Source organism: Phoca vitulina, unplaced genomic scaffold (assembly GCF_004348235.1).
Source record: "Phoca vitulina isolate PV1807 unplaced genomic scaffold, GSC_HSeal_1.0 scaffold2, whole genome shotgun sequence".
NCBI classification, from domain to species: domain Eukaryota; kingdom Metazoa; phylum Chordata; class Mammalia; order Carnivora; family Phocidae; genus Phoca; species Phoca vitulina.
The window spans coordinates 31,370,931-31,443,019 of NW_022589705.1; the positions used below are offsets into that span (position 1 = coordinate 31,370,931).

General features: G+C 37.4%; 1 protein-coding gene across 1 annotated transcript; it reads left to right on the forward strand.

The window, feature by feature from the left end:
• The first annotated feature begins 9,964 nt into the window (after positions 1-9,964).
• SYDE2 (synapse defective Rho GTPase homolog 2) lies at positions 9,965-56,177 on the forward strand. The gene is made up of 7 exons (XM_032424772.1): positions 9,965-10,775; positions 19,839-20,510; positions 27,729-28,831; positions 32,904-33,030; positions 46,051-46,232; positions 48,992-49,223; positions 55,274-56,177. The coding sequence occupies exons 1-7, from the start codon at positions 10,028-10,030 to the stop codon at positions 55,771-55,773; spliced, it is 3,564 nt and encodes a 1,187-aa protein (XP_032280663.1). The 5' UTR covers positions 9,965-10,027; the 3' UTR covers positions 55,774-56,177.
• The last annotated feature ends 15,912 nt before the right edge of the window (positions 56,178-72,089 follow it).

The following is a 72,089-nucleotide window of genomic DNA, read 5'->3' on the forward strand; positions in this document are numbered from 1 at the left end:
GAGAGAGAGAGAGTGAATTAGGTGAGGGGCAGAGGGAGAAGGAGAGAGGGAATCCACAAGCAGACTCCCCTCTGAGCACAGAGCCCAATGCAGGGCTCCATGCCAGGACCCTGAGATCATGACTTGAGCAGAAACCAAGATTTGGCCACTCAACTGACTGAGCCACCCAGGCACCCCGAAAATATGTTACTTTAAAAATTCTTTTTTTTTTTTTATATTTATTTATTTGACAGAGAGACAGAGCACGAGTAGGGACAGAGGGAGAGGGAGAAGCAGACTCCCCACTAAGCAGGGAGCCTGAAATGGGACTTGATTCCAGGACCCTGGGATCACAACCTGAGCTGAAGGCAGACACTTAACCAACTGAGCCACCCAGGCACCCCAAAAACTCTTTTATTCTAAAAGAACCTACTTGTTTTAGTCTGCTCACACTGCTGTGACAAAACACAATAGGCTAGGTGATTTAACCAACAGAAATTAATTTTCCTACAATTCTTGAGGCTACAAGTCCGAGGTCAGGGTGCCAGAATGGTCAGTTTCTGGAAGGGTTCTCTCCTTGGCTTGTGGAGGACTGCCTTCTCACTGTGTGCTCATCCTATAGACTGAATGTTTGCGTGCCCACTATTCATATGTTAAATCTTAATGCCCAAGGTATTTGGATGGTATTTGGAGGTGGGGCCTTTGGAAGGTGATTAGATCCTGAAGGTGGAATGGAATTAGTGTTCTTACATAAGAGACTCCAGAGAGCTTCCTTACCCCTTCCACCATGTGAGGATATGGAGAAAAGCCAGCCCCATATGAACCAGGAAGTGGGCTCTAACCAGACACCAAATCTGTTGGCGCCTTGATCTTAGACTCCCCAGCCTCTAGAACTGTGAGAAATAAATGTTCGTTGTTTATAAGCTGCTCAGTCTATGGTATTTCTGTGACAGCAGCCCTGATGGACTAAGACAGCTCACATGGACTTTCTTTGGTCTGTCTGCCAGACAGGAATCAAGCTGTCTGGTGTCTCTTCTTAGAAGGATGCAAATTGCATCAAACGAGGGCCTGTCCCTCGCAACCTAATTACCTCCCAAAGGCTCTACCTCCAGATACCATCACATAGAGGGGCCAACATATACAATTTGGGAAGACACAACTATTCAGTCCATGACACCACCTGAAATGTATTTCTTGGGATCCATCATTTCTACACTGAATGGACATTTTCTGTCCTTGTATATACTCTGCTCCCCTTTCTTGTATGTGTCATAATTCGTACATTGCCACAATTTAAATTAGAAACTGAAATAAAATTGGTATTTTTCTAAAGTAAAACCATGTAGGTATTAATAGTGACATGTGTTTTATGAAAATGGGCTTGGGAGGAAAATAACTGGTTTTATATAATAAAAAGAGTCTAGCATACTTTCTGGATTACCTGAAATAGTTAATAAATAAGCACTTATCTGAAGTTTCCTCTTTACATATAACTGAATAATCAGAAGATGATTTTTAATCAGGAGAGACATTAGTAGGCAGTTTTTTATTTGTTTTTCCCCCAAATTGGTTCCCTGCTAGTCCAAAATGTTAGGTAATATGTAGCTCCTTACCTTGTGCCTTAGAGAAAATCTCTAGTAAAAGAATACAAAAGGCTAAATATGTGTTTACTTAGTTATCTCTTGTGGTGTAATTATGGTTTTTCTTAGTGGCTTCTTACCTATAAGTAATGCTCTTTCGTTTTGTTTACATGAAAGAACTATGAGTTTCCAGTAGGAGATGAAAGGAAGTTATTTCTAACTGCTGAAAATGTTTTTGTTTTCTGACTGGTAGCGGCAGGTTGAGGTTGTTTATTTAATTTTGTTAAGTCTAGATTTGAACCCATTTGGTAGTTGATAGAGAAAAGTAAACTTTAAGTAAGAAAGTTTTTATTTGTATTTATTTGTTAAATATGTAGAATTAAAATCTCTATTGAAAAACTGGGATATGGTACGTGAAAACATTTCTGACAGCGAATACCTAATGAAACACATTTCAAGCTATTCTTATTTGCATCTACAATCTTCTTTTAATGTTTCCCTTAAAACATTTTCTTTTGAACTGACATTTTCCATGAATATTAGCTGGGAGTATAGTTAAAAGGGCAGGGAAATAATGCTCCTTTGTTTAAAAAATGGAGACATAATTTGCTTACCATAAAATGCACCATTTTAAGTGTACACGTCCGTGGTTTCTAGTATACTTACAAGGTTGTGCAAACATCACTGCGATCTAATTCAAGAACATTCTCATCAGCCTAACAATAAACTCACACCCTTTAGCAATCATTCATCATTCCCCTTTCTCCCAGCCCCAGGCAACCGCTAATCTACTTTCTCTCTCTATTGATTTGCTTATTCTGGACAGTTCATAGAAATGGAATCATACAATATGTGGCCTTTTGTGGCTGCCTTCTTCTTCTTCTTCTTTTTTTGTTTTTTTTTTAAGATTTTATTTAGGGGCACCTGGGTGGCTCAGTTGGTTATATGTCTGCCTTCAGCTCAGGTCATGATCCCAGGGGCCTGGGATCAAGCCCGGCATCAGGCTCCTTGCGGGGAGCCTGTTTCTCCCTCTCCCTCTGCCTGCCGTTCCCCCTGCTTGTGCTCTCTCTCTCTGTCAAATGGATGAATAAAATCTTAAAAAAAATAAAGATTTTATTTATTTATTTGAGAGAGAGAGTGAGAGAGCATGAGCAGGGGAGAGGGTCAGAGGGAGAGGGAGAAGCAGACTCCCCACTGAGCAGGGATCCCAACACGGGACTCGATCCCAGGATCCTGAGATCAGGACCTGAGCAGAAGGCAGACGTTTAATGGACTGAGCCACCCAGGCGCCCCTGTGGCTGACTTCTTTCACTTAGCATAATGTATTCAAGGCTCATTTATGTTACCTCTTTTAATTCTCTTAAAGATACCTCATAGAACAATAGCAATCAGTTTTACCATGAAGGAAATGGAAACATACGTTAACTTGCTCTTGGACATGAAAATCACATATTCACTCAACGAATATATATGGAACATCTACACATGCCAGAAATATTCTACAAAGTGGGGTTATGGCATTTAGGGGTGGTGATGGTGGTGTCACTTAAATCAATAGACATCTAATGTAATATTAAATAGAAATAAGTACAATGAAGAAAAATAAAGCAAAATGAATGGATAGGAAACGTCAGGGGTATTATTTTAGGTAAAGTGGTTAGGGAAGGGCTCTCTGAGCCGGTAACATTTGAGGTGAGACTTGAATGGAGGGAGGAAGTCGCACAGAGGGAACAGCAAATGCAGGCTCAGAGACAGGAGTGGGTTTGGTGTGTTGGAGGAACGAGGAAGCCAGTGTGACTGGAGGGCAATGAGAGGAGGAAGGGGAAGAGATAGGTAGGAGGGCGGAGAGTTGACCTCAGGTAGGCACAGGTGCAGCAGCTCATCTGTCATAAGGGGCCCCGAGGTGGAATATCGGAGTGCAAATAATGCTAGCTGGAAGATCTGGTGGTGGGGGGATGAGGCAGTTCTCTCCTGAATGTTTCTGTTACTTCAGTGTAACAAAAAAGAAAAGTGATAACTGACAGTGAGGAGGGGAGAGTGGTGCCAAAAAGTTGAGAAAGAGGGGCGCCTGGGTGGCTTAGATGGTTAAGCGTCTGCCTTCGGCTCAGGTCGAGATCTCAGGGTCTTGGGATCGAGCCCCATGTCGGACTCCCTCCTTGGCGGGGAGTCTGCTTCTCCCTCTCCCTCTGCTTTTCCCCCTGCTCGTGCTCTCTCTGTCTCTCCTTCTCAAATGAATAAATAAAATCTTAAAAAAAAAAAAGTTGAGAAAGAGACGAGAATGAATGGACTAAGGATTTTTAGTGGAGTCATTTGGCAGCACTGAGGGACCACTGGAAGGTTGTAATGTGTTTTTCTCCAGCCACTAAAGTCATCCAAGTATCAACATGAAGTTTGTGGGAAAGTTAGTTGTAACCAGGGTTGAAGCTTCGCCAAGTGAGGAGGACAGTGGGAGAGAGGACAAGAAAGTTGAGGATGTATGCAAGGGAGTGATTGTACAGGGACCGTGCGTGCAGTCCAAACTGGGAGAAGAAAGGACAGAAGAGGCATGATTGACTGGAGGGATAGTGGGATCAAAATATTGTTGGAGCCTGAGTGCTGGAAGGAATGAGCTAGAAAATAGGAAGTGGTGTCTGGAGAGTTTGCAAGTATTGGTTATGACAAAGTCTAATGTAGGACTCAGACTGGGTGGCTGAGGTGGGTGGAGGACAAGATTATTAGAAAAGTTTAAAAAAATAATAGGCCGGGTTATTGGATCCTTCTTGTAAATAACGAAATCACCAATAATAATGACAAGAAAAATGGCAGAGAGATAGTGAGGCAGATGCTAGAATGAACGAAGGGGAAGGTGGCAGATGACAATAAAAAGCAGAGGCAGCAGGTGGTATAGTTTAATGCCATGTATTTCAAGAGAGATGTGGATTTTCAGGAAGAAGGAGGAATAATGATCTGGAATTGGCAAAGGTGAGCAAGAGCTCACTCACCACGATCAGTGGTTTTGGGGTATGTGACTGATCAGGATTCGGATGCGAACTAGTTCTATCTGATTTCAAATAATTTCTATTATACCACTTCAGATTTGGATTAGAATTGCAGTCCTTAGACCTAGATTTCAATTTTCTCTTGCTATCCCTGCAGTGTATACCATTTGGCCACCCTCAAAATTATGTTGCTTTAAATAGTTGCCAAGATCCACTTGGAAAGTTGGATTCCTGTTAAAAAAAGTCCATATCGTGCAATTGGTTAATAGGTTGAAGAAACTGAATCCTCTGGCTTGTACTTTCCCATAGTCTGGATTTTATAATTGCATCCCCCTGGTGTTAATATGCTCCTCTGTTCTTTGCAATTCCTGAAAGTTGGTAATCAGATCTTAAGGCTGATCAAACTCAGGTTCATTTCTGGTAAGAGGTGGTGGTGTGTACTTGACCAGAAGCCATGTAATGTCAGGCTGTCTCTCTCTCGGTGATGCGAGTAGCCACTTGTGATTTTTGTCGAGCTCTATTATTAGATCCAGTATTTCATCAGAACAAAAAATGTTGGTATTGCACCAATTCTTTTTATTAGATTAACAGCTTTGAAAAAAAAACAACAACACTACTTCTCTCCATCAACTGTGAGTTACCCAGAGATACAAATCACTTAGGAAGGACAGGCTATACCCTCAGTTTACTTCTAAAAGAGGCTTATCTGCCAGTGCCTGTGGTTTTAAGGATGCATATATTTTGCCTTTAAAGTATTTAATTGAGTTTGTCCTACTTTCAAAATTAGACTACCTTTACTGGATGCAGTTGCACATTGTGGCTTAATATTTACAGTTAAAGGGGAATATATTACAGGATTTAGTTCTAACACCTTTGAAGAGGACTGCACAGAAAAGCATTCAAATCTTCAACAAGCAGCTTTCCAATGATCTGCTGCATTCACAAAAGCTCATAAAATATTAAACTCTTCTGAAAGGTGACCAACTAAATAATTTATGAAAACAAAGTTTCAGGTCAGTGCAAGTGCGGTTATAGCAAATGGATATTCTATTTTTCTCTACAGGGAAATGTCCCAGGGCTGTAGGCTGTAGTGGTTTTGGAATCAGATAGATGAGGTTTGAATTTCCCTTCACTTATTATGGTGACTTTGAGGAACTTACTCTACATACCCTAAATATACAACAAGAAGGTGTGAAATAGTGAATATTCTAAAACATTATGCATTTCTAAAACATTAGAAAATACATATGTATTTGGCAAAAGCCTCCTTTTTATTCCTTTGGTTCAAGGTAGGGGATGAGGTAAGGAACATGACTAATTGCCAGATATTGTTAATTATGGAAAAAAATTAACAGTAAAAAATGCTGTAATCAGGATGTGCCATCTTTGAGTATCAGGGCGGTGGCACGCTGGTCAGTTTTGGGCTAAAACCCTTTTAACTCAATATTGATGGAATGGCATCATGGCAGACCAGGCAGGTCTATACCAGAGGATCCCTAGAAGGCAGTTTAGAGAGAGAGAGAACTGGGCAAATGCCAGAGTTAAACTTGTCTTTGGTTCCACTAAGCAGTGGAAGACTGAACAGCAGTGAGACAGAAATGCACTCTAAATTGCTTAGAAAATAACCATAACATACCTAGACATTTGCTTTGTATTACTGTTAAACTTAGCCTTCTGTCTCAACCTGTCTTGCTTCCCACCCCTTCTCCCAGACTGAGTCAGTACTACCCCACCCCTAGGTTGGCTCCCTGCCTTACTGGAGTCCCATTATCCCATGGTTGTTTCATCTTTTGTGACTGTGCCGACATAGTTGTTAATTCACAGGGCATCAAAATGATTTCCAAGTCAGTGAGAAACAAGTACAAACACTGGAAAATGTATCCCCACCCCTTAATTTTCATAGGAGTCTGTTGATTAGAAATATATGAAAATTGAGATAACTGAGGGAATGGGGTAAAACTTAACACAAAAAGGATTTTACAAAGTATAACTTATGTTCATATCTTGTCACTGTCTTAACTATATGTGTAATGTAAATTCTGTGGGTACTGTCTTTGTAGAGTTACATTTTTGTAAACTTTTTATTGAAGTGTAACACATACAGTGGGATTTGCATTTTTAAGGTCATTATTTAGTGTCATATAGCCTTGATCGCCTTATTAATTTCTGTTTTGACCCTTTAAAACACTTCTTAAAAATTGTGAATTTATGCAATAGAACATTTTCCCCTTCAAAGTGTCATTAAGTTCCGTTGTGTTCAGACTTAGTTCTGAGTAATGTGTAGAACAATGTGTAGTATTTGATATTGGCCAATGTATTTATAACTCCTGAAATCAACAAGTTGACAAGCTGAATTAAAGAAGTTCAACCTAGACCTTCAAGGTTATATTTTTTTATTCATGTTTACACATATATGCAACTTATGGTATACTTCACAACTGTTAACTTACAAAGAATAAACAGATTTTGTAACCAAGAGTTGGAATGGAAACAATTTCTGAGATAGAGATCAAATTGTGTTTATAGACACCATTATTGGCAGATTTACTGTCAGTCATTTCCTGTGGGAATATTTCACTGGGACATAATTGTCTGCCTTGATTATTCATTAAATAGCCTTTGCTCCATGGAATAAAAATACTGTAGGACTATGAATAGTAATGCATGCAAATTATAGTTTAACATTTCACAGTATTTTCCTAGATGAGGATTTAGATTATTTAACAAAGTATTTCTTACTCATAACTAAAAGAATTTTAAAACAACACCAATACAATATGGTCTAGTGGAGAGTTAGGCAATAGACTGGAAATTAAAGCTGTTTGTTTCCTCTAAATTAAAACTGTCATTAATTCAAGAATATTTATTTATCATGTACATACATAAGATGCTATACTTATGCTCTGTGGAGAATACAGAAGTCAATGATAAATAGTCTCTGCCCTTAAGGAATTTATGATTTTTCTTGTAGGAGAGATAAGGCGTGCTTTGTAGACAAAAACCAATAAATATACTATGAATGGATATGAATAAAGTACTCCTGGAGTTTGGAAGAATGAGAGATCATGTCCATCTGGAACATCAGAGATGACTTCTGAGAGGTGGTTGAGTCGAGTCTTAAAGGATGGGTTAGATTTTTGCAAATAGAAATGCAGGTAAAATTATTCCAGGAGGCAGGGACTAAGTACTAAGGAAAGTAGTATATATCAAAGCACATTTAGAGATTGGAGTCTTTAACTGGTGGGGAAAAAAAACTTCCAGCCAGAAGCCTGCTTCTTCCTCTCCCACTCCCCCTGCTTGTGTTCCTGCTCTCGCTGTGTCTCTCTCTGTCAAATAAATAAATAAAATCTTTAAAAAAAAAGAAAAAGAAACTTCCATAAATATATTTGGAAATTGGATAAGTTAGGACCAAAAAAAATTTTTTTTAAAGTAACTTCTGTCCAAGGTGGGGCGTGTGGGACTCCAACCTACCACCCCGAGGTCGAGTAGCATGCTCTACCGACTGGGCCAGCCAGATGCCCCAGGACTAAATTCTTTTATTTAGTTATGCAAGCATTCATTTATGCAACAAGTATTTCTTGAATTCTTATTATGTGCGAGTACTGTGCTGGGAGTTAGGAGTACATTCATAAGCTACTCAGACAAAGGCCCTTCCTAATATGTAAACATTAAAAAAAAATGTAACTGGGGGCATCTGGGTGGCTCAGTCAGTGAAGTGTCTGACTTGGGCTCAGGTCAGGATCTCAGGGTCCTGGGATGGAGTCCTGCAGGGCACGGGACTGCGGGCTCAGTGGGAAATCGGCTTCTCCCTCTCCCTCTGCCCCACCCACCTCGTGCTCTTCTAATAAATAAATAAATAAATAAAATCTTTAAAAAAATATAACTGAAATCAGAGGTGACAGTGACGATGATTCTTACCAATCAGGGATAGGTCCATTCACCTGTGGCAACTGTTAACACAGAATACGGGATTTCATGTTTTTGAGAGAGCTGATATTTCCAAAGAACACCGTTTCCCAATTTTAACCCAATTGTTTCTCAAACAAGTTTTCATTAAAATGACGTGTAAGCGGGGTGATGGGGGGCACTATTTCTGCGGCTCCATTTTACAAGGTTGATAATCAGAATTTTGTGGTAGCATGCATTCATTAAAAAAAAAATAGACTTAGGGGGACAAGGTGGTGATTTTTTGGGCAAAAGGATTCTTCCTAACTGAAAAGGAATCGTTGCAAATTTCCTTTACATAGCTAGCTCCCCGTGTCATTAAAATGATTAGGAACGTTTCTAGAACACATTGCACTAAGTGAGATACACCTGTACTCACATTGTGTCCGTCAAAACGATCTTTGTTTTCTCTCAAGCTAGGACTTGTTAGACACGCCTCGTGCAATGGTGGCAACGGGGAGGGGGTGAAGGTGACGGGGTGGCAGCCAGGAGGGCACTTTCCCTTTCTCCAAAACTTCGCAGCCTTCCAGCCGAGACACCTTCCCGCTCATTCTTTTCTCTGCCTCAACTCTCACGGTCCGCCTATTCCCCCGGCCCCCACTCCTCACCACGCTCTGGGCGCTCCCTCTCGCGTCCCCGTGCCTACTTCAGCTCACTCTCGCCCTCCTCCCTTCCCGACCCTCCGCCGCGCTGCGCGCCCACCCGGGGAACGCAGCTCAGCAGCCGGCACACTGCGCGCCCCGTCGCGGCCCGAGGCTCCGGGGCATGCGCTCTGCGGCGCCGCCGCCCTCCCCCACCCCTTCCCGCGGCAGAGTTATGCCAAGTATGTGAGGAGCCCGCGAGGGCCAGCGCCGGTCATGGGGAGCCGCCGCCGTCGCCGCCGCCTCCGCGAGCGCAGATTTTTCCCGAACTGGGCTCCGTCCTCTTCCCGCAGCAGGGGCGAGCCTGGCTGTTGAGGCGGAGGGGATGGCGGACCCTCTGAGGAGGACGCTGTCCAGGCTCCGGGGGAGGCGGAGTCCTCGCGCCGCCGGGGGGCTCGGGCTCCGGGCGGCGGCTGCAGCTACCGTGGCGGCCTCCGCGGTTGCCGAGGGAGACGCTGGCCGTGCCCCGGACGCCTGCCCATGCGAGCACGCCCGCGGAGCCCAGCCGAGCGGGGAGCAGCCCCCGCCGTCGCCGCAGGCGTGGGGTCCCGAGGCGCGCGTCCCGGGAGGGCGCCCGGAGCAGTGGGGAGCGCTCGGGCCTCGTCAGCGCGGCGGGAAGGAGGCCCTCTCCTCGGGTCGCGGGCTCACTCGCCCCTGTCTGCACGCCCCGCCGGGCTCCGAAGGCAGCGGAGACGAGGAGGACGACCGTGAGGACGACGACGACTACTACGAGAACCTGCCCGGCGGCTCCCAGTCGGCGCCCAAGCCTGAGGGGGCGGAGGCGGAGCGGTGGCCCCCGCCTCCCCCGGCGGCGGGCTCCTCCCCGGGGGCGGAGGGCGGCCGCCTGGAGACAGGCAGGCTGCAGACCCAGTTGCGAGAGGCCTATTATCTGCTGATCCAGGCCATGCACGACCTGCCCCCTGACTCGGGCGCGCGGCGGGGCGACAGGGGTTGGGCGGATCGCGGCTGCCTTGTGGGAGCCCGGGCTCTGGGCCAGCTGCCTTCCCCCTGCGGCGCTGCGGACCGCCGAGCCTGCCCCCAAGACTGGCAGCGGGGAGGCGGTGGCCGCCCTCGGCAGCAGGTGTCCCCGCCCCGGTCGCCTCCAAGGGAGTCGGGGGGAGGCCGCCTGCGGACTCCTCGGATGCGGCTGTCCTGCAGCAGAAGTCTCGAGAGCCTCCGGGTGGGTGCCAAGCCTCCTCCCTTCCAGCGGTGGCCGAGCGACAGCTGGATCAGGTGCGGCGCGCGCGGAGACCTGGGCGAGCCCCCGCCACGTGGAGGCGGGATGGACGGCTGGAGCGGAGGCAGCGCCCCGGCCGCCGCGCCCTCCGGCCTCCTGACTCCGGGCTCCAAGGACCCCGGCCGCTCCTCGGGAAGCCCTTTCAGGGATCCTGCGGGGTCCGCTGTGGTACGGAGCGGCAAAGGAGACGGCCAGGAGGGGCTCCCCTTCCTCAAGCCTCCCGCGGTGACAGTCAAGAAGCTGCAAAAGTGGATGTACAAAGGACGTCTGCTGTCCTTGGGAATGAAGGGTCGCTCCCGGGGGACACCCCCCAAAGTCACGGGAGCGCAGGCAACCTCTCCAAATCTGGGCCCTTTGAAAATGCGTGAGAGCCAAGTCCTCTCCGTGCCTCCAGATCAAAGAATTACTCTAACAAGTAGGTTCCTTTGCAGTCAAAATGCTAACTCTTTGCGTCTTAATGTTTACCAACTGGGCTTCGCTTAAGAGCGAAGAATAAGGTCTGTTTCTGCAGACAGGTACGTGCCGGTGCCAGTGTCACGTAAGGGGCAGCTGGATGCACCGGGTTACTTAGTATAATGCATTCACTTGTTTTGCCTTTTTCTTTTCTTTCTCTTCCTTCCTTTTCTTTCCTTTCCGACAGTGGCATGAAGAACTTGGGGTTTTTGTTTTTTCTTCTCTAAGAACCAGTGTGCCTACTCTGCAGCACAACAGTGAGTAAAGGTTAAGTTCACCACATGCTTTTAGTATAGAGTTGGGCGGTGCTGCCTTGATTTTTATTCTTTGTGGCTCTAGGCAAATCCGTAGACTTGGTGGGGTTTGTGAATTTGAATTTGATCCAAGGAAGACTTTATGGGCTTCATAAACTCATTTTACTCATTACACGTTTTTTTTTTTTTCCCTCTCTCCCAGGCGCGCGTGCACACAACACAGACACACACAACCAAAACCCCAAAACAAACCAAACAAAAAAAAACACTGTCAAGTAAAATTTCTTTTTAGTCACGTAGGATTTCACATACTTCTCTTCACCTTTCCTCCCTCCTCCCTCCCATAAAAAACTAACAAAGTGAGTAATCTTTTTATTGTGGAAAATCAAGGGCACTAGTATTTTAATCAAAAAAAGATGTCTCATGTACTTCTAAGAAAGTGCAGACTTTTAAAGTCATTTGTAAACTTAACTATATTTGCCCTTATAAATAGGATTTTCCTCCCGATTTTGTATGTACATGATTTTTAATTTTCACTGAAGGTTTAGAGTACCAATTCTAGAAATCTTTTAATTATGTTGTAAATAGTAAAAATTCTTTCCTGAAAGAAGTATAATACCTTCGAACTGAGTCCAAACAACATGATCCTTTGAGCTACAATCTTAAATACAAAGACTTTTAGTGAACATAAAGACTTACGTGTCATTAATTGTTTAAAAAATATTAGATGGTGAAATGTAAAAAGTATTCAGAGTACTTGGCATTTTCTCTGCCTTGGCTCAAGTCATGATCCCACGGTGCTGGGATCGAGCCCCGCATCTGGCTCCTTGCTCAGTGGAAAGCCTGCTTCTCTCTCTCCCACTCCCCCTGCTTGTGTTCCTGCTCTCGCTATGTCTCTCTCTGTCAAACAGAAAAAAAAAAAAATCTTAAAAAAAAAAAAAAAAAGAATTACAAATCCTCCAGGGCTGGGTTTATACACATTAACTTTGTTTAATCAATAAATGCAAAACAGTGGGGAGAAACAAAGTTCACAAAACTTCTAATCACACAGTGAAGACAAATCAAATGATTCATTTAAAGCTTATACAGACTTGGAAAGTTTTTTTGAATCTATAAATCTCTAATCCATACCTGTCAATTTTTTCCCTCAAATTTATTCCATTTCACTTGAATAAAAGGATGACAGGATGTAAATTTTTTTGTAAAGAGAGGTGTGCTTTATTAAGCTAAATTCATATTAAAATATGCATTTGCAGGGGTAAATGTAATCATATTTTATTGCCACTATAGCTTTATTTCCCATGATCTTGGTTCAGTTAACTCTTTGTAAGATTGTTAAATTTCAGCCATAGCAAAAATCTGCATAAAACTTTAGTCAAATATTTTTTACCCTTTTGTTGCAAAGGTTAAACATTTACCATCTGATGGCTTTTAAGGCCCTCAGTTATAGAGTAAATAAACATTCAAGGATTTTAAAAGTAATAATAAATGTAGTAATGCTTAAGAATGAATTCATTGATTTTTTTTTCATTGAGAAACTAAATGGAAGTAACTTTAAAAGAAATTAAAATGAAACATTAGAATTACTGTGTGGTAGTATTTTAGATATTTTACAAGAAATCTAAGCAAAAGCTTGGATAATTTCTGGTTTAAACACCTTTCTCAGATGTTATTTAATGTTTTGTAATCAGATGTTATTTCCTTTCAAATTTTTTAGGAAAGATAAAAATACTTTGTGTAATGTTTACATATCTAGTATAGATTTGGAGAGTTAATCTTGTTTTTTAACTATTTTTCATGAAGTTAGTTTAACTCATTAAAACAATTCTGGATACTTTATGTGGTTCTCATATTTACCCCCTATGACACTTGTCATTTAACAACAACAACAAAATAAATGGGTTAAGTAGTTTGCTCAAGGTCACTCAAACTAGTATATGATTTGTATATACTGGTATATGGATTCAAACAATTACACCGATTCAGACTTAGGTCTCTCTGACTCCAAAACCTATATTTATTTAAGGTTAAACAGATGCTAAGTTCTTTAGAGGTCTGATCCAACAAATTCTATTATGTTGCTTGGATTGAGGAGATGAATGGAATTTCAGCAAGGTTTAGAAGGGTAGGTAACAACCTCAAAGTTGCAAAGATGAAGGAGTTCTCATAGATTTTAAGACAATTTTTTAATCAATATGTTTTAAACCTTTACCTTTAAATAACTTTAGTTCAGATTGATGTTACTTGGATTCTACTTTTTTTTTTTTTTTAACATTTTTTCCGGATTCTACTTTACAGTCATGTTTTCTAAAAATTAATTGGGCAGTCCAAATGAAGCAGTACATTCTAGATTGTATAAAGATGTTAAATAGATTAAAAGGTTAATATCACACTTTTCTATACAGTATTATTTATGAGGATATTTTGTTTTAAAAAATGATACAGAATTTATAATATAGAATATATAATGGGATAGAGATACCTAATTTACCTAATATCTAGGTATTTTGGAAATTTTTAGACTATATAACAAATGGATTTTCTATTTTGACTTCTGGCTCCTACTAAGAACCTCTAAAACTTGAGATAGTTTAATAGTGCCAGTGATTTGGTGCATTGGGTATGTAGTGTTCACAGATTGGCCAATTTGTTCTTAATTGAGATGATTATTTAAGAAATCTAAAGTCATTACACGTGGTAAATATTGTCAAGTTTCTGCAAGCCTTAAGATTACAAAGGAATTTTAATCTATTTGCCAACTATACTTCATTAAAAGTCTTTATAAATAAGTTTAATTAGCATATAGTACTCAGAAGGAAATTCAGAAGCACTAGGTTGAGCTGTTTCAGCCTTTTATTGCTTTAAAAATAGCCTTTTTAAAAAGATTTTATTTATTCATTGAGACAAGAGATACAGAAAGAGAGCACGGGACCCGATGCGGGACTCTATCCCAGGACCCTGACATAATGACCTGAGCAGAAGACAGACGCTTAACCATCTGAGCCACCCAGGCGCCCCTAAAAATAGCCTATTTTGACTCTACTTTTGCTGCTACACTGTCTGTGAAAGGAAAACTTTAGGGCATGTAACTTGTTAATATTTTTGTCTAAAAATATTATACAAAAGAATTGTAGGCAATTCTTTTAAAATAGTATAATTAACTGGTATAATCTTGTGTAATATACCTTAAAGTGAAGTTGACATTTATCATGTGGAGTCCCATCTGTTTCTTCTCTTTTCTCAAGTATTTGTAGCTCTGATTTCTTATCTTTATGAGCTACATGATCTTTATGGATTTTTTTCAACAAAATCTTTTATGCATTAGCCCTCTTCACGATTAGTAACAATATGCATATAATTTTTTACTGTCTTCTAGTTTTATTTTTATTTATTTTATCTATTTTTTTTTTTAAAGATTTTATTCATTTGAGAGAGAGAGAGAGTGGGCATGCTCAAGCAGGGGGAGGGGCAGAGGGAGAGGAAGAAGCAGGCTCCCAGCTGAGCAGGGAGCCCAATGTGGGGCTCAATCCCAGGAACCTGGGATCATGACCTGAGCTGAAGCCAGATGCTTAACCGACTGAGCCACCCAGGCGCCCCTGTCTTCTAGTTTTAAATCCTCCTCTGAGAAATTCTGCCGTTGTGGCCCTAGAAGCAAGTCCAGTTGCTTTTTTTGGGGGGGGGGGGGGGACAATGCCGTAGAACACTAGAGTTGCTGGTGGCAGGAAAACTCTGAGAATTACAAATTCAGCAGAAAATAGTGTGTTGATTTGAAAGTCCTACATTTCTAAGTGGAGTTTATTTTTTGAGAATTTCCAAGGCTATTTTCTACACCATTGCCACTCAAAGTGTGGTTATGGAGCAGTGCTTTTTAAAGTTAATGTGCATATGAATTCCCTGAAAATCTTGTTAAAATGCAGATTTATAGGTGGGAGGTGGGACCTGAGATTCTGCATTTTAACAAACACCCAGTGTAGATGCTACTGTTTGGTACATACTTTGAGTAGTTAGGTTCTAGAGTTCCCAGTGCCCCCATCACCTATCTTGATACATTTGTTAAAGTTTTGAAAAAGCATTCTACTTTATTCTGATACCTGATTCTTAAACTAATCCCTATTAGAACAAAGCAGTTGAGCTCTTTCTGCTTCAATTTTGTTATGTATACATTTATATTTACTACTTGCCTGTGACAGGTTTAAGCAGTTCCCTCTATATGGGTCTCATCTTGCACCAATAAATGTGAGATTTTGCAATCTTCCAGAGAGGGGGCCATATAGTATACTGGTTAACAGAATAGGGCCTCTGGGTTTCTGATTAGACCCCACCACTTACGTTACCAGGCTTGTGACCTTGAACAGGTTATTCAACACTGCAGAGCCTCAGTCCTCAGGTTGCTGTGAGGATGAAAAAAGATAATCCATTTGGTACCATGCTTGATGCTTAGTTAGCTGTTATCAAGAGAAAGGCAAGCAGGCTTTGTGAGAGTACTACCTTGCCCAGATCATAAGGATTCTGGATGGAGAGTGAAATGATCAGAAGTTGAGGAGTACTGCCTTGAAGAACACTGGGAGTTGAGCTGGAACACACCCCTTTAGGGGCACTTATTTATTCTGCTCATCTTTTCTTTTGTGCATCTTTGTCGTGCTCCTCCCCCTTACTTTTGTGGAACTGAAAACAGTCTCAGGGTTTTCTTCTCTACTGTCCCAAAAGCTAGCACACAGCTTTTTTCTTAAGGGTTTTGTTGCTAGTCACAAGGGAGGAAACATAAAAGATAGAAAAATAACTTTCTTCCTTTCCATTGTACCCATTTCCTCATTTAGATTTATCTGGAAAAGAGAAAGACACTTATAAGTACACTCATGCATAAACCTAAGGTTTCAGTTTATTCTAGTCATTTCTTCTGGGCTGCCAGGTTTGACTCTAAGCAGGGCTGTTTGTATTTATTTAAACTCTAATACAGTATTTGTAAGAATACTTTTATTTAGGATTTTTAAAAGAGAAGTAAGCAAAAGCAACAGAGTTTGTTTCTGCAGTAGGACTTTTTTATTTTATTTATTTTTTTAAAGATTGTTTTTATTTATTTGACAGAGAGCACAAGCAGGGGGAGCAGCAGAGGGAGAGGGAGAAGCAGGCTCCCCCCTGAGCAGGGAGCCCGATGTGGGGCTCAATCCCAGGACCCTGGGATCATGACCTGAGCCGAAGACAGATGCTTAACTGACTGAGCCACCCAGGCACCCCTGCAGTAGGACTTTTTTAAATGATGAAAAGTTGTCTTATATAGGTACATTTTCATTGAGGGTTGAAATATGTAATTTCTCAGAAAGTTTGCTGATGATTTTGAGCTGGAATACTAAATGTTTAGTAAGTCATTTTAATTTATTATGAAACCATTGAGAACACAAAATTGGCTTGAGTAGTTCACTACTATGTAGAATATTTTTCTGAGTGAAAAACTTAATTGCCACTTCTACATTCTCTTACAGATTTTCAACGTAAAATGACTTTAATTAGTCATTTAATTAATTATATCACAATGTGTATAATTATAAGGGAATAAAGACTTTTTTGCCTTGCCACTTTGCATACTATTTTGATATCTTTTTTACTTGTTTCTTTCAGTGTGTGTGTGTGTTTATATATGAATATGGCTGTAGGTAAAGCTAACAGAAGCTAAAGGTAGTTCAAACTTATGCTAGTAGGGTTTAACATTAATTTTAGCATAAAAGGGAGTAAATAGAAGATTGCAAATAGTTTTCCATTTCTGTGTAATTAACATTCATATTCATCCCTTTAGTTAATGAAAATAAAAATGAAATGTTTTAAATTCTTTATAAATAATTGCTCAAATAAAATTTAGTGCCCTGTAGGCGTTTCTTATATTTCAGTTTTAATAAATGAATAAATTTGGCCTTTGTCAGAAATCACAATAATGTACCTATTTACCTCTAAATTTCACCTTCAGCATCATGTACTATTTTGAATTATTCAGCAATAGCAGTCAGACTGTTTGGTTTCAAGTTCTTGTAGTTTATAGTTTCATGAATAGTTGCATAGTATCTCGTGTAATTATTCCTTTTAATATTATACATTAGGGGTGCCTGGGTGGCTCAGTCGTTAAGTGTCTGCCTTTGGCTCAGGTTGTGATCCCAGGGTCCTGGGATCGAGCCCCAGGGTCCTGGGATCGAGCCCCACGTTGGGCTCTCTGCTCCGCAGGAAGCCTGCTTCTCCTTCTCCCATGCCCCCCGCTTGTGTTCCCTCTCTCGCTGTGTCTCTCTCTCTCAAATAAATAAAATCTTAAAAAATATATATACATTAAATACTCATGTCAATAGATGTGTCAATTTGCATAAGTATGGGATGCCAGTAGCTTTGTTTTTGTCATTGCAGTTCCTTGGAATGCAGTACAAGTAGAAGCATGTCTGTTTCATTTAAAATGCATGTCAAAAAACTCTATAGGACTCAAAATAATTTATCTAACTATATAAAATGTTGGATCTTTTGAGAGACATCTGAGAAAAAGATACAATAAGATGTGACTCCTAGCCATTCTGAGTTGTATAATTTTGTACTTTTGGCTTAAAATTTACAATTGTGTAAAGACTACAAATAATATCTCGTGAATGTCTGAAGTGCTATTAAATAATATGGGATTTGGGCTTAAATGTGAAATAGATTTAGTTTTTAGTACACTTGGACAAAGATGTGGCCACCAAAAACCCAGAGGCCTCAGTGATTCATGAGTATGTGTTGATTTTCAGTTTTTAATTTCTTTAATTTTAAAGGAGACAGAACCAAGAGGACTCTTGAATCTTCATGTTTTTCATTAATTAAACTAAATCAATTCAAGATACTTACTGAATATGTGTTACATGTTTGCATGTTAAATCTTGGAGGGTAGAGGTGTGTAATCTCTTAGTTGTAGCCCAGGTGTACTGCTAACAAACTTTGGAGTCAGAAGAGTTTATTTTGAGTGCTGCCTCTCCCATTTATGAACTAGGTGGTCTTGGGCAAGTTACTTTATTTTTCTGAGTAGTACTATACAGTTTTCAAAATATTTCCAACATTATCTCACTTAATTCTTACCAGCAGCCACCCTATAAGGTTAACTGGGTTGATATTATCACCATGTTCAGAAAGGGCTGCCTACTTCCCTACTTTTTGGTGGGTAGCATGGTATAGGAGAGCAGGTATAGGAGAGCATGGATTTTAGGGTTAGACTGGCTTAAATTTGAATACTATAGCTAGCACATTGACCGTATTCCTCATTTTTTCTGGCTTATGGAAATAATCATACCTGTCTTAGCATTTTTGTGGAGGCTTAAACGACGTTAAAGGCTTTCTTACTGTTTTATCTCTCATTGCTGATATACAGTAGGCACTCAATAAATAAATGCATAGTAGGCATTCATGGGAGCTTCCTTCCCTTTTGTGTCCTAGTCTATTCCTGCCTCTGGAACTAGTGGAACTTGAAGCTCAGGTGCTGTTTGAGGGTTGTTGTTTTTTTTAATTTTTAAAAATTTTTTTTTAATTTTTAAATTAATTGTTTGGTTGGGTTAAATTTAGAATTTAAAAAAGACAAGTTTACATTTTTTAAGGGATTTTTGTTCAGTAGAGGGAGGTTACTGAAAGCCTTGATTATGCATGAACCTAAATTTTTGGTTGTTATTAAATTCCTCATAGTTTAATATGTTTTTATCACTCTGTTATTAGGGTATTATATTTTATTTGCTGTAGTACTAAGATGAATCAACCATATACATACTTAAAGTAGCACAGACTATAATTCCATAATTTGTAAAGCTGGACATGATCTTAAATTTTTACAAATGTGGTTTTGTCTATTTTTCTATGTCTAGTGAATTAGTATTATGGTATATATTTAGCTTATTGACTGTTATTGAAGCCTGCCTTATGCAATTCTTTGGATGTGTTCCTCTTTATATGGGATTAATGTTATGTATACATTTTCAGAGTCTTATCTCATTATATTAACATAAACACATCCCAACTATTTGATATCCCTCATTGGACTATGAATTCTTTAAGGGTAGAAACTATTTTGTTCATTCTTATGTTCTTGCTCCTTAAGTTTGTGCCTGGCCAGTAATAAGAGCTGGTTGTATTTGCCGTGAGACAAGATAGCTGGTTCTAATCTAGAGCCTTCTAAAGGGATTTTTATTTTTATTTTTGTCCTAGATACTTAGAACTTAAACCCTGCATAAGGTGCAACTGCATAACTATGTGATTGGGAAATAGATGTTATGCTGAAATTTCAGTAATCAGGAAAGCATTTAGTAATAAGTAAGCCACACTTATTTTTAAAGATTCACTCAAAGTTAATCTTTGTGTGAGAAAGTAGAAATATTACTTATGTTTTCTAAAGATTTCTGGTCCTTGTAGTAGTAAGTTGGAAATTATTAAAAATATTAATTAAAGGCATACTGTGTACAAAGCATTCTATGTAAGCTTTTTATAAAGTATGTTTTGCTTGGGTTAAGTCTTTGTTAACCCTATCATGTCTATAAAGGCAATCTCAGAGTTTGTTTATTCTTTTTCTCAGAGTTCTTATGTCACTTATACTAGTAGTCTAATAGAAATTATTTTTAGGTGAAAAAGCCAAAATTTTTCTTATTTTAGTCTCCAAATGTAATACCATTTTTCTTTCTATCTTTTTAAAAATAATATTTCAATAACTGATTTCAAGTGACCTGTCTTTCCTGGTGTGCTAGGCGTTATATCATTGCATTCTATTTTCTTTTTTCCCTTTGAAACAGATTTATTTGAAAATGTCTATGGGTCTTCAGTGAAGAGAAGAGAACTTGAAGATCTGAAGGATAATATTGGATTCAGAGGTCATAAGCCACTTAATAGCATCACTGTGTCAAAGAAACGCAATTGGCTATATCAGAGTACTCTGCGATCTTTTAATTTGGAAGAGGAAAATAAGAAATGCCAAGACATAAGTCACTTATCCATCTCACCCAAATATCAGCTATCACGGCCTTTCTTCAAGTCATCTGAGGAATACTGTACATATATGGTGTGTGATGCTACAAATTCTTCATTATCAAGAAACTGTTCTTTAGACTTTAATGAGGAAAATGATGCAGATGATGAAGGAGAAATATGGTACAACCCCATTCCTGAGGATGACGACTTTGGTTTATCAAATGCCTTGAGTTTTGGTGAGGCAGACCCTCCTGTTCTGAAGTTTCCTGCTGTTAGTTTGAGAGTATTGTCTGGTAGTGACCTAATGAAAACAGAGCAGTACACTGAAGACTTGCTGTGCTCTTCAGAACTCAGAACCACACAGTCCAATGAAACGAATCCTGTAGAGTCCATCCATTCCCCAGAGTTCATGCAGCAGTTCAAGCAAAGGCTTGGACACAAGACACAAGAAGGTATCATGGTAGAGGAGAGTCTCATGTTGAAATCTCCTTTTGCAGGTAAAGATGATCATATGTTTGCCTTTTCTTTTTCCGTTGTTCAATTCTTTGACAGTAGCTAAAACTAAATATAGTTGTCTATTATAGCTATGTACTTTTTCTTACAGAGTGAGTGAATTTTCATAAAAATAAAACTCAAAAACCATTACAAACCTTTTTATATAAATGGTGGTTTAATCCTATCACAGACTTGGTTTTGTAAGGGGTGAAGATACTGGGGTAGTCCTACACCAACTCTTAGGATGTCTGTCCTTTGAGGTAGTAATTACTTTTCTCTTAGTTGAAAGAATGGAATCACAAGGCGTGGAAGAGAAAGATATATTCTTCATGTAAATCTGATTTTACTTCATTCATTCATTTACACCTAGCCTGGGTACAGCTGAAAAGTTGTATATTCAGTGTACCAGTAGTTATTACTTTATGGTTTCATGCCTACATTTCCTCATGAAAGGAGGAAGAGAAAAAGAAATGAGAGGGAGAAGTAAAGACCTTGGAAATAGGTGCTACAATAGTTATGGAACCTAGAAAGGAAATAATTGGAAGTTTGATGCATATTAGGTTGAACCATATGAAATTGCTGAGATTCAACAGTTTCTGATCTGCAGAACACAGCATTTCATACAATTCAGCCTGATGGTTTTATTTTTCTTTGATTGCCTTGATTTTTTGATATGCCTCTTTTCAAATTTGGTCCCAGACATACTACACAGGAAACCGCATAAAGCATATTTAGTTGCAGATATCAAATGTTGGATAGAAAGCAGTTCTGGTTCATATCAAGTCATTTTAATTTATAAAATTTCAAATGAGGGGCACCTGGGTGGCTTAGTTGGTTAAGCATCTCACTTTGGCTCAGGTCATGATCTCAGGGTCCTGGGATCGAGCCCCACATCCAGTTCTGCACAAGCAGAGAGTCTGCTTGTCCCTCTCCCTTTCCCTTTGCCCCTTCCCCCACAAAAAAATCTAAAAAAAATTTCAAATGATACAGAATATTCAAAGATGTGGGGTATAGCAGATGCTATCAGTACCTTGTGCATATCCCTTGGATTTTATTACTTATTTAGAGGGAAGCAGCCTACTTCCAAACATCAGTATCCACATCTCTGCTTGAGGACTCTGAGAAGGGTTAGGGAATTTCTCTGCAGGGCAGTCTGGGAGTGCCCCTCAACCAGTGACTGACAGGAGTTGGTGTAGGGTTACCTCAGCTCTCTCCCTCCTTGAGTGCCATAATTCTACATTGTTTCCCAGAGTTTTCTCCTGAGGTTAAGTACCAGTTGCCCATAGTAGCAGGCTTGATAATTTTTGGATTTTCCCCTGAATTTTCTCACTTCTTGCTAGTATTTCTATACTTTACAAATAAACTACTTGCATTTGAATCCGTTCCTCAGGGATATGAGGAGGTGGAGTGAATGTTATATTGATAAGAGAAAAAGTGAGTTAAAAAACAGTGTGTACTATATGATATTAGTTTTTTGAAAGAAACACTGAGAAGTTATGCTGGAAATATTAAGTAACCCCCCCCCCCCATGTTGGGATTGAACGTAATGAAAAATTTTGTGTGTGTGTGTTCCTAATTGTAGACTGACTTTTCAGCATGAATTTGTGGGGTTTTTTGTAATCTGGATGGAGAGAGAAATAAATGCTATATAATATAATAGTTAGGAACGCAGGTTGTGATTAGGGTGGAATGGTAGGGAAGGCTTAAAGGAGTATGGCAGAGTGGCGGGTTGGTATGGTGCAGAAAAGGCGAGAGGGTATAAGAATAACTGCAAAGTTAGAAAGCCAGTGTCTGTAAAGTGATACATACTTTGATTTAAGTTATTGTCTTTAAACTTTATTATTTTATGTTTGTGGCAAATTGTGAACCTGGAAAGACTAACAGACATTACAAAAACAAAAAACAACAACCCCAAAACTTGAAAGTATGGTAGGGCTGATATTTAGGTCTCCTTTCTCACTGTTATTCTTCTCTTTAACATATTATTAAACTATAAGCACTATTAAATATGACCAAAGGAAATATTTATTTATTTATAAATATTTATTTATTTTAGAGAGAGAGAGAGCTCATGCTCGGGTGGGGCGGTGGTGGTGGGAGGGAAGGGGCAGAGGGAGAGGAAGACATGCAACAAGCAGACTTCCCACTGAGCAAGGAGCCCAACACGGGGCTTGATCCCAGGACCCTGAGATCATGACCTGAGCCAAAATCAAGAGTTGGACGCTTAACCAGCTGAACCACCCAGGCACCCACCAAAGGAAATATTTAGACAGTTTATTTACATGTCATCATTTTTTGTTTTAGTTTGATCAGAAAGGTCACCTAAAGTGATGTTTTCTTTTCTTTTTTTAAATATTTTATTTATTTATTTGACAGAGAGAGCACAAGCAGAGGGAGAAGCAGGCAGAGGGAGAGAGAGAGGCAGGCTCCCTACGGAGCAGGGAGCCTGATGCGGGGCTTGATCCCAGGACCCTGGGATCATGACCTGAGCCAAAGGCAGATGCTTGACCGACTGAGCCACCCGGGTGCCCCTAAAGTGATGTTTTCTTTAGCAATATTAACAGAGAACTGTTGAGAAATAGGCAAAGAGAATGGTTGAATTTTAAAATAATTTTCTGATTAAGAAATAGGAAAGCTTGAGTATATTTAATATGAATGACAATTTTTTAATCATCCTAACACAATTATGACTTGTTTGTCTCTCAAGTCCCATGTGTATATGTATCTTTTATCTAGCTGCAATCATAGCACTCTGCTTTTTGGATATTTTCACTTGGTATTTTCATCTTGTATTGTTACATACTGTAGAATAACATTATTGTTTACCAATTTCATAGTATTTAATTGGGTTGATGTGTCCTAATCTATTTGACTCATTATGTTGGGTGTTAATAGATTGTTTCCACTACTATTGGAGTGATCTTCATCATGTTCTATTTTACTTAATTAGGATTAATAACTAGTAGCATTACTGGGTTTTTATGACTGGTAACTATTATATGTAATTCCTATATTATATTTCCTAAAAGTTTTACCAGCTTACAGGCAACCAACAATTGGTTGGTTGATTCATTTATTCAGTAAACACTCAGTTTCTGCTGTGTACCAGTTACTGTTCTAGGTGCTGAAGGAATGTGCCAGTTTCACTTGATTCTAGCCTGGCCCATGAATTTATAAAGATTTTCATTTTGTACTTTCCCTTTATAGCTAGTCTGTGATTTGATTAGTGTGATTTTGGTTTAATTTTAAGCAGTTATTGAATTTGGTAATATTTCAGCTCTTGGATTTTATAAAAACAAAGCATTTTTATTTTAATAAATTTTCTTGTCTGCAGTTAGAAATTGCTAATTTTTACAGTATCTTAATTTAATAATTAGTTAAGGACTTAAGTAAGAAATATTTAATGCATGATGTGTAGAAAAAGTCAATGTTAAATTAACTCCTTAATAATGTAAAAAAACCTAGAGCAATTTAATATACTGGGTAGCTTTTTAAGCCGTGACAAAATAGATTGTAGATACAGCAGGACTCCGATTACTATAGAATGTTTTAGGCCAGTAAACCAGTAGAATTGTACTACAATTTACAGTACAAGAGAATGCTTTGTCTAGTTTATCAAACACTCCATTTCTTATTAGTTACTTACCAGAAAAGCCCAGCAGGCATACTTAAAATAGTCCTTTCTCTAAAAAGAAACTACTTCTTTGTCATTAGGACACACAAAGAGGGGTGGAGGGAGACTATATTAATACTTTAAAGAAAGGTCATTTAATCTATTGATTTTTGAAATGAGTTAATACTTTTTTGGATCATTTTAATTGTGAAATGTATTACATAGAGTAGCCTCTGATATGAGGGTCATTAGAGATCTTTGTAAGGAATAGTTAGATGAAGTGTGAAAAATTGATTTAAATTTTAAATAGTTTAAAAAATAGATTCTTTCTTTTTTCTTTTTTTTTTTTTAAAGTAAGCTCTAGGCCCCACCCTGAGATCAAGAGTCACATGCTCTACTGATTGAGCCAGCCAGGCACCCCTAGATTGTTTCTTTAAAGGAACAGTTTAAACTTATATTAGATTTTAGAAGATATTTTCATTTTGCTTTATTAGTTTGAACCCTTAAATAGGAACAGTTTCAAGTTTGTTTTTTTTTTTCTTTTTAAAGATTTTATTTATTTATTTGACAGAGAGAGAGAGATAGTGAGAGCAGGAACACAAGCAAGGGGAGTGGGAGAAGGAGAAGCAGGCTTTCCGTGGAGCAGGGAGCCCGATGCGGGGCTCGATCCCAAGACCCTGGGATCATGACCTGAGCTGAAGGCAGACGCCTAACAACTGAGCCACCCAGGCGCCCCAACAGTTTCAAGTTTTAAAATAAAATTTATTAGTCAGTCTATACATTTTTTTAAAAATTTATTTATTTATTTATTTATTTGAGAGAGAGAGAGCACGAGCAGGGTGAGGGGCAGAGGGAGAGGGAGAAGTAGGCTTCCCACTGAGCAGGACCCTGAGATCATGACTTGAGCCAAAGGCAGATTCTTCACCAAATGAGCCACCCAGGCGCCCCTGACATTTTTTTTTTAACTGGGGGATTGAAAGTTTGAGGTTAAATAGAATATTTTAACTTCTTAATAGTTGAAAAATGGTCATTAAAAATCAATTTAATGTGTATGTATAGACAGAAAAATGTTTAGAAGGATGGAAGGGCTCTAAAGTATAGTATTTAAGAATATAGGCTTTGGGGCGCCTGAGTGGCTCAGTTGGTTAAGCGACTGCCTTCAGCTCAGGTCATGATCCTGGAGTCCCTGGATCGAGTCCCGCATTGGGCTCCCTGCTCAGCGAGGAGCCTGCTTCTCCCTCTAACCCTCCCCCCTCTCATGTACTCTCTCTCTCTCATTCTCACTCTCTCAAATAAATAAATCTTTAAAAAAAAAAAAAAGAATATAGGCTTTGAAGGCGTATGCTTAGGTTTGAATCATTCCTGTTTCTTCCACTTACCAGCTTTGTGATCTTAAACAAATCAGACAGCTCTGTGCATGAGGTCTTTATCTGGAGAATGGGATGCTAGTGGTATCTTAACTCATAGGGCTATTTCAAGAATTAAATGAGGATCCTTGCATACTTAAGTATTAATTTTTCATACTTTGTCTAAATAAATGTTGGCTGGTGTTATAAATATTAACAATTTAATATTAAACAACTTTTAATATTCTTTTCACCACAATATTTACAATCGCTAATCTCTTGATAGTGCAGTTCAGGCTATTTACTTTATTTGTATTTCTTTGTATCTTTTAAAAACTTTTTACTTTCACATTCAGAAAAAAAATAAAGCTGTTTTTGGGTGGAGAAGAATTAAGAAACATTTCAATGCTTTACTCTTCATGAAAACTGAGAATTATAAGAAAACTTATTTATGTCTCTGTACTGTCATTTAATACTTTTAAATTGCAAGGAAAGACCCTAATTTAGCTTTTGAAGTTCTAGGGAGTTACTGTATATAAATAATATAAGAAATGTCTTTATAGTTTTTAAAATCAATTAGCTTTATGATATTCAATATTCAGTTATTCTTTTTTAAATTTATTTTAATTTTTTTTAAAGATTTTATTTGAGAGAGAGAGATAGCATGCACAAATGGGGGGAGGGAGAGGGACAAGCAGACTTTTTTGTTTTTTATTTTTTTGAATACACTTTATTTTTTTAAAGCTTATTTATTTATTTGAGAGAGAGCAAAAGTGAGAGAAATAACAGGCAGAGGGAGAAGCAGACTTGCCGCCGAGTGGAGAGCCCAACATGGTGCTCAATCCCAGGACCCTGAGATCATGACCTGAGCCAAAGGCAGTCACCTAATTTACTGAGCCACCCAGGCGCCCCTGTATATACACTCTTGAATCCATTCCTGCAACTCTTCCTTCGTGTCTTAAGGGCTTTCAACTCATTACTGTTGTATCGTGGGATATAAGTCAAGTCATCCAGACTGCTAAGTCTATAGAGCACTTGTAATTCATCCCTCCGTTCATTTCTCACTTTTTGTCCCAGGTCCCCACTTCCACTCCCATCCCTTGTCCTTCTGGACACCTGCTCTAGCGTCTTTAAGCCCAATGTGGAGCTCGATCTTATGACCCTGAGATCACAACCTGAACCGAAATCAAGAGTTGGACCCTCAACCAACTGAGCCACCCAGGCCCCCCTCGATATTCAGTTATTCTTGATTGACTGGAGTCGATTTTATATAATCTTCCATGGTATGTTCTAATAGAACATTAGAATGACGAAGGGCTCTTAGTTGTCAAAATTATAAATTTTGTTTTGTTTTTAAATTTTTTAAAAAACCAGTCCTGCTACATGATAAAATTTAGTTTTTAGAGGATTATAAATAGAAGAAATGTTCCTTTGGGGCACCTGGGTGGCTCAGTCGGTTAGGCGGCTGCCTTCCGCTCAGGTTTTGATCTTGGGGTCCTGGGATCAAGCCAGCTTTGTGTCTGGCTTCCCTGCTTGGCAGGGAGCCTGCTTCTCCCTCTCCTTCTGCCCCTCCCCCTGCTTGTGCTCACTTGCTCTCTCTCTCTCTCTCAAGTAAATAAATTAAAAAATCTTAAAAATAAAGAAGAAATGTTCTTAGAGTAGGATTTCTTTTTTTAATTAGAGTAGGATTTCTGAATAAACATATTAAAATAGGAAATATGTTAAAACAAATGTGTATTAATATGCCAAAATAAACCTATTAAAATAGGAAGCTTTCCTAGTTTCCTCTGATATCCACTGCTTATGGTTATAAAATAACATACTCCCTGAATTATACTGCAGTGGGAAAGATTTAAAAGGAACCTATATTACCCTTCCTCCAAACCGTTAGAATAGAAAAGCGGATGGAGAGGGAAATGCTTTTTTCCTCTGTAAGCTCTTTAGAAATCCACCCCTTTTTTTTTAAGATTTTATTTTTAAGTAATCTCTACACCCAACGTGGGGCTCAAACCTAACAACACCGAGATCAAGAGTTACATGCTCAACCAACTGAGCCATCCAGGCACCCCTGGAAATCCTTGATACTCTATTTGAAGGGGGTAATGGAGATTTACCTAAACTTGTAACTAACTAAATCTCCCCAATGAGATGAAACGAGAAGAAAATCTGTCCACATGAGAGTTTGTTTAGTTGATGATTTATAAAGTAGGGATCAGAACATACCACCTTGTAATACCTTTTTTGTTTGTTTGTTTTTTAAGGTCCTGGGATCCTAGCTGCTACAAATAAGACTGAATTGGGAGTGCCAGAACCATCTTCTCCAAGCCCTAGCCCTGTGAAAAAAAGTAGCTCAATTAACTGGTCTTTCCCAGATAAAATAAAATCTCCACGAACTGTGAGGAAACTTTCCATGAAAATGAAAAGGTTGCCAGAACTTAGCCGAAAGCTGAGCGTCAAAGGAACTTTGAATCATATGAACAGTCCAGATAATACTCCTTCCTTGTCTAAATGTAACTGTCAAGAAATGCATCATGCTGACATTCTACCTTCTGGGAACACAACCACAGCTGCTAAGAGGAATGTTATAAGTCGGTACCATCTGGATACCAGTGTATCTTCTCAGCACAACTACCAGAAGAAGACGTTTATGAGTTCTAAGTATTCGTGCAAAGGTGGTTACCTCAGTGATGGAGATTCACCTGAACTTATAACTAAATCTAGCAAACATGGATCTGAAAACAAATTTGGAAAGGGAAAAGAAATAATTCCAAATAGTTGTAACAAGAATGAAATAGACATTGATGCTTTTAGACATTACAGTTTTTTTGATCAACCTAAGTGTTCACAGTACATATCTGGGCTCATGAGTGTGCATTTCTATGGTGCTGAGGATTTAAAACCACCCCGGATAGACTCAAAAGATGTCTTCTGTGCGATTCAGGTCGATTCAGTAAACAAAGCAAGAACAGCTTTGCTCACATGTCGGACGACATTTTTAGACATGGATCATACTTTCAACATAGAAATTGAAAATGCACAGCATTTGAAATTAGTAGTGTTCAGTTGGGAACCAACTCCAAGAAAAAATCGAGTGTGTTGTCACGGAACTGTTGTTCTTCCCACTTTATTCAGAGTGACAAAGACACATCAGTTGGCTGTCAAACTTGAGCCTAGAGGTCTTATTTATGTGAAAGTGACTCTTCTGGAACAGTGGGAGAATTCTCTTCATGGACTGGATATAAACCGAGAACCAGTAATATTTGGTGTTGATATTCGAAAAGTTGTAGAGAAAGAAAATATAGGATTGATGGTGCCACTCTTGATACAAAAATGTATTATGGAAATTGAAAAGAGAGGCTGTCAGGTATTATTTCACTGTTTCTCTACTACCTCCTTATCACATTTATCTACCTTAATTAACTAAATTTATAGTTAAGTCTTAGGGGAAGGAATTTAAGGTAAGGTTAAAAAAAATCCAATTTAGACATTTTCTCATTCCTATTTTTTATTTTTATTCCATTACTGTTTAGGGTACTTTCACCTGTGTTGTCAGTGAGCAATTGAGAGCATGCTAGATGGTTCTACAATTTATGTTGTGATGCAGAGCTGCATGGGCATTATACCTACATATCAGGATTGTTTTACAATGGCATTCCTAGGAAAAGCCGGAGCTGATAAGATAGGCAGAGACTAATTCATTTAAGGAATGTTTCTGCATGGTTTGACATTCTTATGGCACAGAATTCCAACAGTGAATCTTAAAACCCCACTTTACTCCTAAAACTAACTCCCTGCCCTTATTCCATACTCTCCCTCTTCCCACTCTTCAGGAAGCATAAGCTTATTTGTCTCTGAACTTTGGGATAGCATGGAGGATGAAGAGAGGTCCTACTAATAACATTTCTCATTCTCTTTTCCTTTCAAATAAGAAGGTTAAATAAATAAATAAGAAGGTAAAAGCAGCCCATTAAAACAAACAAAAACCGTGGTCTTGTATGTGATCAGATATGTAATATTAACCAGTTTATTAGACCTTATCTTTCTTTATTTTCTTTAATACATGTGGGCTATGACAATGAGAAACAGCGTATCACTGAGGATATTATTCTGAGGTACAAGTAATTGTTTAAATTTAAAAATTAAGCCTAACATCAGTATTTCTGAGGTATTTCTGCTTTGGTGCTATTAGAATTTATGACATTGATTAAAAACACCAGGGGTAAATATCACCAAGTCTGAACTATGATTTCTTTGTATATAGAAAATATTTTAAAATAACTCACCTTGGACCTGATGAGGAAACTATGGAAACGGTGTTAAGTAAGTTAGTGGGGTTTTGTATTAAAGATGCAGGAAACAGGTACTGGTTTCTCCTCCATTATTAATTAGCTGTGTGATGTTGGGCTAGTCACTTAATCTCTGTGGGTCTTATTTGCTGATATCTATAAAAATAGATGAAGTAGCTCTCTGAAGGTGAGAGGTAGGAGGGACATCTGAACTTTTGAAACCTCAGATGTATTATTCAGATTGACTTTATGTTGTCTATATGAGATTGAAGCCTTTAGTTTCCAATGTAACTCTTGGTCCGGTTACTTTTTCTTAAGGTTCTCTGTCCCCCCACCCCCTTTTTTTTTGGCAACATGTAGAGAGGTCAGAGATTAGGCAGACTGTAAAGCTAATTATTAAACAGAAACTTTTACAATTGAATATTAAAATAAGTAACTCAAATAGCACTGTACTTTTACAGTCTCTTTTCTGAAATATTTTATAAAGAATGTATATATAAGATGTAACTTTTTTAAATACTAAGAAAACATTTTTAGCAATGCTTTTTATTTCTATACTTAAAGTTTAGAAATAGTTATTTTAATAAAGAATTATTTCCTGTGATGGGGCGCCTGGGTGTCTCAGTTGATTAAGCATCTTCCTTCAGCTCAGGTCATGATTCCAGGGTCTTGGGATCCAGTCCTGCATCTGGCTCCCTGCTCAGTGGAGAGTCTGCTTCGCCCTCTCCCTCTACCTCCCCCTGCTTCTGCTCTCTCTCTCTCTCTCAGATAAACTCTTAAAAAAATGGTGTATTTAAAAAAAAAGAATTATTTCCTGTGAACTAAAAAGTAAAATTTACAGTAGTACATTTGGAACTGCAGTTTTTAAACACCTTTTTTGGTTTTGTTTCTTTTGCCTTTTCCCTCCCCCCCACCCCCCAGAGAAAGAAGCTTATTGTGTCTGTATTTTACAGACTTGTACACTACTTGGATTTTGTTTACCTTTTTAGTCAGTAATTATTCTTGTTTTTGTTACTGTGAACATGAGGTTTTAACAGTCATACAAAAGTAGTTTGTCGCATCTTCCAAATGCTTTGAAGGCTACTACCACCTATCCCCTGCTTCCAATGGGAAAAATTATGGTGGAAATCATACTCATGGTTAATCCAGTACAGATTTTGTCTCTGATAGAGGCATCAAGCATGTACTTCAAGTGTTTGATTCAAGAAGTCAGCCTCTGAAGATAGGGATAATATCCTAAAGTGTCCTTTCCTTGAAATATCTATATTAGATCTCTGTCTTCCTTTATTCACCTTTTGGGATAGCATGGTCCATTAATTTATTACTTACTACTGAAGTATTGCTTTCTTTAATTTATTCTAGGTTCATCTCCTTCTCAAGTTGAAGGGGATACATCTTTATGAGGGAATTTTGTGACACTTAAATGTGCCTACACCAGAAGGGTCTACTCGAGTTAGTTTCTTCTAATGTGATAGCATTTTAATATTTTAGCTTTATTTTCTGGATCATCTATGGGTCTCCTATGTCTTGTGAGATGTGACGAGCATAGGACATGCTATTCTCAATGTGAATGCACTATGAATGTGGATAAGAGTAGGAAATTTCCTTCTCAGTACATTCCTTAATTTCCCATATTATGTTGATCCTTGCATTACCTTCTCTTAAAAATAGTTGCAGGTTCCTGGGGTGCCTGGGTGGCCCAGTCAGTTAAGCGTCTGACCTTTGATTTAGGCTCAGGTCATAATCTCAAGGGTCATGAGATCAAGCTTCACGTTGGGCTCTGCACTCAGCAGGGAGTCTGCTTCTCTCCTTCTCCCTCCCTCTGCCCCTTGCCTTGCTCACATGCACGCACTCTCTCTTAAATAAGTAAATCTAAAAAAAAAAAAAAAAAGAAATTGTTGTAGGTTTCTTACTATCTTCCAATTAATATTTAGTGCTTATCATCTCTAATATTTTGCATAACATTTCTCTGTATCTATTAGTAACACTTTCCTATATCAAGACCCACCTTCTATATTCTATTCTATATTCTATCAGTTATTTAATGACTTGGAGAGGTTTGTGTCATTAAGTACACCTGGAAATTTCATTTGTGTACTCCTCCTAGTTTATAAGATTTTAAAGTGATTCCTAGTTCAAATCCTTGGGGATATTCATTGTTTGTTTTTACTTTATTTCTGTCTTGAAATAATTTCTTTACAACTTTCTTCAATTCAAGGTAATTCAACTTCCTAAATCATGTTTGATGTGGAAGTACAGTTAACAATAACTTATTTTTTTTGGTTTTCTTGAAGGTTTATTTTTTTCTAAAAAAACTGATTGCTTAATCAGACATGTTTTCCTTTTATAGATATCATGTTGATTTCCTCTCAGTGAATTTATAATGAGCTTCCTAAGACTTAAATTTTATCTCCTGTATGAACTAACAATGTTTAAAATATAAATCTTTTTAGTGTAAGTTGAGGGGAAGGAGGGTGGTATCTGTGCATCTTATATATATTTTGAACTAAAGGTTTTATTTTACCTTTAATATATTATTTTAATTGAATTTCTTTATCACTTAATAATCAATTAATTTAGTAAGTTAAAAAAATTCCAGGTTTGCTTTTATTTCTTCCCTAGAATCTTTTTTTTTTCCTAAAAAGATAACACAAATAGTATACTGGAATCTTATTTCAACTATATACTTTTTTTATGGAAAAATAAACTGAGATTTAAAGAGAGTAAATAACTTGCCCAAATTCACTAAGCAAGGAGTAATAGAGTGGGGCTTTTGGAATCTAAAACCCTTATTTAACCACTATGCTGCATTTCTTCAGTTTAGAGCAAAAGATGTGAAAGGGCACAATCTTGGGCATAGTGGTTGACCATATAAAACCAAAGTGAAGGGCTGGTATCTTAAGATAAGATAGATAGCACTACAGAAATCATAGAATATTGTTTGAATTTAAAAGAAAGAATAGAATGTTTTTATTCCTGAAGACTGATGAATATAGTCTATGGTGAGATTTCAAAAGCTGTTTGAGGTATTTTTAATTAAATGTCATCAGAACATATTTGATTACCAATTTCATGTGACTTATACATTTTGTGCTATTATATTTTCTCTTTATCAAATTTACCATAATATGGCCATAATTTTATTTCTAGGTGGTAGGCCTGTACCGATTATGTGGTTCGGCAGCAGTCAAGAAAGAACTTCGAGAGGCTTTTGAGAGAGATAGCAAAGCTGTTGGTCTGTGTGAAAACCAGTACCCAGATATAAATGTAATAACAGGTAATAAATATTTTTTATTCTATGTACACATTCTGGAAAGACTACATCTGTAGGAAAAGGAATTGAAATACTATTTTGTAGCCCAAATTGAATTGGGTTTTATTCTGAAGTCTTGTTTTCCTTCCTTCACAAACATTACTGTGTTATTTTCTGTGGGGAGGTACCAAGATATGGTCCCTGCCCTCAAACAGCCAACAAATATTGGGGGGGTTAGGGGTGGGAGTAAGACCTACATTAAATTAGCTATACTAGGTAGCAGAAGGGAAATGTAGCAGAGTACATTTTCTTCGTAGAGGGATAAATAAAACACCATTAGAGTTCAGTTTGATTGGAGCTTAGGTCATGTAAAGGGCATTGACTATCTGGGTAGAGAATTCAGATTTATTTAGTAGGCAGAGGGGACCCATCAAAGATTTTTGAGCAGGGGAGTGAAATCTTTAGAGATAATCTTCTAATCTGGCAACTCTGTGTGATGGATTGGAATTAGAAGAAATCAGAAGACAGAAAACCTGTTAGGAAGGCTTGGCAGTAGTCCCAGCTGAAGGAGTCTCGTAGCAGTAACAACAGGAAGGAATAGAACTGAAAGGATATGAAGAAAGAGAGGGCCCAGATAAGCATGACTTAGACACCTGGTTGATTGGGTACCATTTGGAGAAGCTAAAAAGCTGAGAGGAGAGCTACTGCTTTTGGTGGAGAAATGTAAAGAAAGATTATGAATTGGGTTTCTTTTCAAACATATATTGAATTTGAGGTACTAGTTGGAGATCTATGTAAGTATATCAGGCAAAGTAGAAAGTACAGCTAAGGAGAGGATGTAGTAAAATTTACCAAGTGGTGAATATAATCCAGTGTATAGCACTAATACTCCTGAGACATGGGGGTGGAAAATGGCAATGTGAGGGTCATTGACATGTAGTTGTAATTAATGCCTTGCGATTGTCCATAAAGTTTGAAAAGACAAGGGCTTTGAGGATCTCCAAACTTTGGAGGCATGCAAAGAAAGATCCAGCTAAAAAGGTTGAGAGGAAAGGAGTCAGAAAGTTTGGGAAACAAAAGACAACAGAGTTTAAGGAAAGGTGTGAGGCAGTGTCATTTGATGGAGGGATCATAGAAGATGAGAACAGAAATAAGGCCTTTGAATTTGGCCATTATAAGATTGTTCATAACTAATGGATATCTTCAGGGACTGTTGGCTTATAATTCTGTGTTTGTTTTTGTTGTTGTTTTACTTTTTATTAGCAAGGTTTTGAAGCATATACAAAAGTAGAGAGAATACTATGATAAACCCTCTTTATCCATCACCCGGCTTCCATAATCAACACATGACCAAACCTGTCTCTTTTATACCCTTCATTTGATTCTCCCCTAGACATGGATTATTTTGAAGTATATCTTGGATATCATATCCATTCACCTATAAATGCTTTGGTATGTATCTCCAGATCTTCTGTGTTATTTTATTAGTTCTCTCTACTGTTAACTACCATTTTTTTTATGCTGTAATATTATTTATTTATCTCTCTAATTTGATTTTTTATTTTACATGCAAATAATTGCCTAGGAGAGAATTTGAGGAAGGTTCACCTTGCACATATTAAAGAGATTTTTGTTGGTTGGAATCCTTTAAAACTTACTTTTAGGATTGAGGCTTTTCATATAGCTGAGGTTCTCAATCTCTGAACTCTGAATGACTATATTTTCATAGTATTTAATATTTACTCTTAGATCATCAAAACTTTGATCCCAACCATTTTAAAAGAGACAACAAACCAAGGCCCTTTTTCTTTCTTATAAATTTTAGCAAATCAGAAATATTGGATACTTTTATTTTTGTAAAGGAAGAAAGTTTATCCTTTCTATGAAAAAAAAATGATCATATCTACAAAAAAAGTAGAATTTTCCCCTTAATAATATGTAATTAAAATCAGCAAAGGACCCATTTTATGAATTCATGAAAAGGAAATTTTATAAATAGCAATTCCCAGGAAATTACACTCTATAACCAAATGAAATGAGATTTTACCTTGGTGGGACATTATCTTAGAAATAAAAGTAAAATAAGAAATAAAAATAAAAATCGTGTCAAATATGTACAAATTAAAAAGATGAATGATGTGGTTTAATTTGATTATTTGCTATGACAAGATCCTTAGAAATTTGTAGCATATGCAGATGATATGAATAATAGGTCATTGAATGAATATTAAATTTATAGCATTCTTTTCTAAAATTGAGAGTTTCCAGGGGCGCCTGGGTGGCTCAGTTGGTTAAGTGACTGCCTTCAGCTCAGCTCATGATCTCAGGGTCCTGGGATCGAGCCCTGCATCGGGCTCCCTGCTCAGCGGGGAGCCTGCTTCTCCCTCTCCCACTCCCCCTGCTTGTGTTCCCTCTCTCGCTGTCTCTCTCTCTCTCTGTCAATTAAATAAATAAATAAAATCTTAAAAAAATAAAATTGAGAGTTTCCATAATTTATGAATTGGGTATTTTTTGGCTCTATTCTTCATACTCTTCCATTTCAGGAAAGCTGGGGTTTTTTTTTCTTGTTTTGTTTTTGTTTAAGATTTGTTTATTTATTTTAGAGAGAGAGAGTGCAGATGGGGTGAAGAGGAAGTGAGAAAGGGGAGAGAGAATCCCAAGCCAACTCCACACTGGGCATGGATCCTGATGCAGGGCTCAGTCCCAGGACTCCAAGATCACTACCTGAGCCAAAACCAAGAGTCTGATGCTTAACCAACTATGCCGCCCAGGCGCCCCAGGAAAGTTGTTTTTAAAAGAATCTAGAACTATTTTCTTTCTTGATAAAGAACAAGTGAAATGATTTAAAATTGAGAAATGTCATTGAAATTACAATAAATTATACGCAAGGCCTCATTATGTCTCAAAAGAAAGGATATTATTGATTTGGGGGATTGGCCAGTAATGATGTTGCCTCATGTGTTTGTTCCATGTGAACTCACATTTCTAAGTATACTTTGAAATATAATTAACAGTTCAGTAGTTCTAAAAAATGAGCTATTAATAAAGTGAATAGAGTTTACTCACAGTTTAATGTGTTCTTAGTAGTTGGTTTGTCTGGAACACAGAATGAAGTGCTCCAGACAAACCAGATTTTTTAATGAAGTGCAAAATTTAAGGTACGAAATCTATTCATAGTTGTTTATGGAGCTTATTTATCAAAGGAACAAGAAGAAATGAGAAAAGTAAAAATATTTATCATTTAGTGATTATTAGAAAAGAACAAGCCTCCTGCAGAGGAAAATTCAATTTGAATGTGTCTGCCTTATGTAAAATAGACTTCATATTTCATTATTAAACCATCTAAGTTCAGTACTTAAACGTATATTTGACCATGACTTTTTCTGATTTTAATTCTTTTTAAATTATTCATTCTTTTATTTTCCCTCAAAAGAAAACTTGGTCAGAAATAAACCCAAAACTATCTTTAAAACATTAATAATTTTCTTCATTTATGCATATTAAATATACATTTTCCCTACCATATGTATTGTATGTTCTCTGATCTCTGGCACATTAACTTTCAAATTATTTCTGTTTTTCCTTACCTGGATTGAACATAGACATCTAAACTGTATAAACACTAAGGAATGCAAAACACTGAGGAATGGTTATAGATGTAGCAATTGAAATATACTGAGGCAGTGAAAGCCATTTGATCTGAGTAACATCTGCGGAGTGTGACCAAAGCAAGCAGGAAGTTCAGAAAGAGTAGGTGAGGTAGGGTGGGGTAGGTTAATGGACTTAAAAAATTAATTATGAGGAATTCTTAACCTCAGGAAACAAACTGAGGGTTGCTGCAGTGGTCGGGGGTGGGAGGGATGGGGTGGTTGGGTGATGGACATTGGGGATGGTATGTGCTAAGGTGAGCGCTGTGAATTGTGTAAGACTGTTGAATCACAGACCTGTACCTCTGAAACAATACATTATATGTTAAAAAAAAAAAAAAAGATATTAGGAAGGGAAAAATGAAGGGGGGGAAATCGGAGGGGGAGACGAACCATGAGAGACTATGGACTCTGAGAAACAAACAGGGTTCTAGAGGGGAGGGGGTGGGGGGATGGGTTAACCTGGTGATGGGTATTAAAGAGGGCACGTATTGAATGGAGCATTGGGTGTTATACGCAAACAATGAATCGTGGAACACTACGTCAAAAACTAATGATGTAATGTATGGTGATTAACATAACATGATAAAATAAAATTTAAAAAATTAATTTATAGAATTAACTTCCGGAAATGTCAGTGATTCTATGTTCAATCTATCTACTCTAATGTATCTTTATTATCTATAGAAGTTTCACCTGAGAAGGAATGATTCTCATGGTCCTGTAGTTGTATTTTCAGTATTCTGGTTCTGGTGAGTTAATTTTTTGTTATAGTAGGTGCTGATAGAGGATAAGGGCACCTTCCCAGGGGACAGTGTCTCACTTGAAGAATGAGGTTATTTAGTATATTAATCTTCATAGTCCTGCAGTTGCTAGTAGAAAAATGGTATCCATTCATCTAACCATCATATACTGAATGCTTACTATACACTAGACACTTTGCTAAGGCATTTGGAATACAACAATGTGTAAGAGATAATCTCTGCCCTCAAGAATACTAGTCTAAGGGGGAAGACAGATAAGAGACAGCTGATTATAATATATGAGGAGGAACACCTAACTTAAATTGTGGGAAAATTAGGGAGAACTTGGTGGGAAAGGTGACTCCTCAGCTAACTTAAAAGGTGAACTGGACTTAGCCAGCAAGGGAGAGCAATCTATTAGCAAAAACTTGGAGATGGCAAGCCACATGACTTGCAGTACTTGCTAAAGAGGAAAGCATCAGGCAGGTGAATGGTGAGAGATAGCTGGAATGCCCTCTCAGACTGAAACCCAGACCTGGCAATGAGGGTCATTTGGAAACAGCAGAGTTAGAACATGATCATTTTCATTTTTCTCTCTCTTTCTTTCTATCTTTCCCTTCCCTCGCTCCCTCCCTCCTTCCCTTCCTTCCAAGTTAGTTGGATGAGTTTCCATGTACTAAGTTTTATAATAGCACTCCCACATTACAGACATAGAGGTAGCTAGGAGGGCTAAAAGGAAGGTATGGAGATGGTGATCTACTAACTCTTTGAGGTGAATATGTGTAATTCTATAGTGACTTTTTAAATTATTATTCCCTTGTATTTAACAAAAAACAAAACTTAAAAAATTGTTCATTTGTGTTGCAGTGCTAAAGGGTAAATAAAATATTATTTGTTTTGGTATTTTTCTCCAAATCAAAACCAGAGGTTTAAACTTAACACTGTACATTCCTGGGGTACTGGGGTGATGGTGGCTGTAGAAATCAAAGTAAGAAACCCAGAGGACAAGGGGAGTCTATGCATAGGAATAACCAGAATCCACTTAGTCACTTTTCCTTCTCTATCTAGAAATTAATTGGTTTATTTACTATTTATTGAACATTTACTATATGCCAGGCATTCTTCTAGGCACCAGGGACAAGTGAACAAGATGAACAGTATCTTAGTTCTTATGTATGTATTCTAGTGAGGGAAGAGAGAATCAGTAATCAATCAAATGAATAGTGAGATATAGTAACTTAGGAGTGATAAGTAGGACATTGGGAAGGATACTGATTGAAAATAGTAGTCAGCTTGGTGAATCCCGTGGCTAGGGGGTCAGGGAAGAAAGTTCATCTGAGAAGTGCCTTTTGAGCTAAGATCTGTATAATACAGAGTTAACCATTGGAAGGTCTGGGGCCAGAGTTCTAGGTAGAGAGAACAGAGTGATTTTGCTAAGTGAGATTAATAAAATACAGATACTACAAACCAGTCTTTGAGAGGTAGAAGTAGTTTTAGTTATTAGAATGCCTCTTTTTTTTTTTTTTTAGTGTGATGATACCTATTATTCTGGGGATGAGTAGAATTTTCCTGTGTAGTTGGTCCTTGTGCCTGAATGAAGGTGAGAGGCATATGGTTTCACAGTAATCTATTACAGAGTAGCTTAAGAGATGTAGCCAGAACCAGTTCTTTATTTACCTATAATTGCCTGCATTTTCTTCAAGTACATGATAAAAGATTTACTGTGTTGCACTAAATAAATTTCTCCATGTAAGTTTTTCCCAAGTTTCCCTTTAGTAGTTCCTGTGGCAGGAAAGATTGTCACCACAAACTTATCTTAAAGTTTTTATGTCCTCAGAGTGTTTGAAAGATGTTAAGAAGGCAATATGGCTTAAGATACTCCAGTCTGTCACTAAGTTTTTGGGATAAGGTCATATAGCTAATGTCTAGATTGATGGGTAGTTAACATAGTATATGTCACAACATAGTATAAATACCTCTTCTCTGTATCATTTTATGAAATCTTTTGATTATTTTTCCAATGAACTCTTTGTCTACATATAGAAAAGGAGCTATAACTTTCACTTCATTGAACATAATGTACATTGAGCATTCTTTAAGTGCTTAGTATTTGTTAGTAATAATTCTCCCTTATTTGCCCTCAAATTATAGTGAAGTAAGTAATCTTGAACTTGGATTAATATAAAATTCCATTTATATTAATTGTTATTTAGTATATTAATTATATAAAGGATAATGATATTTGAAATAAGTATTTTACTAAGCTATAAAGTTATCTTTTCTGGAGATCTTTTAGGTTTTAATTTAATTTAATTGCTTTATAGGGCAAGTCTCAAACTACCAGGGCATATTAAATTTTGTTAGAACTAACAAGTCGTGCTTTGTTAAGGAACACATATGGAATCTTTTTTTTTTTTTTAATCATGCCCTAGAGGGTTGGTAGTGTCTTTATTTGGCAACTACAGGAAATTGCATTTTCACTTTCTAAATCTAACTCAGTGGTCCTCTTTACACCAAATGTTGCTATTCATTGTAGATAGGTTTAGACTGCAAAACTAATGATGGTAGTAAAAAAAAAAAATCACATGATATAACTTAAGAAATGGGAATTTCTCATGTCTACTGTGTATAAAATGCTTTATTATCATCAGTATACATTTAACATGTATTGATTGTTATGATATGCCAAGCTCTTTATATATATCGTATTTCTTTATGTATGTCAAGGAAGAAGTTTGGTCAGTAATCTCTTGGTTTACCAATGCTATTTCCAGATTATCTTTTCACTGTTGAGTAGAAACTTATGCTCTCCTGAGGAATCAAGCTCTCTTGAGGCTCATGGCACCACCACCTCTATCTTTTCTATTTAACATCTGCAGAACTCTTGGGCATTCCCATTTATTCAGTGAACACTGTGATATCTCACCAATGGTTGTATTTCCAACTGAAGTCCTGCCTTTGTCCTAAGTGATTTTACTATGCAAATGACCCATCCAGAATCTATTTGTTAAAAAACAATTCTCTTTCCATTGAACTATATAGAAATACAGTTGATTCTTACATATTGATCTTGTACTTTGCTAAACTCATTTATTCTATTATTTTAGTGGATTCCTTAGGATTTTCTATATATAAGATTATGTCATCTTCAAATAGAGATACTTTTACTTCTCTCTTTCCAAGATGGATCCTTCTTATTTCTTTTTCTTGCCTAGTTGCCCTGGCTAGAACCTCCAATATATGTTGAACAGCAGTGGCAAGAGTGAACATCCTTGTCTTGTTCTTGATTTTAGGAGAAAAGCATTTAGTTTTGACCATTAGTTATGATGTTAACTGAATTTTTCATAGATTCCCTTTAGCAAGTTGAGGAAGTTCCTTCCTATTCCAAGTTTGTTTGGTATTTTTATCATGAAAGTGTGTGCAGTGACTTTTATGAGTCTATTGAAATGATCATGTGGTTTATGTTCTTTATTTTATTGATATAGTATATTACATTAATTGGTTTTCAGATGTTAAGCCAACCCTTGCATTCCTGAGATTAATCCCACTTAGTCATGATGTTGTTTCTTCTCTTCCTCCTCCTCCTTCTTCTTCTATTGCTGGATTTAGTGTGCTAGCATTTGTTGAGGAATTTTGTGTCTGTATTCCTAAAAGATATTGGTCTGTAGTTTTCTTGTGATGTCTTTATCTGGTTTTGGTATCAGGGTAATACTGGCCTTTCTACTCTGATCTTTATAGTTTCCTTTCTTTTACTCACTTTGAGTATAATTTGCTCCTTTTTTTTTTTTTTTTTCTATTTTCTATTTTCTTAAGATAGAAACCCAAGCCATTGATTTGGGACCTTCCTTCTTTTCTAATGTAGACACTTAAGTCCTATAGATTTCCCTCTAAACTCTGCTTTAACCTCATCCCACAAATTTTGATGTGTTGTGTTTTCATTTTCACTTAATTCAAACACGTTCTGATTTTCCTTTTTCTTGTTTGATTCATGAGTTATTTAGAAGTATGTTGGTTTGTGTCAAAATATTTAGGGAATTTTCCAGATATTTAAAATTATTAATTTCTCATTTAATTCCATTATAATTATAGCACATACTTCGTGTGACTTGAATCTTTTTTTTTTTTTTAAGATTTTATTTATTATGAGAGAGAGAGAGGGAGAGAGTGAGCAAGTGAGAGAGAGAGCACGAACAGGGCAGGGAGGGGCAGATGGAAAGGGATAAGCAGACTCCCTGCTGAGCAGGGAGCCCAATGTGGGGCTCAATCTCAGGACCCTGGGATCATGACCTAAGACGAAGGCAGACGCTTAACCAACTGAGCCACCCAGGTACCCCATCTTTTTGTATTTACTTAAACTTACTTTAACGTCAAGGACATGCTCTTCTGTGGTGAATGTTTTCATTTGAACCTTTGAGAAGAATGTGTTCTGGTGTTTTGGAATGTAATATGCTATAATTACCAATGCACTCAGGTTGATTAATAATGTTTCAATCCTCCATGTCTTTATGTGTATTCTTTCTTCTTGTTAAGAGAGGCATGTTGAAATCTTCAGCTATGATTGTGGTTTTGACTCACCCATCTTCTACCTCCCCCTTTCCTTTAAAGACTTCAGTTACACATGTATTAGGTCACTTGTGTTTGTTTTACAGCTCACCTATATTCTGTTCGTTTTTTCCAGTCTTTTTCAATCTCTTTGTTTAATTTTAGATTATTTCTATTGCTGTGTCTTCAAGTCATTAATCTTCTCTGCTAATATTAATTTCATCCATTGTATTTTTAATCTCTGATATTTTAGTTTTCACTATTAGAAGTTTGACCTTTTTTTCATACCTTCTGTGTCTCTACCTAGCATGTTCAGTCTTTCTTCTAGCTTCATGAATATATGAAATACCATATAATAACTGTTTCAATGTCCTATCATCTATGTCATTTATGGGTTGGTTCACGATTGATTTTCCTCCTCATTATAGATCCTATTTGCCTGCTTCTTTATATACATTGTAACTTTTTGTTAGATGTCAGATGTTGTGAATTTTATCTTCTTTGGTGCTAGGTATTTTTTTTTTTTTTATCCTTTTAGACACTTCTGGGCTTTGTTCTGGTATGCAGTTAGGTTACTTGGGAACAGTTTGATTATTTTTAGTTGTGCTTGTAAGTAGAATGAGAGCAGCTTTTAAACAAGGCGTCTCTTCTTCTATTTCTTTGATCCACTACTGAAGCAAAACCCTTCTGTGTACTCGTATTAGTTTCCTATGGCTGCCATAACAAAGTTCCATAAGCTAGATGGTTAAAACAACAGGAATTTATTGCCTCATGATTCTGGAGGCTGGAAGTCTGAAATCAAGATGTCAGCAGGGCCCTGCTCCCTCTGAAACCTGTAGAGAAATTCTTCCCTGCTTCATCATAGCTTTTGGTGATTTGCTGGCAATCTTTGGCATTCCTTAACTTTATAGATACATCACTGCAATCCTCTGTCTTCACAAGGTGTTCTTTACATCCTCTTCCATCTATGTATATCTATCCCTGTGTCCAAATTCTCCTTTTATAAGAACACCAGTCATATTATATTAGGACCCACTCTAATGACCTCATTTTAATTTAATTATCTCTGTAAATATCCAAACAAGACCACATTCTGAGGTACTGGGGACTAAGACTTAAATATATTTAAGATTTAAATATATTTTCTTTGTGGGAGACATAATTCAACCTATAACAGTACTGTACCCAAATCTCATGAGTTACGAAGTTTTTCCACTGTGGTTGCTTAGGACAGGATTTACTGCCTGCCAGTGTAAGCTCCTGAAATTGTTCCCTCTAATCTTTTTGGGCAGTTCTTTCTCCAGCTTTCGTTAGTTTCCTCACCTGCACATGCTGATCAGTACTCAGATAGAAACTCAGGGGGGTTTGGAAGTATCCAGCCTTTTTTCTGGACAGCTGTCTACTCTCTAATACTGTCCTTCAAGCTCTAGCTGCTTCGCTCTCCTTAGACTTCTAGCTTCCTCTCCTCAACTTAGCTAGACTTACTAGCTACCTATATTTGCACCTCCTCACTGTGACCTAGAAAGGCTTTCAGGCAGTAAGCTGAGGCAGTTATGGGCACACTGCATTAGTTTTCCATCCCTTAGGGATATCCTTCGTTGCCTGATGTCCAGTGTGTTGAACATAGTTTTGTTTTGTTTTGTTTCTAGATATTTTATCTGGTGTTGCCAGTTGTTTCAGGCAGGAAGTTAAATCTTGTCCGCATTACTCCATGTTGGCTGGAACAACTGGTCTGTTTTTCTAGCCTGTATCTGAGTTCCTGATTGCTACTAGAAAAAAATCACACAAGGGTATATCTTGATACTAGTATAAATTCATGGACTTCAGAATTAACTGGGCTTTCAGTGGTGTCTGCTAATAAATATGTGTTCTTATCTCTCCAGCCCCCCTTCTCTCATTCTCCAGAGTGTCTGTTTACTATTTTCTCACTCCTCAAATCTCACTTTACCCATGTCACTCTTAGCAGATGACCCTGCCTCCTAACTTCATGGAGGAAATAGAAGCCATCAGAAAGGAACCTCCTCTACGTGTGACCCAGCCTGCCAACATGCCTTCTTTGGCATACATCCTTGCCACTTTTCCACTCCCTTTTCTGTAAGAGTATAGAAATTATCTTCCTCACATTTTGGACTAATTTTAATTCCCTCATGTGTTCTCAGGAGTCTCTTCTTCTTTCCTTTTTGGGAATTTTGCTCAACTTATTCCTCTCTCTTGGACCTTGAAAACCATTTTAATATCTTCTTTATATTAGCATTTAAATGTTCAAGTCTCTTTCATCTTAAAAAAAAAAAATCCCTACTTTGATCCTGCTTCTCCCCTTCCCACTCATCTATGGTTATCACCTTCTCTCAAAGCCAGATTTCTGAAGCAGATTGCCTATCTTTCTTCTCTTTCTCTAATTCTTTAACATCCATTTACTTCCTAACCAAATGCAACCTGACTTCTGTGTCCTTTATTCCCCTGAAGCTGTGCTTACCAAGGTTGCTGACTTCTTTGTCTGGACATTTTTTGATCCTTGTCTTAAATTATCTCATGTTTCTTATACCTAGTTACAAAAACTGCAACCTTAGAATCACAACAGGAATTTGTTAAAAATACAAGGACATGAGCCCTGATCCCTGGGGATTATGATTTAGTAGGGCTGGCATGGGGCTCTGGAATGTATTTTTTTTTTTTTTTTAAGTTCTACAGGTTATTTCAGTGTGCAGCCAAGTTTGAGAAACACTGTGCTCCATAGTACTTAACATGGTTCTTATCTAACCTGCTTATTGTTGGCTATCAGTTGATACTGTAAACCTTTTCTTGAAACATTCTTTTCTTGACTTCCTTGGCAGTGTACTCGCCAGTCTCCCCTTAGCCCATCCCCACCTCTTCTTACCACCCATACTTCTTTAGTCCTCTTTGGAAAGTCCTCTTCCTGATGACCCCTTAAAAGCTGGTGTTCTTCAGGGCCTTCTCACATCATCTGCCTCCCTGATCATCTCAGCTATTCCCAAGCTCTATTATCATCTTTAAGCATTTTTAAGTTGATCATTATCAGGGTCTCCAGCCATCTCTTTCCTGAGCCTCAGATATTTATATCCAGCAACCTTGAATGTCCCATAGATACTTTATGCTGAATATATTCAAAATGAAACTCCTTTCTATCCCCTATTCCCCCCTTTTAAAAGTATAGCACTGCTATCCACCTAGATGCTCAAGCTCCAAACCTAGGAAACATCCTTACCCCTCCTTTTCCTTCGAAATCACAAATGCATTTTAGATTTAGTGATCCTGTTTTGGGAGTTTATTCTATAGACATACCTGCATACATACAAGTAATAATGTGCAAGGCTATTCATTGTAGCATGTTTTAGAATAACAAAAGATTAGAAACAACCCAAGTATTCCATCTGTAGTGACTGCCTAGATAAAATTCTGGAACATTCATACTTCGGAATACTGTGATGTACTCCACTTTTAAAAATCTTATGGCATAGCAGGAAGATGCGATTCTAGTTTATTCAAACAGATATTTTAATCCAGCCTTCTCTTTGGATACAACACCCAAAATCTACAAAGCAATGTAAGGAAGAATACTCAGTTTCTCATCAGTAAATAAACAAATGACAAAACAAGGTCTGCTCTCTTAACAACTTCCAAATATACAATACAGTATTTTTAATTATAGTCACCATGCTGTACATGGGCCATTGTATTCTTTAACTTTCAAAAGTCTAGAAAATCAAGATTCATGTAATTGGAATAATTTATAATTAATATTAGTGTGCCTTGTTTTCTCAACTTTTGTTTCACATGTATTTAAGGAGGGCCAGAATCAACAGAGTATATGTACCATGAATTGCTTACTTTATGAATAACAAACCTAATATGTATGATCATTGGAAATTATGTGTGTGCATTTTTAGCATGCTTTCAAAACAAGAAGTCAATTACGGAGGCAATTTATAAGATTACAAAATGCTAGTGTTTTGTTCTAATAGGTTTTTGTTGTTGTTTTTATTATTTTCAGAATATTAAAGTTTGGCTATAACAATACTTTAAAAAAATTCACAGTTTTTTAATTTTATTCTGAAGACCAACTGCTATCTCTCTGTCTTTGTTTTCTAAAGGCGTTCTTAAGGACTATCTAAGAGAACTTCCTTCTCCCCTGATAACAAAGCAGCTTTATGAGGCTGTATTAGACGCAATGGCAAAAAATCCTTTGAAAATGTCATCAAGAGGATGTGAGAATGACCCAAGTGACTCTAAGGACACTGTTGACCTGCTTGATTGTCTTCCTGATGTTGAGAAGGTAAACATATGTGGTATACCTTTTTCCCTAAAAGCCAGCTAATGAATATATACTTAGCTCCAGTGCTACAAATAATTTTACAGGTATTTCGTATTTGTGGCACTACGACTTTAAGCTCTGCCTTTACTAAAGTCTCCTTAAACAACATACATTTAAAAACTGCTTCTTAAACAGAATAAATCTAGATAACAGTTTTATCTTTTCTGTGTATAATTTTAGTTTAGGCACAGGTATCTCCCATACATTTTTTAAAAAGTATGATTACCTTATTATTAAAATAATACATGTTTATTATAGAAAAATTGGGAAGATATAGAAAAGAATGGAAAATTGCAATTATCAATATCCAAAGGCAACAATTAACATATTAGTTTATTTCCTTTTAGTATTCAAAGAATATGGTAACTGTTTCAGTGTGTGTGGCTTAGCCTCAAGACTTAAGCAACCCTCACCACCACCATTTCTTTCCTTCTTGCCTCTTCCCATTTGCCGCCTCCTCACAGTCTAAATCTTGAGATCAGTACCTTCAGGCATGCCTGCAGAGCAGATAGTAGGATAGCTGGGTCTGCAGAACAGTCTTAGCCTAACTTTAGCTGTTGTTCCTTAGGACAAAAGGGAGAATAAGGGTGATATGGCTGGGCTTGTCCAGATGAGGCCGACTTTACCTGTATTTTTTATCATGTGAGGGTAGAAAGGGCATATATAGAAATTTTTAAAAAAATATTTTATTTGAGAGAGAGAGAGAGGGAGAGAGCACAAGTGGGGGAGGGGCAGAGGGAGAGAGAGAAGCAGACTCCCTGCTTAGCAGGGAGCCAAACTTGGGGCTTGAACCTGGGACCCTGGGATCATGACCTCAGCCAAAGGCAGACGCTTAACGACTGAGCCACCCAGGCGCCCAAACATATAGAAATGTTAAGCCCCAAAACTTCATTCACCAGTTTACTGTAGTCTTCTGAACATCCTGTGCTCACTCCAATTAGATTAGCAATTACTACTCCTTTGGGTGGGAAGAGGGGAACAGCTACAAAGAGGTAGGCAGCAGCAGAAGGGTGGGGTGAAGGGATAGAGATATTCCTTCTTTGATTAAAGGTAAAATTGTGTCATTTTACTTATAAGTGAAGAAATGAGTATCCAGGTATTTAAACACTTATCCAAATTATGTAGCTTTTTATGAGTGTTGTAGTCTGTTATCTGAATTTAGGCCTTTCAGGCCCTAAAGCTCATACGATTGGCGTTCTTTTTAAAAGGCTTCATAATATTCCGTTGAGTGAACTTGACATAATTTGTCACTATTCTCTTTTGTATAATATTTAGGTTTTGAACCTATTTGTATATATTTGTATGCAGAGATTTCTTTTCAGTTAGAATTACGTATTTAGAATAGAATCTCAGAGTGGAATTGTTGATTTAAATGATGTGAACATTTAAAGGTTCTTAATACATCTTCATGTTACTTTTCAAGAGGGGCACAACAATTACATTTTTTAGCTCGTCTTTGTAGACAAAAAAATATTTTTTAATTTTAAGTTGTATTTCTTGGCTCGCAATTGAGATTAAACCTATAATATTTAATCGGAGGTGGGGGTGTGTGTGTGTGTGTGTTTTCACAGCACAATATGCTGAAACTAGCCTTAAGATGTCAATGAATGTAGGGTCCCACTTATGTTAGGAAATGCATAGTGAATGGAGAAAAGGGACAGATACTTATTACTTACATTGTTTTTATAATTCATATATTTGATTTTTTAATTTCAAAATATCAATTATAGTCTCTGGCTTTCCTTCTCTCTTCATTCCTTTCTTTCACAGCCAAACATTGAAGGAATGTTTATTTCGCCTGTCCTTCTTCTTCACCACACTTGACTACTCAACACATGGTAATCTGGCTTCCCACCCTGCCTCTCTGGACTTGTTTTTGCCAAGGTTTCTAATGACCTTCTGATCACTGAATCCAGTTGTCACTTTTGGCTCTAGAAATATGTCATTTTGTTTTTTTTTTTAATTTTTAGAATTACAGTTTTATTTATCATTCATTTCTTTAATTATGAAGAAATTATATACTCATTTTATTTGTTAAATGATCATATACCAGTACTTCAAAAACATTTTTTTCCATAATTGCTTGAACCTAAATAACCTTCCACTTCTTGAGCAAACTCCCCTTATTAGTTCCTTCAAGTATTAAAAAGTATTCTTTTTCAACAAATTTTTCTGTTATTTCTAGCATACTATTCATCGTTTGTCTACTTGAAGTATTTATTAGTTAAGTGCATTGGCCTTTTTCCTAATCTGAATCATGATAGACCGGGTCATGTTTGAAATCGTTAGCTTCCTAGATTTAAGGATGGTAGTCCCCTACTTATGATTACAGGATTTATCTGTGCTTATGAACACTCTTACCTACCACCACAGCCTTTGCGGTTGTCATTTTAGAGGAGGAAAGAGAGGAAAATGTTGATGTATATTTTCACAGGGACTCCAGTTGAAATTTGGAATGCATTCATGAGCCTTTTATAAAGAGTATATATTTTAACCATTTAATGGATCAAATTATGTCATTGGAACCTAAGTGTCCTATGTAATGTTTTTATAAGAAAATATGTTTCAAAGTTCCAAATATCCAACTTGGAAGCAAATCTTTGAAACTACTTTTTAAAAAGTGACAGGATGCCTATCTATATTTTCTGCTATAAATTGTGTCCTTGAATTTGCCCCTGTGTATAACTCTATTAAGTGAAATGTAATTTAATTTAATTTAGGCAACCCTAAAGATGTTGCTGGATCATTTGAAATTGGTGGCTTCTTATCATGAAGTGAATAAGATGACTTGCCAGAATTTGGCCGTGTGCTTTGGACCAGTATTATTAAGTCAGAGGCAAGAGACTTCCACCCATAACAACAGAGTCTTTACTGATTCAGAGGAACTTGCAAGTGCTTTGGATTTTAAAAAACATATTGAAGTTCTTCATTACTTACTTCAACTCTGGCCAGGTAAATGATTCTATGGAAGTATTTTTCTCTTTCAATGATAGGGTGTTTGAATTAGCTAATCATTAAATATGCCCATATATGATTCAAGAAAATCTTTTCTAGATTTTGCTTTTTCAAATAGTTATGAATTGATACCTTTAAATTTCTCCATTTAAATTTTTTGCTTTTGCTGATAATATTGTAGACATATAGATCAATGTACACATTTTGGTCAGATCTGGATTTGTATCCTGGTTGTGTTACTTATTAGCAGTCTGATCTTGGGCAAGTTCTTTAACATCTTAGAGCCTCAATATCATCTTTTGTCGTATGGATTTAATAATATGTTTATAGAATTTACAGGAGAATTAAATAAAAAGTTATGTTTGTAAGGTGCTCAGCACAGCTCTTGTCACATAATAGGTAATCTGTAAATATTAATTTCTTTACCCTTCTCATTTTTAGTTCAACTGGTATGAAGCAGAATTCATTTTTTGCCTTCATTCAATACTTCTTCCTGACATCTTTACTGTATTCATGGTTGTTCTTCAAATTATCCAGGCTTAACTTGACAGTCATCTTTGATCTTTCCATCTTACTTATCCATCCCTTGTTCCAGCCAATAACAAAAAGCTGACAGTTATTTTCCTAATATCTCTCTTATATAGTTTCAGAGCTAAAAGGAATATGTATTTAACTAGATGTTCTATATAGGATGCTGTATTTAAGTTTCAAAATTTTCTTATTCTGTAGTAACTCCCATTCCCCTTCCCTACCCTGCATAATACCAAACATGAAAGTACTTAGGAGCTTTGTGTAGCACACAGTGGTAAAAGTGCTTGGGCCCTGGAGTCAGTCTTGGATTCGGATCCAGATTGTGGCCTAGGCACATATTTAATTCCCCTAAGCCTCAGTATGCTTCTCTATAAATAGTGCCTACCTCAGAGTTGTGAAGATTCTGTAGACAAAGCATCTAAGGCATTGAGCAAAGTGTTTTGCATAAAGTTAACTCTTTGTTACTCTTTTAAGGATACATATGAGGATAGACCAAAGTACAAAGAAATGCTTCATTTAGTCTTTTACATCTAATTAATTATAGAAAGTGAATAAAATTTTCAACTTTTAAATTTATAAAGTTAAAAATTTTTGCTTTCTTTCAAACACAGGCTTAAAAACCATTTCTAATTTATATTTTAATTGAATTGGTAGATATTATTAATTATTTAAAAATCCTGAATCAAGATGCTCTAATAATTGGTTTCATTTCTGCATTTGGTACCCAACATAAGGGAGCTCTCAGGTTAAAGTTTTAAATGTGTGTTTCCTATAGTTTTTCCTACAACTGCTTTAATTCTAATAAGCATCAGGAATTGGGAAAGGAACCATCTTAATCATTCTAATCACAGATGAAAACTTGCTTACCTGGAGTTTACTATCAGTACTTGATTTCTTTCTTTTCTTTTTTTTTTTAAAGATTTTATTTATTTATTTGAGAGAGAGAGACACAGCGAGAGAGGGAACACAAGCAGGGGGAATGGGAGAGGGAGAAGCAGGCTTCCCGCGAAGCAGGGAGCCCGATGCGGGGCTCGATCCCAGGACCCTGGGATCATGACCTGAGCCGAAGGCAGACGCTTAACAACTGAGCCACCCAGGCACCCCAGTACTTGATTTCTTTGTTATTAATTCTGTATCAGAGGTTAACGTTATTTAAAAATAACTGCCCCGGAGGACCTGAATAGACATTTTTCCAAAGAAGACATCCAGATGGCCAACAGACACATGAAAAGATGCTCAACATCACTGATCGTCAGGGAAATACAATCAAAATCACAGTGATAGATCACTTCATACCTGTCAGAATGACTAATATCAAAAAGATAAGAAATAACAAGCGTTGGCGAAGATGTGGGAAAAAGAGAACCCTTGTGCAGTGTTGGTGGGAATGTAAATGGTGTAGCCACTATGGAAAACAGTATGGAGGATCCTCAAAAAATTAGAAATAGCGTACAATCCAGTAATTCTACTGTGGGGTATTTACCCAAAGAAAATGAACACATGAATTTGAAAAGATATATGCACCCCTGTGTTTATTGCAGCTTTACAGTAGCCAAGATGTAGAAGCAGCCTAAGTGCCCATCAGTAGATGAAAGGATAAAGAAGATGTGAAATACACACACACACATACACACACACACTATGGAATATTACTCAGCTATTTAAAAAAAGGAGATCTTGCCATTCACAACAACATGGATGGACCAAGAGGGTATCATGTTAAGTGAAATAAGTCAAAGACAAATACCATATAATTTTACTTGCATATGGAATCTAAAAAACCAAACGAACCAAAACAAAAGCTGGAAATACACTCATAAGTACAAGAGAACAAACTGGTGGTTGCCAGAGAGGAGGTGGGTGGAGGGAGGAGTGAAATAGGTTGAGAGGACTAAGAGATACAGACTTCCAGTTATCAAATCAAATCAAGTCCAGGAGATGAAAAGGACAGCATAGGGAATATAGTGAACATTATTGTAATAATGTTGGTGACAGATGGTACCTACGCCTATTGTGGTGAGCATTGTGTAATGTGCAGAGTTGTTGATTCACTATGTTTACACCTGAAAGTGATACAACCATATGTCAGCTGTACTCCAATCAAAAAAAAAAACAAAACCTGCCCCCTTTTCTAATAACCTGTATTTTTCTTTAGGTATAGTACCTCAGATAAAGGGCAGAAAGATAGGGAGAATAAATACCAGTTAATTTGGCCCTCTAAATCATTTGCTTTTGGATTCAGGGAAAGGCAGACATCAAGCAGAAGCAGTGCAGTTACCATGCCTGAGAAAATTGGTAGTGATACAGAGAACGGGCCACAGCATATGAACTTGGTGAATGCCCGTCTCTGTGCATCAGGTAGAAGGGTTTGACCCTCCTTGCTATATGCGTATCTTACTTATTTTTCTTTTTGTGGAATTTCCCCTACTCCGGAGGTAAAAAGACTTGGTTCCACCCTTCCCGCTACCGCCTTTGTTTTTTACTTTAATTTTTGTATTATTATTTTTTTGTTTTTTTTAATTTGGGGCAATGATAAAATTTGCTTTAAGCTTTCCATTTGAAAAATCGTGTCTGCAAAGTGATCAGTTAGAGTCCTAGCATATTGGAACTGGAAGGTAAAAATCATCCTGCCAGTGGCATTTCAGATTGTCCTCTGCCAAGCCCTAAGGTTCTTTGGAAGCAGCTTTGGAGCCAGACTGGCAACAGGTGAGGGAACAAAAGGTCAACACACTTCCCTTTGATCAAAATAGTCTTCATCTTTTTTATGTATTGGATTTTTACAAAATTGTTGCTTTTTAAAAATGGTTTTGCTGTTTTAAGAAGAATATTGAAATTTACTTTCTCTTTACAGATGGGGAAATAGCTTTAGAGAGAGTGTAACTCCTAGACCAGCTGTTTGCTATATCACATTTTCTATGATGAGTAAATTTGGGGCAGATTTCTTGGGGAAAAGCTATAATTTTTTTCTTATTTCTTTTTGTTTCATTTTTCTCACTAGACTAAGCCTTATGAGGTCAGGGATTATATTTTGCTTACCCTTATGCACCCAAGTTCTAAGACGGTGCTTGGCATTAACTAGGCACTTGATATATTCTGTTAAATAAGGCAATTGTACTATATATAAAAGGCTAATAAAATGGTGATTAAAATATAAATCCATCAGTAGAACAAGATAAGAAAATTCAGTTTCTTAGTACTTATCATTACATTTTGAAACATTTTCAGCAAACAGATTGCATTTTAAATTTTATTCTGTTGAAGTTGGCCAGTCATAGTGCTCGGAAAACCAGAACTTTCCTTTTGGGGTTAAAATTAGCCATTTTCTCTGCATTTTTTATAGGAAACAACTCCACCATCAGTAGTTTAAAAAGTCAGTGAAGTTGATTTTTCACAAATTGAATTTTTAGTCTAAAAGATATAAAATATTATAATTGCTTTCTTAAATATTTTCCAAGAAAATATACAAAAATCATGTTTGAATAGGGATTTAATTAAACAACTTTAAGTAATTGGCAACAAAATAAATCTGGGTTTTGCAGGTGAATGTCAGGGCACAACAAGATAAGCTCAACCCACAGTCGGAAATGTTTTACTTTGGGGTGCCTGGCTGGCTTAGTTGGTAAAACATGCAACTCTTGGGGTTATGAGTTTAAGTCCCATGTTGCCAAGCGTAGAGCTTACTTAAAAAAAAAAAAAGTTTTACTTTGGACCACAAACCAGATGACTTCAAGGTTAGCAAAGTCCTGTAATGAAAACAACAGTCATGACACTTAAGCACTAAGAACAGGAATAGCACAGAAAATGAGGGAGAAAGGCAAGGAGACTTATTGGGTATTAGCAGGTAGAGGAGAAAAAGGAGTTTGAATAATTAAACAGTGGAAAAAATTCAGATATTCATTCTGTAATTGCATCAATTAAATAAATAGTGGAAAAAATTCAGATATTCATTCTGTAATTGCATCAATTAATGGCATGGGGCATTCTATATTAATACTGCTATTAAAGACCAATTTAGGGGCGCCTGGGTGGCTCAGTCGTTAAGCGTCTGCCTTCGGCTCAGGTCATGATCCCAGGGTCCTGGGATCGAGCCCCGCATCGGGCTCCCTGCTCCGCGGGAAGCCTGCTTCTCCCTCTCCCACTCCCCGTGCTTGTGTTCCCTCTCTCGCTGTGTCTCTCTCTGTCAAATAAATAAATAAAATTAAAAAAAAAAAAAAAGACCAATTTAAAGTAAATATCAGACCTTTATTTTCCAGAAAATTTTTGATCAAGAGATTTTAGCTATTCATAATTATATATACTGGCCATCATAAAAATATGGACAAATGGAAATGTTAAAAACATACCTATATATAGTTATCAAGTATTTTAATAAAATCTAAGTAAAAAAAATTATGTGATCTGGAAAATGTTGTTAAGATCACTGTAAGTCTGGAAAACTAGAACTATATACATGTTTGTATTACTTTTCAATTATCTTATTTTCTATAGTAGGAAACAAGCATTCATTATATGCTGGAGTGTGAAAAGTGGGTGTGTTACTACTGATAATATATTCACACTGATAATATGTATCGTAGTGAAAGAAAGCGTAAATGGAGAGGCATTTATTAATGGAGACTGAACAAGCAGAAAGAGAAAGGTATTATGGACAGTTTTTAAAAGCTATGCCCCAACGTTTAAGTCCATTTTATATACAGAAGGAAACTTAGACAAATGTTTTGTCCAGTATTCACAAAGAAGGTAAGCAGTAAAGCTTGGTTTGTCATGATGTGTATATCATAGTAATCCGTATGGTCAGCACAATGTATACTCTTAGAAGAAATTAATCTTAATATGAAGACTGTTATTTGAGATTGTTAGATACCTAACCAGAATGAGAAAATAAAATATCTGTACTGTTTTCAGGCAATAAATGAAGACTATTAGTAGCTAATGCTGTGTAATCAAACTCAGGTAACAAGTGGCCAAGTCTAGTATTTGTGCATTTTATCAAAGTGAAATTTGGGCTGCTTAGTAAAAAAAATTATGACACTGCTGCTAATAGAATTGCAAAAAAAGCACAAAGGTTAGAGTGAGCACTTTAGATGCCTTTGCCTCATTTAGACGTTTGCAGAAGAAGGAACTTTTTGTTTTGTTTTGTTTGTACACCAACATGCCTTGCCTGCTTTTTTACTGTAGCTTTTAATTTAGAAGAAGCTACCAGCTTAGCTACTCTTTGAATTATAGCTAGATAATAATTAACTTGCACCGAAAGTTAATCAACATCAGAAATTTGTTTGGGGATGTTATGATATGGCATGAATTAGCACCATTGAACATTCTACTAGCTTCTGTCCCTAATCTTGATTATTTCTGGTGATAGAAAAAAGTAATTATGGAATGCTTTATTTTTTAATAGTGTGCATGTTTTGTTTTAATGCATGTTTGTAGTTGATTATTAAACGGCTTATCTTTGCTCTGGTTTTTTAAGGACAGTTGGATGGCCGTGACTAAGCAAATTTATTGTTTGTTTCTAGTGCAACGTTTAACTGTCAAAGAATCAACAGACAACTTGTTTCCAGAGCAGAAGTCTTCTCTAAATTATTTGAGGAGGAAGAAAGAACGACCTTGCATGTTAAATTTGAGTGGTACTGATTCATCAAGAATACTTAGACCAAGGCAAACCAGATTAGACAGTCCAGTTAGCAATCGTTATGCAGGAGACTGGAGCAGCTGTGGAGAAAACTACTTTTTAAAGACAAAAGAAAATTTTAATGATGTAGATTATGATGATGTCCCCTCAGAAGATAGAGACAATGGAGAAAATTGTAGCAAAATGTATGGACCAGATATAATGATTGAACAGCCAGTACCCATGTCCAAAGAGTACACATTTCAGACATACTTGACAATGCAGACAATTGAGTCTACAGTGGATCGAAAAGTCAATCTTAAAGACCTACAAGAAAGCATTGATACTTTGATTGGAAATCTGGAGCGTGAACTCAACAAAAACAAGCTTAATATGAGTGTTTGAGATTGAGAGTTTTAATTTGCTTTTTTGTAATGTTTTAAATTTCAAATCAGTCTTTCTTGCTTTCTTATACCACTCACAGTGATGGTTTTATTTTTTTACTCTTGAAAATTCCATTAATTTCTAGTAAGTTCATGTGATTCAATTAAAAACACTATTCATTAAGTTTTTACGTATCTTCATTAGAAAATTTTTCTTGGGGCAAAGATAACTTGGACTTGTGGATCTTTTAACAAATACGGCCCATTCTATGGAGATAACTTCTAAATGCACTTATAAGGTTCAGATAAGTTATTAGCCCCTCATGGTTTTTGTACATTACAGGAACTGCTCTTTTGGAGCTGGAACAGATGTTTCTTACAGAAGAACGTGGCAGCTGCTCTGTCCGGTTTGCAGTGTGAGTCCACATACTCTGCAACATCATTTGATCATATTTCATTTGCAATGCAAATGCTGCTATAAAAAACCTTTTTATAAATAAAAGTAAAATTATACAGATATTAATGTATTCTGTATTAACATTCAGTAATTATTTAAGCTTATAAAAATTAAATATTTTTATAATCCTGAAAATGTGTCTATTTATAAGTGCATATATGGATAGATATTAGAATGGGGGAGGCATTGGCTGCAGAATCACATGTATCTTTAAAGCATATATGTCGTGAGGCCAAAATAATTAGCTTAAAATGTCTTTTTCAGGGAAAGAACATTTAAGTTAAAGGAGTTCTGTAGAAACACTTGAACCAAAACACTAGAAGCATCTGAATAGAAATAATAGACTTTTTTTTGATTCATAGAAAGTCACAATATCCCTAGTGAGAAGTCATCTTTTAAATTGAAATCCTCTAATTTCTTAAGGGATTAAGAGCCCAGATTTCTGTACTAGTGATTTACATTAAAAAAAAATCTTCACCTATTCTATGCATTTTTATGTTCTGCTTTCTAAAACAAAGTAATTATACTTTAAACGTATTTATTTGTAGTAGTACATTGATAACGTTGACTTTATAATTACCCTCATTTGTTTCTAAAGAAATCTTGCCAACATACTCCATGTTACTGATTTTGAAAAATTAACTCATTTTGGCTAAGTATATCTACAAAATAGTCACTATAGCAATCACAGCAGTGTTTGAAAAATGTAAATTTAGAAGACTTTTTTATTAAATTGGAATGTATTTTTTTAAATTTTTATACCCACAGAACATGTAATTTTAAAATTATAAAATTTGAATCAACAACTTAAAGATGTAGCAGCCATTAGAAAACGGACTTCTTGATGTTTTTCTAAATATTGAAGTATTTAACTATTTCTACGTAATATACATTGATAAACAGAACACCTTGTTATTTAATTTGAAAACTCAATTGTTAAAAAGCCAGATAAATAACTATTTTTATATGAAAATTTAATTTTTTAAAGCTTTGTATAACAATTCCGAAGAATACCAAAAGAATATGTGACAGAGATATATATTGAGTAAACAGTCAAAAGAAATGTGCTTTAAATGTTTTTGTTTGGGGCACCTGGGTGGCTCAGTCGTTAAGCATCTGCCTTCGGCTCAGGTCATGATCCCAGGGTTCTGGGATCAAGCCCCACATCGGGCTCCCTGCTCAGCGGGAAGCCTGCTTCTCCCTCTCCCACTCCCTCTGCTTGTGTTGCCTCTCTCGCTGTGTCTCTGTCAAAATAAATAAATAAAATCTTTTAAAAAAATGTTTTTGTTTGCTATATCATGTATATTGTATGAATTGAATAAGTTGTTTCAGAAATGTAAAAGTTTTATTAAAGTATTAAACCTTGGTGTCATGCTATTAATTATCATAATGATTTTAAGGATTACTTAATGTCATTCTTTGTCTTCTCAAACAAAAGTGTTAGAGTATTGGACAATCAAATGTTATCCATAAATAGATGTAACGATATTTTTTGGTCCAGAATTGAATTATCCAGAATCTGAAATACTTTAAAGGCCAGAGGTATTTTGTTATATAATTTTGGATGGAAATAGTTTAATCTCTGCCATCTTAAATAGAAAATACTAAACATCTATGTTGTCTAAATCACTGAGTCCTAACTACAAATCTCTTTTATTGACTCTTCTGTATTTAGTAGTGCTAAGTTTATGCCTTTACTTTAAATGACCTTTAATTTCAAACCTTTTTTGAGTTTTTATACCTGCTTTTTCTGCACTAGTAGACTGTCGGCTATCATTCCCTTCTAAGTGTACCAGCCCCAATGTTTCTTAGGATTAAAAACAATTTTAATTTTAGTGCATGTACCTGAATAAAGTTTCAAGCAATTCAGATGGATAGAGAATAAAAAGTGTGCCATTCACACCGCTTCTCAGAGGTAACAGCTGCTTTTTATTCTTCGGGTAAGTACTACCTACCTCCATCACTGGGTCTAGGTTTACTGCTGCTATTTCTTGATTTGTCATTTAAGTATGAATGATAAAGAATGTCCATTCCTCCTCCCCATTTAATATTTTTAGTTCTTCTTTCAGTGTCTTTTATAACTTTTAGTAATCTTTGTTTCTTGATCCATCTGTTTTAAACAGTGTTCTCTTGGCTTGCTACCATTGTGGAGATGACCAACGCTATACTTCCCTTCAGCCCATTACTGCCCTTTACCTCTTAATTTCTCTAAGTTACACAATTAGTTGATATAATCAACATTAATAGATTATATTATTTGGGGGAACTATATTTGACTTGTCTTTTCCTTTATATGTTGATTCTAAAAACTACAAACCAATAACTAGCCATTATGCGCTGGATTATGCAAAAGTGTTTACAGGTTAGCCAGGTGGTTTGTCTCCTACGTATCCAGTCTTATGTCCTGAAGTCTATGCTGATTTAAGCAGAATATTCCAAGCTAAAGGTCAAAAGGATGATTTTATCTTATAGCTATCAACTTCTCCAAATCATGCTGTGTGTTATTTGCTTCATAATTGGGTCATGGCTTTTGCAGATTTTTATTTTCTTTTATCTTGCTATTGAATTACCAAATTTGTTCAGAGTGCTTTTAGCTCTCATCCTGGGATTCATGAAGTACATTCTTGCCTTTATTTTTTTTTTGACAGGAGAAAAATATCTTCTTCAGTATAAGCCTGAGATCATCCTAAGCTTTTTAACTAACTTAATCAAATGTGGACAATGTGGTTTTTTAGCTGTCATCCTGGGATATATTTTCCTTGCACTCCTATATTGTTTTGTTTTATATCTCACCTTTCTAAAATGTAGGGGTGTTTTTTGTTGTTTGCTGAAGTATATAAGTAGTTCCTTCCACCACACATACCTCTTTCCATCCCTTGTACCCCCCACACATACCCCCCACAAGAAGGGTGCTTGAGAGAGAAAGGTTTGAGTCCTTGCATTTCTGACAAGGCCTTTATTTTTTCCCTGTACTTCATTTTGATTGGACCTGCAGTTCTAGATTCAAACTCATTTCCCTTTAGAACTGTGATGGCATTTCTCTATTATCTTCCTGCATCCAGTTTTGCAGTAACCCAGGCAAGAAAGATGGTGGTTTGGACCAGGGAAGAAGCAATAGAGGTGGTGAGAACTGGTTGTATTCTGGATATGTTTTGGAAGTAGGAGCCAAAAGAATCTACCAGTGGACTGTGAGAGGAAGGGGTAAGGCCTGAGCAACTAAAGGATGGAGTTACCATCAGATGAGATTGAGGTGACTCCATTATATTTTTTAAATGAGCTCCTTGTAGTGGAAGTTGCTATTATCAATGTAGTATTTATCAAAATACTTGTAATGTCCTGTTAACTCTTAAGTATTAATGCTTCTGTACCTGGTAATGATGCCAGTAGTCACTGCAAGAATAAGAAAGCAGGAAGACATTTATAAATATCAAAGCCAAGTTCACATCCTAACTCTCTGGAAAACTTCAGATTGTGTGGCTTTGAAACAGGTTGGGGTAGTGGTACGGTTTCTGAAAAGAATGTTTCCAGACATAAGGACTTTGAGGCTTAGGATTTTATAATTTAAAGACACCAACTTTTAGGTACTTGGAAAGTGATCAAATTGTATTATGTTTAATAATAAGTTTCTTTTTGAATCTTACAGACTTGAGGACTTTGGTATGAAGAAGAATGCTCTTTTGCTCTTTTCCCAGCCCAAGGCTCATTTTTAATTCAGTAAGGCTCATGTTTGATAAACATTGAAGTGCCAGAAATCAGAGTTCTTGGTTGCTTTCTGACTCAGCCAAAAACTGGCTAATTAAGGCAGAAATGGAATTCATTAAAAAATAATAATGATAATGATAATGTTTCAGAGGGAAGACATATAGGGTGCTGAAAACGTTTTATATCTTGATCTAGGTGGAAATTTCACAGGTGTTTACATACCAAGTTCCATACTTAAGGTTTTTGCCCTTTATATAAGTCATACCTCAATTTTTTTTTCTTTTTAATGAGAAAGCTGGAGAAATAGACTTGGAAAATAAGCAGAACTAAGGCTAGGTGATGAGAATGACAGCAACCAAGGCTATGCCTGATTAGGGTACTGCCACCAAACACAGCTCATGCACACCACCAGAATTAGTTATAAAACACCCCTGCTCTGCTGCTTCATCCCTGATTCAGAGTCCTTGACAGAAGCATCATATTTTGCCCCAGCTTCCAGGTGTCAGGGAGGTAGAGTCCTTTCCCTGGAATTTACATGATGGTAAATTCTATGAATTTAAGAAGGGGCTTCAGATGCCAAGCAGCCCGACAGTGAACAAATATCCACAACACTTCCCTAGTCTTCATCTCACCCTACTGCCCCCAAACTGGAGTCTTTCTCTCATTCCCCCTTACCCAAGCTATCAAAGTTCTGACTACAATATGTCCTGAAACAGTATGCATAGGTTTGTCACTACTTGCACTCTAGACCAAGCTACCATCATCTCAATCTCTTCCTGTTGCATCTCTTTGCTCTCACTCTCCTCTGTCCACACACACAATCCATTCTATCCACAGAAGCCAAAGTGATCTTTAAGAAAAATAAACCGTACCATTTCCTCAGGCTCTTCCCTTGCTCCCTGTGCTCTAGTAACAAGGAGGACTTCATTCCCGTCCTAGGATCTCTGCACTTGGAATGCACCTCATCCAGACTTTCCTTGAGTAGCTATTTTTTGTCATTTCACTTCTGTGCTCAAATGCCACTTCAGAGGCTACCTCTGAAAACCCAATTAGTAACCTTTGAAAATTGGGGGAGGAAGAAGATGGAGATTTCTGTTTCTTCTAACAAGTACCAGATAGTTACTGTACTATTTGATTAAATGATGGACATTTATAACTAGAAAATGTTTACATTTAAACCAAATTTAAGAAGAAAAACTTTAAGGGGCACCTGGGTGGCACAGCCGGTTTAGCGTCTAGCTCTGGTTTCGGCTCAGATCCTGATCTCAGGGTTGTGGGATCAAGCCCCACCTTGGGCTCCGCTCTCAGCTCAGAGTCTGCTTAAGACTCTCACCATCAACACCTCCCCCCAGCTCTCTCTCTCTAAAATAAATAAGTAAATCTTTTTTAAAAAATGTAAAAAAGTATATCCACACCTTTATATATCTATTTCACTGCCATCTGCCTAGGGATGATAATATAGAAGATGTTCAGTTAATTATTTTTTTTAAAGATTTTATTTATTTATTTGACACAGAGACACAGCAAGAGAGGGAACACAAGCAGGGGGAGTGGGAGAGGGAGAAGCAGACTTCTCGCGGAGCAGGGAGCCCGACTTGGGGCTCGATCCCAGGACCCTGGGATCATGACCTGAGCCAAAGGCAGATGCTTAACGACTGAGCCACCCAACCACCCCTGTTCAGTTAATTATTAATAAATGAATGAATGCAAAGGTATTCTCAGAGAATGGTTATCTTTTTGTCAGGAAAAGACTAAGGACCAAGAGAAGCAACAGTCTATGTAATTATTCCAATATTCACTCCTGGGGCGCCTGGGTGGCTCAGTCGGTTAAACGTCTGCCTTTGGCTCAGGTCATGATCCCAGGGTCCTGGGATCGAGCCCCACATCAGGCTCTTTGCTGGGTGGGGAGCCCGCTGCTCCCCATGTTTCCCCTGCTTGTGCTCTCTCTCTTGCTGACAAATAAATAGATAAAATCTTAAAAAAAAAAAATTTACTCCTGAGTAGTAATTCTTTGTGGTTAACAAAGTGTTCTCTCTCTCTCTCATTTTTATTAATGACTTGTGTTTCTTTTGGAACTAGAACGGCCTTGGGAATATTCTTGACTTAAAAAGTGAGTTCATAAATTTTGGGTATTTTTTTTTTCTGTAGAATAGCAATTGTTTCAGTGGAAACAATTATTTAAATAATATGTGTATGAAAAAGTGTCTCTCACCATAAGAAAGGAAAGTCTCTGGGGGAGCTTTTGTTAAAATGCGGCATTTATTTCTTCACAGAAATCATGAGCAAAAAACATCCCGATTCATTCTAGTGTGCACTTTTTGCTAGAACTGAAAAAAAAACCTATTTTTCATTTTATTAAAAGAAAATATCTTCATAAAGTTGAATGAACCCTACAAGTAGAACTCCTATTAGAAAGAGTAGCAGAGACCACTTTGGGGAACAGGCACTACATTTAATGTTTTTTAATCTTTCTCAATGTCAAGTGTTTGTTTTAAGCAAGGGAGAAAAATGCCTAGATATTGCCCCTGGGTTGGGTTAAATTAATCCTTATCTGTTTGATAAGGCCCCTGGCATGCTTTTAAGTCATTTGAGTTAATCTTTCTTTTTGTTGTTGTTGTTCTGCTTACTGGAGGTATTTATAAACTGAAAACTTGGTGTTGGCCTCAACATTCTACATATTTCTTTGACTAAAAACTCCTCTAGGGAGAGTTTAAAATTCCAACTTTAGAAAAATACAGTGAATATTAAATCAAGAAAAGGGAAAGTCTTGCATTCAAGACATTTTTGTGAAAGAGACAGCAAGCCTGCAGCTCACATTTTTTCATAGCTGCAGATATTGAACAGCGACCCCTTGTTCTTGACCTTTGTTCAAGAAAAGGGATGCAGTTTGCCAGCATTTGGTTCTCTTTTTTTGACTGACTTTCCCCTGTAGCCATTGTAAAACTCACGTTTTAACCTAAGGGCAAATTTGAATCATTAGGTAAGTGAAAATAGCTCCTCTAAACTGGTTGATAAGAAATGTCAGAGAATAAAGGGCCATCTGTCCAAGGTTATGAATCTATGTTTGCTCTGTACTCAATGTCAAAATTCACCTGTAAAGTCAACTAAACTATACGTAAAAGAAGGCACGTTAGTATCTTCTTCCACTGACAGTTCATTACGTTTTCAAATATAAAGAAAAGTTGAAAATTATACAGTGAACACCCATGTATCTATCTACTAGCTAGATTCTATAATTGTAAGCATTTTGTTATATTAGTTTGATATCCATCATTATCTGTCTTAATTTTTGGTACATTTTAAAGTAAGTCACAGACTTCAGTACTTCATAGTAAGTGTCATTTTGGAAGTCAAAAAAAAAAAAAGAATTGGAGATGAACTTTGTGCGATTATAATTAACTCCTAAAAGAGTCACAGAATATGTGAATTCACTACAAATCCTAGATTTCATCACAGTTAGAAAGATCTAACTTTGCTATTAATAGCCTCTAAAAAATAATGCATATTTTGGGTATCTTGTGATCCTTTCCACATAACTTTTAGCTTCCCAGACTTCTCTCATTCACAGATAACCTTCACAATTTCTACCATATTCAAATACCATGTGTAATATTGTTTACTTATTTTCTCTAAAAAATTTTATTTTCAGTTAAATTTATTTTTAGAGTACAACTTTATATCACCACCATAAATGGAAAATTGGTATCATTTGTCATAAATAAGTTGACCATTTTTTTTTCTATACACAAAAGTAAATTCATAATGTATACCTTGGCATGCATACTAAGGGAAATACTGAGTTATATATCCTCCATCCTTCCCCGTTTTCCTTTCACAAACACTGGGGCACAAGGAAAGTCAAATCTGCATTGGAAGTTGGACACATAGATGATACCAGGCTGTTCTCGTTTTAAGGGACAAAAGCACCACATCCAGACTTGCCTGAATCTCACTTGAGCTGGCAATGGAGAGAGGAGGAAGGGTGAGAAAGCGTCTGTCTGCAGCCTGTCTGAGGTTGTGTCCCAAGTGGGTCACATTCCTCATGAGCCCTGTTTTGTCAACCCCAGCTGCTCTGGAGTTGCCGACTCCACACTGGCCGCAGCCCAACCTTTGCAGCCTGAGGTTTGAGGACCTCTCAGAGCAATGGCTCTGACCGTATTTTTTTTTCTTTTTTTTTTTTTTACATCATTAGTTTTTTTTTTTATTATGTTATGTTAATCACCATACATTACATCATTAGTTTTTGATGTAGTGTTCCATCTTTTTCATTTTGTTTCCCCTTATAGCTTTTTTTTTTTATTCATTTGAGACACAGAGATACAGAGAGAGAGAGAGAGAGAGAGCATGAGCAGGGGGAGAGACAGAGGGAGAGGGAGAAGCAAGCTCCCAGCTGAGCAAGGAGCCCGATGCGGGGCTCAATCCCAGGACCCTGGGATCATGACCTGAGCTGAAGGCAGAGGCTTAACCATCTGAGCCACCCAGGCGTCCCTCCCCTTATAGTTTTAACCCTCTCCTACCAACCTATCTTCCTCCAAGCTCCCTCTGTGTTAATGTAGGTGTGGTAGGAGACTAACAGCACAGCTGTCTTTCCCTCCTGAAATTAGAACCAAGACCTAGGAGCCAGACATATGGAGATCGAAATACCAGATTTACTACTGATGAAGGTAAGCTGAAGAAAAGGGCTAGGGTCTATGGCCAAGTAGGCTTCTTCCTACATTCCCTGTGATCTGATCATTCCCACCCAGTCACTGGCACATTTAGTTAAAAACAGGCCTCTCCTGGCAGGGGTACAGCCTGTCAGCGCTACAAAGAAGAAAAAAAAGTGCATACTACAGACAGGCTGGCTCTGTAGGTAAGAACACAGAAGGCTCCCAGGCAAGCACGCTCAAGTCCTGCTCAATTCACCAGTCAGATGAGTCAGTCTTTGTGACTTGGAGAACAGTTAAGTGAGGGCGTCAGAGAGAAGCTGGAAGTGATCCTCCCATATTCCTTCCTCTTGAGAAGTCAAGTTCCCGCTTTTTTATGGAAACATGAGAAGTACAGGATGTTATCCCCTAACAATTACCTCCTATTGCTTCCTCCTATAGTGACCAAATGTCACAAGATGAACTTTGGGACCCTTCATCAAATGGAGCAGGAAATGGAAGTGTGTACTGGCAGCCAAAACCAACATGCAAAGATTTTCCAGGTAATTGCTGCCATTGGGCATCCTGTTAACCAGCAAAGTGGCCAAAATTGGGCATATTCTTGCCTCTCTTGATAAAATATTTCCTCCTTTAGCCCCTGTGGCCATGTGCCAGTTCTGCTGCCTTGAGCTTCAGATACCCCAACCAATCTTCCCTTTCCCCACTGTGCCCCACAGAGTCTGCCTCCTCCTCTGCCTATAAGTAAAACTTACCTTCCATTCGGGTCTGTGGTCTCACCTGGAAGTATGCAGTCCCATCATCTGAGTAAAACGCTAGGGTGTTAATGATGGTAGGGTTTATTTATATATTTTAAAATAGGAGTTTATTAAACCTCATAAAGAATAAGCATAAGAAAATATCAGAGGAACTCCTTTTGGTTTCTCTCTGTTCTTTCTGTTAACTCTCTGCTCCCTGGATGATGTTGTTACAGTTGCATGTCATGTTTGCTTCTGAAAGACAGCTTTTTTATTAGCCATCTGAACCTCCCAAAGGATCACTTAAGCCATTATCAGCTATATCCTCAGTGCATTTACACAGGGCCTGAGTCTCAGTGGGATTGGACCTCTAGCAAATCACCGAGTGGAAATTTTACAAAAGTCAGAATTGCAATATGTAAATTAGCATAAATATACATACAAAGGCCAAAACAACCTTGAAAAAAAAAAAAAGAACAACTATGGAAGACCAACACTATCTGATTTTAAGATGACTTAAAGTGACAGTCATCAAGACAGTATGGTATTAGTATCAGGATAGATATGGAACATAATAGAGTTCAGAAATAGGCCCTACATATATGGACAACTGACTTTTTAAAAAATTTATTATTGACGTATAATTGAAATGGAGTGTTACATTAGTTGCAGGTGTACAACATATTGGTTTGACAATTTTTTTTTTTAAGATTTTATCTATTTATTTGTCAGAGAGAGAGAGCACAAGCAGGGGAAATGGGGAGTGGCAGGCAGAGGGAGAAGCAGACTCCCCACTGAGCAGGGAGCCCGATGCAGGGCTCGATCCCAGGACCCCGGGACCATGACCTGAGCCGAAGGCAGACGCTTAACCAACTGAGCCACCCAGGCGCCCCGATTCGACAAGTACTCAGTACTCACCACAGTAAGTGTAGTCACCATCTGTCACCAATGTTATTACAGTATTATTGACTATATTTCCCTATGCTGTACTTTACATCTCTGTGATTTATTTATTTCATAACTAAAAGTTTGTACCTCTCCAACCCTGTCTTCTGTTGTGCCCATTCCTGCCCACCCACCTCACCTCTGGTAACCGCCAGTTTGTTCCCAGTATTTGAATCATTTATTTCTTAGTTTGTTGTGATTTTTTAGATTCCACATATAAGTGAAATTATATGATATTTGTCTTTCTCTGATGCACAACTGATTTTTGACAACAGCGATCCAGTGGAGAAAGGATAGTCTTTTCAATAAATAGTGCTGGAATAATTGGATATTTATATGCAAGCCCCCTCCCCCTGAAACCAAAAGAACACTTTGATCTACACCTTATACCATATGTAAAAATCAACTTGAAATGGATCACAGATCTAAACGTAAAGCCTGAAAGTATAAAACTTCTAGAAGAAAACCTTGGTTATGCAAAGATGTCTTAGCTAAGTCAACAAAAACATAATCTATAAAAAAACAAATTGATTAATTGAACTTCATCAAAATTAAAAATTTTCTGCCATTTGAAAGACACTGTTAAGAGAATGAGAAGATAAACCACAGACTGAAAGTAAATATTTGCATATATCTGGTAAAAGACTTGTATCCAGAATATATAAGGAACTCTCAAATCTCAATAATTAAAAAAAAACCCTCTAAGAATAATGAGCAAAATATGTAAATAAACACTTCATGAAAGAAGAAGTGGATAAAAAGTAAACACATGAAAATAAGCTCAGCAGCATTAATCATCAGGAAAATGCTAATGAAAACTGCAATGAGATACCACTACACACTAATTAGAATGGCTAAATTTTAAAATCTGACCATACTAGCAAGAATATGGAGGAACTAGAACTTTCTTACACGTTGGTGGGAATGTAAAATAGCACACCTACTTTGGAAATATTTGGCAATATCTTAAAAAGTTGAATATATACACACCATATGAGTCAGACATTCTACTCCTAGATATTTATCCAAGAGAAATGAAAACATATGCCCATAAAACAACTTGCACAGAAATGATCATGGAAGAGTAATTTGTAATAACCCCAAACTGGAAACCATGAACCCAAATGTCTATCAAACAAATTGTGGTGTATCCATGCAATGAAATACTACTTAGCAATAAAAAATAATGAACCATTAATATACACAACAAAAATGGATCTCAAAAGTGAAAGAATAAGACAAAAATAAGTACATACCATATGATTCCACTTATATAAAATTCTATAAAATGTAAACTAATCTATAGTAATAGAGTTCTTTGTGAACTAATGTATGCTTGGGTGATGGTTACATGGGTAAATACATAATTAAAAATTAAGTTAGCCGCACACTTACAATTTGTACACTTCACTGTTTATAAGTAATAGTTCAGTAAAAAGGATAATAAAGAAATGCATGTTTCCTGTAGTAATTCCAACAATGCAGAAGAGTATGTAGTTGAAAGCCCATTCTTCTATGCTCCTCTTGTCTTTTCCTTATCTCCTACTTAAATGCAATCCCACTCCCCAGAGGTTTCCACTATTCATAGTTTGATATTTGTTAAAGAACTTTTTCAAATTTTAAGATACGTAGCACTAACTTTCTTCTGTTTTCTACTATAATTATTTGAGTACATAGCTGATTGTCTTACTGGATTATATGTATTAAAAGCAGAAACTTATAGTATGTCTCTTTATAATTCTTAAATAAGGAAGGGATAGAAATAAATATGCTATTTTGAGGCAATTGCCATAGTTATGGACACATTACAGATAACTCACATTCACTGTGTTTCAGACACTGTACCAGGAATTTTCTATGTTCTATTTCATTTAATCCTCACAAGAACCAAAAAAGATGCTTTTCCCAGTTATCTACTGCTACATAACAAACCATACCAAAACTTAATGGCTTAAAATAATGATAGGATTTACTTTGCTCACTTGTTCACAAACCTTGTGAGTTTGGGCAGGTCTTGGTAGGGATTGATCATCTCGGCTACAATCAGCAAAGGCTCTGGTAGCTCGATAGCTCAGGCCTGGAATTATCTGAAGGCTTGTTCCTTCCACATGTATGGTGGTTGATGCTGGTCGCTGGCTGAAATCTTACTTGGGCTTGTCAACCAGAACACCTCCGTGTGCCCTGTCCATGTAGCCTGGGCTTCCTCACAACATGGCGGCTGGCTTCCCAGGGTGAGTTTTCAGTGAGAGGGCCAGGTGGGACCTGTATCTGCATCACCCTTTATGATCTGGCCTCAGTATCATTTCTGCTGCATTCTTTGCTTTGAGGCAACCACAAAGTCACACTCCATTTCAAGGAGAGGGGAAATAGAGTCTATCTCTGGATGGGGGTGTGGCAATGGTTTTGAAGCGCATGTGGGATGGGAAATACTGCTGTGGCCACTTTTGAGAATTTATTTTGCCACAGCAGAAACTTGTCATGGTTAAATTACTAAAACCTGTAAGTGGTTGAGTACTCAGAATTGTCTCTGACTCCAAAGCTCTGATTATGATCCAGATAGTTGTCTTACTTTGTGACTTTGAAAACTGTTAATATCACATTGTCAATTCCTGTTATAGTCTCTAAGACAAATTTTTTTTTTTTTAAGATTTTATTTATTTGAGAGAGAGAGAGAGAGCACGAGCAGGGTGGGAGGGGCAGAAGGAGAAGCAGATTCCCCACTGAGCAGGGAGCCCAACGCCGGGCTCAACCTGGGTTTGACACGGGGCTCGAGGTGAGGCTCCATTCCAGGACCCTGAGATCATGACCTGAGCCAAAGGCAGATGCTTAACTGATTGAGCCACCAGGCGCCCCTCTAAAACAAATTCTCATGAGCACTGTTCATTTCCCGTAGAAGCACTGAATATGAATCATTTTTTAAATGTATGTAGCTACTGTTGTACTGCATTAGATATTAACTCATTTTAGGCCATTTTAAAAATTCTTGGTAGCTTTTTACCCATGCAAAGGGAATAGCATTTTCCAGGAAGCAGAGGTGAGGGAGAGCATAGCAGGTGTGGAGAACAGCATGGACTGCACCATCTGAAGGAGAAGCAGGTAAGCTATACAAAATGGGCTCAAAAAGCACACAGGGCTGTGTCATAAGCAGGTGAAGAACTTAGACCCTATCCTGAGTCCAACAAGGGCCACTGAAAGGTTTTAAGGAGGGAAGTGATGGGGTTCAGATTTGATTTTTAAATGATCACTTTGGCTTCGGTGTTGAGTATTTAAAAGCATGGGATTTGGAGTGATATGCCAACCCCAGTTCACCCACTTACTGAATAAGCTAGGATTTGCTTGGAATATAGTGTACTCTTTTCAACCTGAAGATAGAGGTATTTTCTAATATGAGAAAGTTGTTTTTTCTTATATCTTCAGCTATCGCTTTTTAAATATTTCTAGTATCTTAGTGAATGTGCACAGATTTGAGTCCAGTTCCTGATTTCCAACTAACAGTTGTGCACATATGTTCTATTGAGACTGAGTATTCTCTAATCCACCTGATGGGCAAGGCTATGGAGTGGTGACAAACCCTGATGTATCCATGGTTTAATACAATAAAGGTTTATTTCCTGCCTGTCTGAAAGTCTGAAACAGGTTGAGAAACTTTATTTCATAAACATGTCATCTGAAACACATAGCAGTTGGAGGATATCACAAGGTGAGTTAAAGCCAGGTCCGGAAGTGGCTTCTATCATTTCTACCCACGTCCTGTTGGCTAGAATTCAGTCACAGGCTCCAATCTAGCTGCCAAAGAGGCTGGAAAATGTAGGGGTGCACATAGATATTTGACAAGCACTGGTGGTTTCTGTCATCTCCTTCCTTGCCCAGATTTTCTGATACTCTCAATCAATTGAAATTAAGATCCTCATAATGAACTGAAGCAAAATCTTTTTATTTCAAATTCTGTCTATAGTGTATTATTTCTGAGGACTAGATCTCTCTGGATACACAACCCCATTACCAGGATGACCCCTACTTAGATTTTGTATAACTGGGAGTTCATTCTGGTTTTTTGTTAGATTTAGATCCATAGAGTCTGGAAACTTCATTAAAAGTGAAAAATCTGTCAATTTTAATTGTTAATTTAGCTTGTTTACTAAGGTCAAAATAAAGCAGAAACTCACCATATTTTAGATTTGATTTAGTGTTGTTTTCTTTTTTTTTAGAAAACTTTTTAAAGAGAATTATTCTTCTTAAAAATACAGCTTCAGGCTGGAAGAACTATCTTTAGTTGACGGGTAGAATGTGAAATCCGGTATTTTACATCTTCTTTCCTTCTCCTCTTTAAAGAAAAAGAATAAAAACAGCCCAGAATATTACCTGTACAGGTGACTTAGAGAAATCTTATTTTCTGTCCTTTGAAGTTCAGAACATGGGCACAACTGTGGGAAAACACAACCTAAATTATTTACTTTACTTTCTGCATATATTTTTAATGTCGTATTTGTGAACAGAGAGCATTTGGAAGCAATTACACTTAACTTTTTTTTTTTTTTAACCATCATTTCCCCCAATACATTTTTGAGGTTGGTTTTTTGGTGTTTGGGATTCTACTTTGATTGTGTGCAGTTGTTTTTACATGGCCTGTGACCCTTAAATAGCTCATCAGCCATGGAAGGAGTGGATTCATCACACAGGATTTAATTTGCCCTTCACTGAGATATTTAATTTCCACCCAGGGAGCCTTACTCAGTTACATGGTATCTGACCTGGCGATGGCATCCTAGCAACTGGGTGGAAGATTGCCTACCCCAAGCAATGCTCGGGGGTAGAGGGCACAGGGAAATGTTAATCATTGACAGTCGTGGATTAGTGAAGCTGTGGACGTGTACCCAGGCCACTGACCACCATCTACTGGAGTCAATTGCCGTTTCATCTGAAGTGCACCCAGATGATATCGTTATCTGAGGACCTGAAAATAGGCTCATTGAATTATGCAACATTTCTGGTTGGGTTAAAAAAAAAGTTTATAAAGCTGAATAATTAAATTTAACCTAAATAAATCAAGTATTATTAGAATGTTTAATTTTCTAGGTAGCCATAGTATTTTAAGTTCTGCAAAAAATAGAGCTACTCTTTAAATTTTAAATGCTAGGGCCAACATATCTGGTCTCAAATTAAAATGATCAAGGCTAATGTTAAACTAGGTGTGCAGAGCCACTGCTTAAGTCATATTTGAGAGAGACATTCGCATTATTGATAATAATAACAAAAATGTTAAAATCAGAGATAATTACATAGAACAAAGAGGAAACACTATATTTTCTCTGGGGTGTGTGTGGGTTGCTGGGGGTGGGGGGCGAGTACCTGAGGCTAAGCAAGAAGGCAAAACTTACTAAGCATCCACTAAGTGCCACGTATTTTACATGCATTACCTTCGGGTGAGGTAGGTATAATTATCATCCCCAATATACAGATGGTGTAACTAAGACCTTGGAGACAGTATAGCTTGCCCAAGGGGATGAAGCTGGGATTCAGACTCAGGTCTGCCTGGATCCCAAAGCCCTCTTTCTTTTCACTACATGCCAGATCAAAAGACTGAAGGGAAGAAAAAGAAGCCTGAATTGGCCCACGGGGCAGCTGGGAAGGAATGGGCAGTGGGAGAAAATGCTGGAGCTATGGGAACCGGAAGGAGGCACACCAGCTGACTCCATTTTCATTCATGCCCCGTATTCCCCCATCGTCCATTATAGGAAGTCAGCTTCTCAGCTGGAGTCTCCCAGTGTGAGTTGAAGAGCCTCAGAGAGAACTCATCCCAGAGAAGGGGGAAGCAGCGCAGTGCATTTGCCTGAGCTCCAAAGCCTTGGGGTCC

Excerpts from the sequence above, each read along its gene's own strand:
- SYDE2 (XM_032424772.1), top strand. The coding sequence starts at position 10,028 with ATGCACGACCTGCCCCCTGACTCGGGCGCGCGGCGGGGCGACAGGGGT. Across the intron at positions 28,832-32,903 it reads TTGAAAAGAGAGGCTGTCAG|GTGGTAGGCCTGTACCGATT; the intron begins GTATTATTTCAC and ends TTTTATTTCTAG. Across the intron at positions 49,224-55,273 it reads CTTACTTCAACTCTGGCCAG|TGCAACGTTTAACTGTCAAA; the intron begins GTAAATGATTCT and ends GTTTGTTTCTAG.